Source organism: Catharus ustulatus, chromosome 3 (genome assembly GCF_009819885.2).
Source record: "Catharus ustulatus isolate bCatUst1 chromosome 3, bCatUst1.pri.v2, whole genome shotgun sequence".
NCBI lineage: Eukaryota > Metazoa > Chordata > Aves > Passeriformes > Turdidae > Catharus > Catharus ustulatus.
Genome location: NC_046223.1, coordinates 84,666,906 through 84,738,994, shown reverse-complemented (window position 1 = coordinate 84,738,994; position 72,089 = coordinate 84,666,906). Strand labels below are relative to the sequence as shown.

Sequence of the window (72,089 nt, the reverse complement as noted above, 5' to 3'; positions counted from 1 at the left end):
TGGAGTAGAGAATAGACTGAGATGCATAATTGTAGAAACTCTGATGTTCTGCAAAATATTCATGTCATATGAATTACACCTCCTATACAGCAATGCAACCCAGTTACTCAGCATATGGTAAGTCATTTAGGAAGCAAAAAATAACCAATAAATATAAAACAAACATGAAAATGCATTTGATAGTTCTGACATGTTTATCTAGAACAAAATCAACACTGTAGTCAATGCTGCATTGTTAAGAATGCCGAGTAACTTACAAACTCAAATGATTAGTCCATGATAACAAAAAATGCATTCCATAGAAGCTTCATTAGTACAAAATTTATATTGAAACACTGTTGAGTAGGAGTTTCAAAATTTTCACTGTTTAATGGGATCTTTTCTCCTTCTGATGATCTCATGCTTTACTAGGTTTTTTCTCTCTTCCACGCACTGCATCTTTTTAATTCCCATCTAATTTTGGTGTTCATGCCTCGACAGTGATCAGAGATACCTCAGCCTGACTGGCATTCTTTTGATGTACAGCATCAACCATACCCTTCAGCACAGGCAGTACTATTAACGTCTGACACTGGTTTTGGCCTCAAACTCACTGTCAGGACCTCTGGAATGAATTATGTAATAGTTTTAAGTCAGATAGTACCATGCCATTAACATCTGTGTGGCTATATCAGACTCACTTCATTTCATTGTATTACTTTGTATTGAGCCAAAGAAACTTTTGAGAAAAACCATTATTTCAGAGTAAATTTCAAAGACAATTATTCACAGATCCCCTTGAAAGCTTTATTTCAGTGCCTATGCTCAGTGCTGTGTTTTTTCTCCAGTTTTATCTTTCAGACACTGGTTCCTTGGAAGTTTTTCCCACTAAATTAGAGACCACAGTGATACCTACTTTTTTCTCCCAGCAAAGATTAACAGCAATCAAATTATGTCTCAAACACCCTATTCTTTTCCTCCTAAAATAACAAGGCATTTTGATCATGTCTGAGGTAATTTTGTGACTTTTTTGTGTATTTTAATGACTTGGTGTTTTTAAATGAGTCATTTACTGTTGACTAATTTGAGACTCCTCAGCACCACATGTAAAAATAAGATTGTGTCTGAGCGTCTACTCACTAACCACATGATTTTTATACATGAGAATTGAATAATTTGTTTTTGCAATGCCATCAAAGTTTTAAGTTTTCTGTCCTTAAAATCCTCTCATTTAAATCTCAGAGTTTCCCAAGATACATCAAGGTTCTGGGGCAAGAAAGACTTTTTCTTGATAGACGAGGATAATTTTAGGAACTATTTAAATGAAGTGGGCATACACACTGGACCTGATGGGACACACCACAAGTACTGGCCAATGTAATTGAAAAGACATTCAATTATCTTTGGAAAGTCATGGCAACTGGGGTAGATAACTGAGGGCTGTAAGAAAGTAAATTTCAGAGAAAATGGTTATCTCTTCAAACATCCAAAGCAGTCATAGAAAATGTCATTTTTTGCCTTTACGTGGTATTCTGCAACATATTTTCTCAGAAAAATGGAAAATCATTCCACAATAGCATTAGAAAGTATTTAATTTAAAGTAATCAGATCCTACTATCTTTAATATGTAGCAGCATTCACAAAAACACAGTTTAATATGCCATCTCTTCAAATAAACAGGAAAGTATTTTGCTTTATAGGGAAATCTTGAAATATGCATTCAAGATAGATGCTGTAGGTTTCCTGAATGGAAATAATTATTCTACTTTGCACTTATTGTCCCTGACCTACAAGCAACCAAACTTAGGAGAACAGCAAGGGGGCAGATGGCAAGCAAGTAATCTAGGGAACTGAAGCCCCCCCACATCAACTACTCATCAGTATGATGTGTCTACTCTCACCTTGTGGTAAAAGTGAGTTCACTGAGAGGTGATCTGTTTACCACATTCTTTGGAGGCTAAACCAGACAGAAGTGCATGGCAACATGGGCAATTAGGCTAAATTCAGGCCCTACCTTAGCCCACAGTAACTGGCTGATAAGTTCTTCTCTTCAATGTGTCTTCATGGTATTAATATGAGCCACATGTGGCTTTTTATCGGAAGACATGTAAGATAAAAACTAGGGCAAAACCAGATCTGATGTTACTGGCTGCTCTGCCAGTCTTCTGGCCAGCTAGTACAAACCATTGTGGTTTTACACCTGGGAATTCAGATTCCAATGAAAAAATCAAAATTAAGTGCAATGGTATCACATGTGAGAAAATTTTGCTTTGAGAAAAGTTTTCTGTGTCTGCCTAATGTGAGAACTAGACAGAGTTTTTTTAAGATGCTTTGTGGGTCCTTTTGGTGAATAAATGCAATAAATCAGGGACTCAGATGTCATGACTTCAGAGACACAGCAAGCACTTTTTTGGACAAAATGGGACTCAGGGACTTGATATTTTGTAGAGTGCTCACAGAATAGTATAGGCTATGAGGAATTGAATTTATTCAACCATGAATGCTTGACTCTTTCAGTTTAACATGGAGAAAAAATATTCTTTTCTATTCATTTAGATTATGTTGAATTTCCACACTATAGTAAATAATTCACTACTGCTCTAATAAGACAAATTTAACTTCTATTACCTTAAGTTTTAATTTATTTTTTGAAGCAATAACTCTGCTGAATAAGACAACTCTTATTTGTAATCGTTTTTCTAAGGCATCTTAAAAGTATTAGATTACATTTTTGTATGAAAGAGATGGTACTGAGGCATGGGATATGCCTGTATTGGTTAGTGGCTGGGCAAGCAGGAGTACCTGTAAACACTCAGGATCTAGGCTTTATAGAAATTATAGAGATCATCTGCTGAAACCACTTTCACCATCTGTACAGTAGATTTCCTTATATCACTCACTGACAGTTCATATTAACTGCTAATTCTAACATATTCTAGTCATCTCCTTTGCACACTTTTTCCTTATGCTAGCTCAGTCCTTGATCTTTGCTATTACCTTCTTCAAAACTCAGGCCATCTTCAATGGGCTCAGTACTTTCTAAACATCCACTGCGATTTTAACACATAAGTTTCCAAAATAATCCTTCAGTGTTAAGCTTGAAGGGTTCCTGACAGGTTTCTCTGGAAGACAGCCCTTGCATCACTTCTAGGTGTTACGGGATCTTAATTTTTGACAATCAAGATATTTCTTTTGGTGATAATTAAATTCCCTCCTTGCCACTGCAAACGGGCACAGGTTTTTCAAACTGGTTTTCATTCTCATACACTGGCGCACCACATGGCTACAGAACCTCCTCCCCAAGAATGAGGCTAAGTGCCAATGTCCTACCAAGTAATTATTGTAGTCAATAATCAGGTTTTCCTAGTATGTATGGAATACATACTAGGTAGGGTCAAAATGTCAGCAACATTGCCTATTTATGACTGTTACTCCAGTTTTGAAGGATTTAATATCAGCAATGTTAAGAACATTTCCTTGCTTCAAACAATAGTCTTGAGGTCCTTTAAAGTGCCATAATGTTGAATTTCAACTTTCCCAGGGCATAAGGCAATACACTGGACAACTAATGGGTTTTCTCCACTATACAGCACCAGAAATGTGCACTGCCATGGTGATCCCCCTTCGATTACTCTTGTAGTTTTCTCCCTGGGGACAAATCCTCTTGTGATGCACTCTAGGTATGGGATAACTGTTTATTCACAGCCTTACTTTTAAAAAGAAGTTTTGTTTTGTCTTGTCTTACCTCTGGGTATCTATTCCATGCACAATGTAAACAAGTGTTGCTGCAAGACTACCGCATGTAGGTCAGCCCTTCCAATGAGCCTGGAGTTACCTTGGCAGGCAACCAAGAGTAATGCTCTGCATAGCATAACCCACTGCCTCCACTGGCCTCTCCATGTGCTCACCCACAACTGGGATGGACTGCAGCAGTACTAGTAGGAACCACTATGTGGGCTGTGCTCTGGGTAGCTCAAATAACCACAGTGCTGATAATCGGACCATCAGCAGTTGCCAGGGCTATCCAGTGAATATTGAATGCATTCCTTACTGGCCCACACTGCACTGCCATATCTTGACTGCTATTTTACCTCTGCTTACTGGATTAACCCAACTTGTGCATGTCTCTTCATGCTGCTCACACATCCAGTAGAAACAGGGCGGACAAAGCCTTCTAACCCTTTTTTTATCTGTATCGTGTGTCTGGACATTTGCTAATTGCTAATTTCAACTCTCATACCTTGGATTCAATCACTCTTGGTGGTTGTTTCCTTTGTGCCATTAATCTATGAGTTAAGAAACCTTGGGAGGAGGTGTGGCTGCAGTGAGTTTACACAAGCACAGTTTGCTACTGAACTATGGTTCCTTTCTTAATTTTCTGCTGCTTTCACACCTAATCAATAAGGGAAGTGTGCAGTCAACTGTAACATCTGATTCTCAGGGAAATTACCTGATTTTTCACTATTACCTTTGTTTCAAACCTGTCAGGACAGAATAGGAGAAATGACTCTGCACAAAATTCATCATCTATTAAATTAGTTGTATTCTTACAGAGAGAACACCACTTTCTATCAGGCCATAGTCACTATTGTGCTATATACTATAAGTATTCCTTTAAAAATGCTGTTTGGGTACCAGAAGCAACAGTGACAGTATGGAGAACTGTGCAGGATACTGCATGGCTTCCTAGCTCAACAGTTCTCAGCAGTGCAGAGGAACACATGTTGTTCTCTGTTGCTGCCTTGGACTGCTTTCAATAACCAGGTTAGTTCATTTCAGATGAGCTAAAATTAAAAGCTCTAACAGGGATGTTTTGAGGTGGATCTTTTGGCACTCATGCTGGTATTTACAGCTCTGATAAAAATCAGTTACATATTTATTTCTAGTAATAAGATCTTAAAATGTACTTCATGTTTGTCAGGCTTAGATCCAATTTTTTTTCTTTTAAATATCTCCTGAGGCTCCATTCTGGGCAATCTGCCTACTAAAAACTTTCATTCACTTTGCTTTGCTGTGTAACCTTCAATCATATTTTCAGCTAAAAAAAGCCAGTTCTTTTTGTGGGAAAACATCCACCTGTATCACAATTTCAGCTCTTTCAATAACTCAGTATTGGGGACTAGACTGTCAGTACTGGTATGTTCTTTGGACAATTGTTTTGGAAAGACATCTGGAGATTTCTATTCAGCAGTACATCCTGAGAACTGGATGTCAGATCACAGTCACTTTTTTTCTGAAAGAGATAATATAAACAATCAGGGACTGACTAATATGCTGTAGTAAAACTGCTCAACACAACAAGCTGCATTGCAAATAGCATAAACTGTTGCTTGAATAATAGCAATTGCAAGTAAATCTAATCACTTTCATCACTTCAAAAAAGAGAGAGATTGAAGAAAGGGACTGAAATGGGCATGTCCTGGAGCATCACAGAGAAGACCACCCATATCCCCCACAAGAGAGGAGAACACCCTGTGGTTCCTTCTCTTATGTAGCATTCAGTCTCTTCTGGCAATTAACAAGCAAAAGACAGTAAGAAACAGCATCAAGTTGTGCCAGAGAAGGAATATATTGGAAATTAGGGAAAATGTCTTCCCCAAAGGGTGGTCAGGTATTGGAACAGACTGCTGGGGAAGTGGTTGAGTCACCATCCCTGGAGGTATTTGAAAGACACACAGATGTGGCACTTAGGGACATGACTTAGTGGTCGATTGGCAATACTGAGTTAGTGGTTGGATTCTGTGATCCTAAAGCTGTTTTCTAATCTAAACCATCTACAATTATATGTCTTTTTCCTTCATTGTCAGTTTTTTCCTTTAAATTTTACAGAAACAACATTTAAGTCCATTTTGAGTCTATTCTAAAACTTCAGTTCACTTCTCTTTTGCTGAAGATTAAAAGCAATTTTTAATTCCAGCAATGGAAACAATCCCTGATATTTCAAATCTTACCATTCTTCACTGTTTACATATTATGAAAACAAAAAAGGTTTTTATTTCTCTTAAGTGGAACATAGCCCAAAAATAGCTGAAGAATCATTCAGTTGTCTTAAATTATTATCTTCAGTTGACCAGACTTTAATTTTTTTATTAAATAGAAAATAAACCTTAATTTAAAACCTATCACACAAAAACTTGCAAAGAATATATTATCTTCTTGAAATATTAAAAATCAAACCACTGAATTCAACTCAAGGGGACTACTGACTCTTTTGAAGAAAGTAAATTGAGGAAAATAATCTCCCAGCAGAGCCAAAGAAAGAAAACAGTTTGACGAGATTATTTGGCTGTATTGGTAATTAAAAAGCTATCTATGTAACTTCAGCTTTGGCAGTATCCACAAGCAGGTATTTTTCTGAGACACTTTGCATCTCAGGTCTTATCTTCCTCCCTGGCAAAATCTGGCTAATCCCTATTTCCTATATGATTGGAAATAACAGGCTCTTCTTTCTCAACAATACCGATGGACAGTAATTACAACGTACATCCAAAGAGAGCTCAAGACAATTAATACCATCATGATGCAACACAAAGCTGACCTATCTGTATGGTACTAGAATCTGCTGTCATTTTAAATATTGGTCCGACTGACTGTTATGGCATGATACTTTCCTACTTCTTGTCTGGCTTCACAAATAAATCAAATTGATTTTGTTCCTATGTAATTTTTTTACCAAATGCCTGCATTTTTTCTAAATTCTTCCCAAACTGTAAATATATTTGAAATAACTTTGTGACAAGGTGATAATCAGGAGCCACTATGATGCTTTTGATCCAGTCTGTCCAGGGCTGCTAAAAAAAAAAGGTCAGAAAAATCTGAATCTGATCTCTCTCCTAATTCTGGCAGCAAAAGTTTTAACAAGCTTCCTTGTCAGCAGATCATTAATTTGTTATATAGCTGTGGTTTGTGCACACTCACGGCTCATCTAACACAGGAGAATCTCCTACTGAAATGAGCAGATGAGAGCTCTGATTCACTGGAGTCTTCCACCAAAGCTAAGTGTGAGACAAATATCAAATGCTGCATGTTCTTAACATCAGAGTTGTTTTCTCATTATTATCAGCAGAAACAGTGAGAACATTCAAGACATAAAATAATCTGTTTCCAGGGTTAGGAGATGATTTTGAGAATAATTGGCCTTGAATGTTTTGATCATGCTGCTAAGAGAAGAGGTGAGCCAGTCTGAGACACTCCTTTCATCCCACGGCCTCAGGTTACTTTCTCTGTAGCAGAGTGCATCAAAAGGAATGTGTATTTGAGCTGCACTGCTTCAGTGGAACATCCCGCTTTCACTGGGATTAAAGAAGTACTCTGGATTCTTTATTGCAGTATTCAAGTAGGGGCCTCCAACAGAAAAGGGAGAAATCAGGTAAGGGGTGAAAAACAAGATTGATGAGAACTTTTTCAGACTTCAATTGCATAAAATGCCATTGCTTTGGGGGGCAGTTATGACATACTTAAGTCCTTGTGTAACATCACCTTCACTTCCCTTGCAGCATTACTGATTGCCCACTTAGTTGTTCTTTTTGCATGCTTATAGAGTTTTTAAAAATAATTTTGTTTCCTGATCTGGTTTAATTTTGTACTCTTCTAAGGTTGTTATATGTTACTTCTATTCTAACCCCTCCCATTCACTTACCAATTTCACTAATATTTTATTTACTTCCGTCTTAAGGCCATTAGTAAAGGTTTAATTAATAGGTCAGAAGTGTAATCTTAATGATACATTGTTTGGATGCATTGATAATTCAGAGGGTGGAGTATTAATGATTAAGTATTTAAATAAATTTAGAACGCTACTTCTTCTAGTTATGAGGGGACACTTTGTTCTAGTACAAATATATTTTTATATATGCAATAGTAAGAGTAACTCAATTTACATAGTTATAATAGTATCTTCCACATGAGACACTGAGATGAATGCCAGCTACTATCATCATCATTTTTCATAGATAAGGAAGAAGAAAAAAAATACACTCTAAGCCTTAGCTGTATGTTGGTAAGACAGTGGAAGACTTGTAAAGAAAACACAGGCCTTTTCCTTATTAGATTTTTGTCAGCTCAGTTTTTACAAAATTGCTGAAATGGGATTCTGGGAAAAGAATTGGCTGGCAAGTAAGAGGTGGCATAGAAACAGGGTCATAATTACACCTGAGAGGCAGGGCAAATGTTACTATATGTTAGATTTATTCTCTGAGAGACCCTGTCTAAGCTTCTTAGACCTTGACTGTGCCTTCTTGGACGTAGTTATCCTCAAACACATTCCATCTCTCTAATTCTCCTCTTTTTTTCCCAGTAGATGATTTCTGGAAAACTAACCCTTCTGTTGTTGTTGTTGGTTTTTTAAAACCTTTTTTTTCCTGTTACTAAATATCACAGGTACACTGGCTAATAGAAGCTGCCATATAAAACCAGTTTGATAAGAAATGGCTTCTTGGTTAAATATTTAGAAGTCACTTCATGTCCTTCTGGTTAAGAGTATAATTTAAGTTACGCAAATCTAGATATTAACATCACTTTTTCAGGACCAAATTCACAATTATATGCAGTATCTTTTCTTGCTTTCACTGTTTGTGGTAAAGGAGTTTGTGGTTTTAACAGTTTTAACAGTTGCAATGGTATCAGCAGTTAATAGTCTGTGGAACACCATGGCCAACACTTTATAGCTCTCCCAGCCTCCTAAAGACCCCACATGGTCACGTGGATTTACAACTTAACAGAAACAAACCCGTATCCTATTTTCTCTGCAAGATCCTACAACCTGGCAATAAACAATGTGGTTTGCTATTAATCTGTTATTTTTTTTTAGACAGTGAAACAAGAAGTGTCTGATACCACACCTGTATGTCCCATTACAGCTATAATGGTGATTGCTGCCCAGGTGTCTATTACACCTCTTTGGAAATATACATGTTAAAATGACTGATACACATTATTGCATTATAGCCACCTCCTCTCTGAAATACTCTAATAATGCAGTGAACAATGGTGATATGTTGTAACAATGTTAAGCCTTGATCTAGTATTGCACACAAATGCATCTTTCACCCATGCACATCCTTACATTCACTACTTTGAGCTGCCCAAGTAAAACTATTTTTACTTGGTTCTTTTTGATAGTCTAAATATTTTCTCCAAAATCTAACAATAGCCAGGTCTCGAGTGAGGAATTTATGAGGAAAGATGTCAAGAATAGATGTGGAACAAACTCAGGTCTCAGATTTCTTAAGCTGGGTGGCATTCACCAATTATATCCCTCTGCCCACACCCCTTGTTTTCATTAAAAAGTAAAAGTCACTCAGGGATTTCTCACTCTTTAGGGAGTGGCGAAAATAGATTCAAGGTTCTCTGGCCATGCTTAAGAAGTCACATAGGAGCCACATGCAGTCTAAGAGCTGTGTAGAGGAACTCTGCACAAACTAGCATATGCTGCTTTCCAGGCAGGTGTCAGAGGACTGTTCCAGTACAATTATGTCTTTCCTGAACTGGACTTCTTTTATGTCCAACTGGACCAGAATGTAGGCAGGAAAGATTATAACTGACTAATTGGCCTAAAACAGGCCACTTTTGCCAAAGCTTTAATCAGAAGGAGCAGTCAGCATTATTTACAGCTGTACAGATTGAACCTCAGATTTAAAATTTTAAAATTTCACTAAGGAATTGGATAGCACCCAGTGTAACAAGTTTGATAGGTTGTATTGCAGTTAATATGTATCATCTGACATTTTTAGAAATATTCAAGAATGCACTAACATAAAGTGTGCTGCAGTAAACATGGGAACTGTACCATGCTTAGCTTCTATAAAATGGACACTCGAAATTTCTGACAGATACACACACATACATACACACATACATATATATATACACACATATATATAAGTTTGTGTGTGTGTTTTCTTCTGTTCTTTTTACATGGACATTCAACAGAACCTGTGGATCCAGCACGACACAAAGCTGTGAACCTGCACAAGCAACATTTTATGATTTCTCAACTCTGTTCTTTTCTAGTTATTTCCAGCCCACATAAATCTGTAACTCAGTTTGGTCATAAATGAAATAAGCTGCTGAACAGCACCAGCTGGATCTGATGAAATCAGTGTGTACAGCTGGGTATTATCCTCCTACTGGAGGTACCACAACTCTCATATCATCACGGATTTCCTGTGTGGCCTCACACATGCATTATACTGACCAGATAACAGGACAAAACACACAAGAACTCCAGCTGAAAAGTCATCCATGGCAGATTACTAATTACCTAGTAGGCAGATGAGCAATCATCTTGTTTGTTGTACTCAGTGTCAACCTGGTTTACAGAATCCCCTGAGTGAAGTCCTGAGGGCAAAGGAGTCCAGGACAGTTGGACATTCTTCAAGGAGGAACTCTTACAGGCGTAGGAGCAGGCCATTCCCATGTGCCAAAAGGTGAGCCAGCAGGGAAACCTGGCCTGGCAGAACAGAGAGCTTTGGCTGGAACTCAGGGTTAAAAAGAGAGTGAATCACCTTTGAAAGAAGGAGCAGGCACCTTGGAAAGACTACAGGGATGTCACAGGTTATACAGGGGGAAAATTAGAAAGCCAAAGCCCAATTAGAACTTAATCTGGCTACTGACATAAAAGTCAATAAAAATGTTTCTATAAATATACCATCAAAAGGTGGGCTAAGCAGAATCTCACAGAAGGGATAAAGTTGGAAGGAACCACAGTGGATCATCTGGTCCAGCCTCTCTGCTCAAGAAGGGTCATCCTTGAGCACTCTGCACAGGATTGCATCCAGATGGGTCCTGAATATCTCCAGTGAAGGAGATTCCACAACCTCTCTGGGCAATGTGTTCCAGTGGTGGTCACCTACACAGTGAAGAAGTTCTTCCTCATGTTTTCCATCTTCTACTGGATGCAGAGGGAACATAGGGATAAGGAAAAGCCTAAGGTACTAAATTACGTACTCCTTTGTCTCACTCTGCAATAGTAAAACCAGTTGTTCTCTTGGTACCCAGCCCCCTGAGCTGGAACACAGGGACCAGGAGCAGAACAAAGCCCCCATAATCCAATGGGAAACAGCAATCTGCTACATCAGACACATACAAGTCTATAGGGCCAGATGGAATCCACACAAGGATACTGAGGGAGCTGGCAGAGGGGCTCACCAAGCCACTTGCAATAATTTCAATTATTTATCATCCATGTACTACAGGTGTTCTGGAGTTCCAGTGCAGTCTGGATCACTCTGTGGCAGATGCTAGGGCTGTATTTCCACTCCCAGGACAGTCAATCCCAGGTGTACTGGATGCCCCCTGAGAAGTATCCTGCACTCTGCTGCTGAAGGATTGAAAAAAACACATTAGCAATGTCCATTGTGATATGTTTGTTGGCTGCCTTTGACTCCAGTCTGTGTTGAAGTTCCAGCATGTCCAGTACAGCAGCACTGAGTGGTGGCATGACTTCATTCAGGCCATGATAGTCTATTGTTTGTCTCCTTTCTCCGTTAGACTTTCACACTGTCTATATGGGACTATTAAAGGGTGAGTCCTGCTGATCACTCCTTGGCTCTCCAGTTGATGAATCAGCTCATGGATGGGAATCAGAGAATCTTGGCTGGTACAATAATGCTGCCCATACACTGCAGTGGTAGGAATCAGCAGCTGCTGCTCTTCAGCCTCCAGCAATGCCACAACAGAAGGGTCCTCTGAGAGACCCAGCAAAGTAGACAGTTGCTTAGTTTCCTCCTACTCCAAGGCAGCTATACTGAAAGCCCACCACACTCTTGTAGGTCTTTGAAATACCCTCTCCTGAGATGTCTGCATGGCAGATGCATGAGACCTCTGGGCCTGTCACAGAGGGAGGTTTTTGCCACTCATTCTCAGATTTTATTCAATCTTCAACACAGACAGATCCTGTGATCTCTCATTACTCCAGAAATATAGGTGGATTCTGACTCTTTTTAATTTGATGGTATTTGTGTACGCTATGCCCTGGTATTTACTAGAGCCTTACAGTCCTGTGGATCTGATGTACCAGGTCATTGGGATCCACATAGTCCAGCAAATGAGGCTGTCCCCTTCTCTCACCTGTTTGTAGGCAGGGCTCCTCTAGTACTGGTCGTAGACTTCCCCATTGATTTGTAAAATCAGAATTAATTCCCATAGGATCAGAAGAAAGACCAACCCTTCCATTCTTACTGGGGAACTATCCATTGAAGACTGGAGTAGCAATTTGCCTGGAAGAAACCCCATTTGTGATTGCTTTTCTTTGCAACCCACGTACCCATGCCTCTAGAGTCAATGTAGATTTTCCATCCCATTTCCTCATGTCTTCTTTGTGGTCCCGGAGGTAAAACTACAGGGTATCTTGTGGTGTACACCCTCTGTATCCTCCCTCTTGAGCAAAAGAACACTCATTGCTAATAGCTGAGTAACTGGTCTGTACAGGTGAGGAGCAGGACCTATCCTCTTTTTGTTGATGGAACCCGGGGAACAGCTTTTCCCACTTTCGGACAGGTTTTCTACAGCCAAGATACAAGTTCATAGGGAGGAAGAGACACTTCCTTCATATTGCTGGAGTTGGTGAGCCACTTAATCCATCAGTGGTGCTTCTTTGTCTTTCCAGATAATTACTACCAATGAGGTGGTACACAGATTGTGCATTCTCTACAAATTTCTGCTGCATGGGTCATGTACATTAGATTTCATCTTGATGTGTGGGTGACTGCGTATGCTTTGAATCGGAATAAATCATCTCTAGCATGGCTAAATCCTGAAGGTACTGGATGCTTGTCTTTATGATGGTCCACTTGTCTTTCTAGAAAGGATTCCTCCACCACAGGCTGAGGACTTGTGTTTCCCTTTCCATTTGCCTTATCAATACTCCCTTTACCTAGAAAGTGATCCCAGCTGCTTGGCTTCCTTACCCTCTAATTCCAGGCTACTAGATCCATTATTGCAGCACTGGAGCAGCTGAGTGACAATGTGCTCATCTGGATGATGGCTAAAATCTTTACACACATCCTGCAGATCCGCATGGATAGGGATCAAGGGGTTACCTCTTGTTCCACTCTTCCTCCTGTTCTTTTGGTAACCCTCCTTTGTCCTTTACTAAGTGACGTGTCATGTCCATCTCCTCTACAGGAGCAGCTGACACCAGCGTGGGTTGGTTCTCAAGTTCAGCTACAGTGCCTGTCAAGGGAGTTGGATTAGCTGTCCTCAGGGATGGGATAACTACAGTGCCTCTTGTTCTGTTCTCTGATCCAGAGACTTCTTCTCCCCTGCAGAGTACTGAACAGCGATGAACAGCTCTTGGTAGGTAAAAAAGTTATCATTATTAATAGTTTCCAATAGATGGCTCCCAAAGTACAGTGGTGGTAGTGACGCTGAGTACAAACACTAGATTTGTAGATTCACTAGATTCACAACCAGCAATTCCATCATACCATAAGCCAGAGTTACAAAGTACAGCAGTGTCATAACTTTAGCCCAATTCCCATGGGTGAATACCTGCAAGTAAGGTATGACATCGCACTACTAAAAGAACAAGCACACTAACTTTGAGATCAAATAAATAGACATTGTGACCAGTGACTATTAAACTAATATAAAAAATGCTTATAAAAAAATTGTTCTAACACATCCTAGTCAGATTTGTCATTATCTCAAGACATCATTTCCCATGTTGAGAGCCAAAAAGAACTATTAAAGACTGTTATGGTTTAGCTACAGCATCTCTCACCACTCTCCACCCCACCACTGGTGGTATGAGGAGGAGAATAACGGAAAAAAAAGGTAAAACCCATGGGTTGAGATATGTTCAGTTTAATAATTTAAGTAAAATAAAATAAAAATGACAATATAATTGTAATGCAAAAAGGGAGACAAAAATAAACCAGAGAGAAATAAAATCTAAGAGCACAAAGTGATGCACAATGCAACTGCTCACCACCTGCTGACTGATGCCTGTCCCATCCCTCAGCAGAGATCAAGCCCTTCCAGCCAACTCCTCCCAGTTTATATACAGGGCATGATGCTCTCAGATATGGGATATCCCTATGGCCAGTTCAGCTTGGCTGTCCTGCTCATGCTCTCTCATAGCTTTTTGTGCCACTCCTCACTGGCAGAGTATGAGAAACTGAAAAGTCCTTTACTTACAGTAAGCACTACTGAGCAACGAACAAAATATCAATGTGCTATCAACATAATTCTCCTACTAAATACAAAACATAGCACTTCATCAGCTACAAGGAAAAGAATCAACTCTCTCCCAGCCAAAAAGAGACAATATGGCACTTTGTGACATGACTGAGTATTGCACCTGCTTTTCTCTGTCTCAGTCTCCTCCATGCAGACCCCTCCTCTAATTCCTTTTTCTCCATTGGTCCCAGTTTTTATAAACTTACATCCACATCTGGTGTGGCTGGCACCGTTACCCAAATGATCTCATACTCCTGTGGTGGTGGTATTCTTGATGTGGTTATGTAGGTGCTGCTTGTGGTGTATGATCCTACATACAGGAAAGATGATATTTTCAAAATATTCCACTTCAAATACCTGTGAAGGTTGGCTGTCCCTGACACAGCTCCTCAATAACATCATGGGAGTTCCAGCCAACTTTCACAGTTTGATCTGTAGCTGTCATCAGCCGCTTACAATGTTATGCTCAGCAATTTCTCATTACATTTTCTATATTTCCACCTCCCCTCAGACAGCCTAACCTCCACCCAGGCCCTAGTGAAGAGCCTGATCATTTGCCTGTAGCCTTAATACCATCTTTGTGTCAAGTTATCGGCAAAAATTTAAAATCACCAATATAATACGTACATCACTGTTACAGCCAATCCCTGAGGTATCCTTCCTGACATGAACAGCTTGAACACTTCTTATTGACACTTCCTTTTTGAGTTCTGTTGATTAGCCAGTTTCTACATCAGTATTTTCTGTGAAAACCTGCATTTTATGGACGTCCAGCAGAAACTGGAATCAGACAACACAAAGAAGCCCAAAAGAGCAATGGTTCTCATTATTTTATTAACTGAATATAACCATCAACATAGGAAAAAAGTTTACTTTCCAAGTCCAGTCATAAAAGCATGCATCCATTCTGTAAATGAAGAAATACCATGGGATAAGATCCACTGATAGACAAAATAAAAAAAAAATAATTACACATAAATCTAAAAGTAGTCAGTAGTGCCAAATAGGTAGCATGTAATGGAAACACAACATGTAGGAGGACTGGGAATACTAGACATCTGGTGATTATTTTTGCTGTTCAAAATCTTAGTAGTTGTTACTGCTTTCAGAGTAACTTCTCAGTCATTGAGGTGACTCTGCCATCTAGAACAAACATTCTAGATTCTAGAACATTTGCTTCTTCTCATGGACATCCACAGGTTGTAGGAATGCATCAGGAGTCAGGAACAGTCCAGATACTCTCAGTAAATGGTGTCCATTAAATACTCAGCAAAATTTTCTCCAAATGCAGCTTCCATCAAATCAGCTACACTGAATGTCTGTCAACAGTTGCAACCAAAGACCTACCATTCTTCTTTTAGATAAGCCCTTCATAGGCTTCAGACATTACACCTCAAGTACCAAATTGAGAGGATGGGCTAGTGGCTGCCAAATTTTCAAGAGGAGGAAGGCCTCTCCTATATCTATCACAGAAAACATCATAGTGTGGTATAAAGATTTTACCAACATTTGAAAAATCCTTTGTGACTCACCTGTACATTTGCTACACTTAGATTTACAATTTCATTATCCAAACTGATACAAACTCCTACCATATGATGAAGTACTTAAAACAGTCAAACAAGATTCCCCTGATAGTGACTCATAACAAAAGACTGACCTCTCTCTCCTTGCGGTTGTCATCCAGTCTAGCACTTGTTTTTGCAATTCACTTCTGTCATTCAGAGTGCAATTACTTTTAGGTGGAACTTCAGTTCGCATACTGCTTAAATTCCCTGTGTATCTATGACTTTATATTAAATAAAATGGGAAGCATAAACATTTATAAGCAAATGGTTCTACCAACCATTCAAAACCATGCATATTTTATGTTTTATTGAAAAATACTAAATGGATGATCCTTTATTTCTTTTCTATGAATATTACAGCCTTTCTTTCTCTGACTATTTTTCTCTTGTTTGTTTGGGTTTTTTCCCCCCAAGATCTATCCCATCTTCTTTTTCCTATTTATTTTGGTTTTACCAGGAATCTATATAGTACGGAGATTTCTTGTCACAGCTACAGAAATTAAATGACAGTTCCTTATGGCATTATTCATTTACTAGAACAATGCAATTTTCTTCTCCTTTAACACTCATCAAAACTCCTGCTAATAAAATAATCTACCTCTGTGTCCCTCAAGTGAAGACAGATGCAAAGCTGATTCATGCAACTTGCGCCGTTTATTTCCACTATATTTGGATTTTGGTGGAATGCATGACCACCAAAACAACAAACCCACCAAAAATGCATATATGCAAGGAGGAGAAAGGCAATTTTGACAAATATCACCTCACTTAACCTTAGCTGAGAATTAGAATTGCTCTTTATTTAGTAGAGAAACACAGGGACTTCCATGAGATCATCCCTTAAAGGATGATCTAAAAAAGGTGTTTGGACTAAATTTCTTTGTTGAAATCTTTTTTTGAGTGTAGACTGAGCCTGTATCACTAGATTAGATGAGATACTTAAAATGTAGGTGAATAAAGAAGAATGAGATAAATGTCAATAAAATACTAGTTTAGGTATCTTATTAGACATCATATGTGATGTCTGTGGCAAGTGAATGATTAGCAACTTATCAAATTAACAAGGCATAAATACATCCGTTTTTTTATAAAGTGCTATCAATCTTGAAAATATAATATAAAAAGCCTAATATTAAATACATTATAAGCACCAGAAGGACCATACAGCTGCAAAGAATACAAATTATTGTGTACAAGCAGAACGCAAGCCGAGAGGCCGAACTGCTCTGCTTAGTGCGCTTGCATTACTGTAATCCAAGAACGGGACAGCTCAGAGAAGGAGCTGCTTTGAGCAGCCTTAGGTACACCGCAGATCTAGGAACGGCTTATGAAGGATCCCTCAGAGGAAAAAACGTAGAGAGAGAAGTCATCTTAAGAAGCTGGTCAGGACACACAGCCCGGTTATCCCATTACAGCTAAGCGACGCTTCAAACTATAACACGCCAAACGAGGAAAGCATTTTCAGATGCACGATTTCAGTAAGCGGGCCCCACCGCCGCTCTCCCCGAACCAGGCGCGGGCCGCGGGCTCCGCAGCGCGCCTGCGCACCGCCCGTCCGCCCGGGCCCCGCAGGGCGCTGGGACCCGCACGGCGCAGCCTCCGGCCAATGGGCGGGCGTGTTTCCCTGGCGCGGCCAATCAGCGCTCGCTTCCTCCCGCCGTCCGGCCAATGGGGAGGGCGCTCTCGGGCCGTCTGTCACATTCAAACTGGGAGCGGCGCTCGCTCGGAGCCGCGTTCCGGCCCCGCAGCGGTCTCGGTGAGTGCGGCCGGGCTGGGCCGGGAAACACAGCGAGGGCGCAGGGGCCGGGTCGGGGAGCAGCGGAGTGAGGGAAGGTGGATGAGGGGACCAGCGGGGGTGCTGGTGCTGGTCTGCGATGAGCCCGCGGAGGTGCTGGGCCGGGCCCCTCGGCAGCCCCGGGGCTGCGGCTTCGCTGGGCTTCCGGCCCCGAGGGCGAGGAAACCTGGTCGTGTATTCTCGCCTCACGGTCTTTGTTTATGCCACATTGCCTCGCCTACCCCGCTGCTGTTCAGCCTCTTGTTTAGCCCTATCTTGCATCTTGGAGTCTTATCCTTTCTTTCTGTTACGTTAGAATTTAATATTTTTCTATTTAGTTTCTTTGCTAGTATTGCTAATTGTTTTAAACTGGCGGCGCTTTTTCTTGGTGTTGGGAGTTTTTGTTTTCCTTTTAAAAGAATTCTAACTTAGGACTTATAAAAACAGATAAAAAGATTGTGCACTTTTATGGATTGTATTTTTTAAAACCTGGGTAGATGCTTCAGAAACAAGTGCCCTTTTACCTTTCCTCCATAGAGAACATAAACAGAACGAGTAGTGCAATACAGCAAATACAGTATTTCAAGACTGGATGCTGTTACTACTTTTTATTATCAATGAGCATTTTTGAGTGTGCTGCATGTGAAATCTTACCACCAACCTGTACTGCCACTTTATCCATTTACTGCTGTCCAGTCTCTGTCCTTTGGCTCCTTGTGTAGTGGTTCTGTATGAGGGATTGAAGTTACTTTTAGTTCTTCCTGATCTTTGCATTGCATGTTCGTTCTCCCTGAGTTCCTGTCTCTAACCTTCTCCTGTGGCGTTTCTGGATCTCAGATATGCTGCAGTGTACCTGTTGCAGTTACAACCTCAGTTCCTATTCAGTGCCACATGCTAGCAGCATGTGGCTGGCTTAGGTCTTCACTGTTGTCAGATTTTAAATACACACATGTATATATACACACCAGGGAAATTGATGGCAAATGATTTCTTTAAGAATAATTACACAGCAGATTAAGGAAAATGTGAAACTCTGAATACTTGCTTATGGTTGAACATTGGCATGAGTAGAAAGATTGCTAGTAAATCATGACACTATGTAGGTGAATTTTATTTCTTTGCTAGTGTTGCTAATTTTTTAAAATTGTTGGTGTTTTTTCTTAGTGTTGGGAGCTTTTGTGTGCACTTTTTAGTCTCTGAACATCACAGCAAGCTGACACATTCAAAAATGAGAACAATGAGCTTGTCTTTAAGCGTTTTTTGTTCTGTTTTTATTACTAACTAGGAATAGTTTTATTGATTTGGATGAAAACTGTCTTTCTGGTCTATGAAGATTAGGCTAGTTTACAGGGTAGGCTTTCAATGTTTAACCCATCAATTTTTGATACACAGGAACTTCTTCAGGATGGAGAACTTAATTTCTTGCCTTTGGGTTCTTGGGATCATCTGAAGTAGTCTGGCCCTCGTCCATCTTACCCTTTTGACAAGGCATATCCATTCTTCAGGAGAGTTTTTCTCCATAACACATTGACTCTTGAACAGTTAAGCAGCACACCAGAAATGTAAGTTTGATGTGTATTGTTGTGACTTACAATCAAATTTATACAGAAAATTATTTTTCTTTTTGTCTACTGCATTTGGGAAGCTATCAGCGCAGGAAGAATAATGAACCTTTGACATTGGTAAGGAAAATATAAAGACTACATTTAAGAGATCCAAAACCCACCTGGGAATTGTTAGCAGTTTCAGTTGTGGTATTTCTTAACATGAGATGAATTTCTTTTGGTGTTTTGGTGCTTCAGGTTCTGGAGAAGCTGACTTCATCCATACTTTGAGTTGAAAACTAGATCTCTATGGATATTCTCACCCACAAAGAGGTCATTTGGAGTATCTGATTTCCTGTAACCGCTTCTACAGTACTTTTAAAAGGCAAAACTGCAATGTGTCCTAAAATTTTCCTTATGAAGTAAATAAGTATCATTTGTAGAATGGCACATGAACAGTATCTGCTCTAGTAACCTCCTATGTCATTTTTAGTCCCCAAAAGATGGGACAGTTTACACTCTCAGAACAGCCTAAATTGGCTCAGAGGGAGGAATAGATGTTAATTCAAGTTCCAAACAAGCATTAAAATTAAAATTTATTCAGTGTGCATTTTTGAATAGATATAGTGGGGGGGGGGAATTCCTTTATTTGTCTCTTATTCAGTGAAACAAAAATAGTATTTAATATACTGCTGATTTAGCATACAGTCTTTAGCTTTCATAGGATTTTGGCCTTTTTTCATTATAGGTCTTGCTTGAAGCTATTTGAGAGCCTCTCAAGACCCTTAAGGTGCTAAGGCCTCTTCATAGTGGTAATGGAGATGGTAATGCCTTTGCTGAACTAAGTCTTGGAATTCACACAGCAAAACTGTGTTTTGAACCTACAAACAACATTTCTATATAGACAAGTGCAGGCTTGGTATTCTTGGTGGGCCATATCTAGTTCAGGATGAACATGAAGTATGCCTGCTTCTGCCTTATCATGCTTACAAGAGCTTGCATATAATCTTTCTAATTGATGGTCTTTGCTTGGGGAAAGGTGGGAGCCTGGTGCTTTTAAAGACATGTCAGCTTCTGGTGAGTAATGCTCTAAAAATTTATCTGAGAGGCTTCCTGAGAATAGTGACTAGTATATTTTTTGGATAGTGGGGCTAAACATAGATGAACTTCATTCCATTCAATTCCTTCTCTAGCAATAATTTACCTAGAAGTAGATCTAAGGTTTCTAACCCTCTAGCAACTTTTTGTTGATTTGTTGTATGCAAGTACAAGAGGAACAAAGACCAACTGTAAAACTAAACTTGGTCTTTCCTTGAACCTATTTAATCTCTCCAAAGTGCGTTACTTTGCCTGTTTCTGGGCCCAGCTTCGCAGTAATGAAGATGTTACGTCCCCTGAATATACACTAAATTCACCACAGCTTTTACTGAAGTTCTCAGGTTCATTAGATGCGTGCAACACTGATGTTTATTGTAGGCAGAAAAGGAAGAAATAATTAGGTTCGTTTTTAGTTTATTTTAGCAGTCTTGTTCTGCTCAGATTGCTAGATTCTTCTCTAAGCTATATATATGTGTTAACTCAGATGATGATAAACTGTAAGAATGTTGAGGATTTGGCATAAGTTTCTCATAAGAAGTCTTTAGAATCTCTAAACCTCCTTTCAGAAATTTAAAAATAGGTGTCACTGGCCTTTTTCCTTTGAACAGAGGAGAATGAGAATTCTTTTCTGCTCAGCCTACTGTGAGCACTAATTGCTGTAACCTGTGGCAAGGAGCTTGGATTAACACTGTGTGCTAAACTAAAGCCAGCCTAATTATGAGTACAGAATGTGGTTTAATGCAATAGACTGGAAGCTGCTTCAGGCACCCAATCCTACTAAACTTTTTATTCAAATGCTGAATATACCTTATTGGAAAGGGCTACTGTGAAGTATGGATTAGCATTTGGGTGGATCAGTAAAGTACCAATTCTTTTTATTTGTCCAAATTGTCTTCTGCAAAGAAGTTTACTTGTATAACTACATTGACAAAGGCTTAATAGAATATTTGTTACACAATGTGGTTGAGTCTCAAGCCCCAAATTATACATGAGAGGTTTTTCAATGGGGATTCCGAAGTGAGCTACAACAGGGTTCTTCAGTAACTTCATTGTTTTTTAACCTTGTGCCCACAGATGGAGGAGACAGACCTAAGTGAAAGAGCATTGCCGCAGCTTACATCAATCATGAATAGAGTTAGAAACTTGAAAAACAAATACAAAAATGAAGAGAATATCACAGATGAATTTCACTATACCAAAATTTCAGCTGATACAACAGGTATTTGGTTTTTTCTGCTGTCACTTATGCAAAAGATCTTAACCTAGACTGAGTGAAAGAACCGTTGACTGAAAGGATTTCACGTTCAGTGTTTCTTCAATATTAACGACCACAGAGTTAATTTCATCTCTCCTTATTTCTTAGCTCTGTTGCTTTAATCTTGTTTAAAAATTTGTCAGTAAAAGTCTTGCACAAAAACTTATAAAGTGTTTCCTTCTGGACATGTTTGCTACTGTTTTTAACAATCTCTTTTGTTTTTCTGTTAGATAACTCTGGAACTGTCAATCAAATAATGATGACAAAAAATAATCCAGAAGATTGGCTATGTTTTTTACTTAAACTAGAGAAAAAGGGTGTTCCTCAGATGGATGTTAGCCTGCTCAATAGACTCATTGGTCGTTACAGTCAAGCAGTGACGGCATTACCTGCAGAAAAGTATAGTCAAGATGAGAGCTATGCTCGCATCCTTGTGAGATTTGCTGAGTTGAAAGCGTAAGTATACATTTTCGGTATGAGAACTCATCATTGTGTTTCTGAATTAAGAGAAGAATACCTTGTTTCATTAATGTTTTCAGCAACAAATTATCATTTTGAGTGAATGTTTTCATTCTGGTTCCATGAAGGTAGGTAGCTTTGGTTAGTCAGCTGATCTGTGGTCTCCACAGTACTTGCATTTTTTGTATACGCTAATAAACACAATTGCTTTGTGCTATTTGATTTACATGTTAACATTTTTCCTTGGTTCTCTATATAAGATAAAAGGGGGAATAACAAGATTTCTTCTTGTGCTTTATTTTAGTATGCGTTCCTTCTTACTGGAAAAGATCATCCCAGTTTGATTAATTTAGCTGTCTTAGGATAGGAAGAATGTCTCAGAAGATCATTCTCTAGTTCCACACTTTGAAAATTAGTTTTGGTCGTTTATTGCTTTATTCAGTCCAAATTTGAGCAGTGTGGTTGTTCAGATGTGTTGAAACATCTGACAGGGATGTTGAAACATTTGGGACAGGGTTATCATTAGATTTTTTTTCATAAGGGGTTCTTTTGTCACTTGAAATATTACAGCATATATTTTCATTAAGAGCTGTATTTAAACAGTGCAGCAATCTAACAATTAGAGCTGAACAGGTTATCTTCCGGTGAACATAGCTAACTTTCTTCTTGTATGGTCTTCCCGTATTTGATGTTGTGGCATATAGTTTCATCTTGCAGTATGATAAATGTCTACTTCTCTGCACTGCCATTTGCATGATCTTGCTGCATCATTGTTACTAAAAGCATAGTGTGGAAGTAATCTGTTGAATCTCCTGTTGAGAAACAGGAGTGTGAATAATGACCTTGTGAATCTTTAGTATCTTGAAGAGGGAAGGTGTTTTTGTGTAAGTGGAATAAGGAATCTCTTCCAGAAAGGTTTAAAGATACATTGCAAGATTGCATTCTTATTCAAAAATTAATTGCTTTTCTTCAAAGCAAAAACTCTAATACAGGCTTCTGGATCCTAGTTTGTGGAAATTCTTTTCCAGCATAGTGATCAAGTCACATCTGTTATCTCATTATAGGAGAGTTTAAATTCAGAAAAATTATTTCCTACCTCCCTAATCACTTGGACCTGTTTTCACTTGATCTTTAGAATGTGGTTCAAAGGTGGATACTTTTAAGACGTGTGCAAGGGCTATGTTTGTATTCCATGATGTATTGCAGAAAGCAAAACCCAATGTTGCTGTCAGCAAAACCAAAATAGCTTGTTAATATGTTACTAGTACGAGCAGTTCTAGTTGTGGTGTCTCACTGAAATGTTTTCAGTCATTTCACTGCTACAGCCTCTAGGGACCTTCCTGGGAAAATAAGTCTGTCTTGTTTCACTATTAAGATGCACTCTACAGTTGTATTAAAATAACTTCTGCTTTAGTATCCAGCACTATAGAATCTACCTATCTGATCTACCTGGGTAGCTCAGATCTGTTCTTTTTGTTTTCTGCTGCAAAGTTTTTAATTTGCAAATATCATCAGTCATATGTTTCCTGACATGCCTAATAAAAGTTTCTTTTAAAAAGAGGAACAATCCACTACAAACCCCTGTTAAAAAATGTACCCACCAAAATTTGATATAGCATCAATCCCACTGGAATGACATTATAAGCATCTCCCTAATGATGATTCCTCATTTGGAAATTGCTTTCAGATACTAGCTTGTTCTTAATCATTTTTATAAACTAATACTTCCTTGTCCAGAGCAGCATATAATATCAATTATTAATGTGAAACTACATTTATAAACTACATTTAGTAACTACATTTATGAACTACATCTATACTCTTACCAATGAAATTGCTTTTGGCTGGTTGGACCTAAAAATGAACGATGTTGATTGTCTGTCTGTAATTTTTGGAGATTGTGAAAGTAATCGGTGGCTACTTATTTGAATCTTTTTTTTTTGTCATACTGCTCGTAGCTTATTCTCATTGCTCACTTTTTGTTTGACATTTCCCTGGTGTTCTACACTTACCTCCTCTGTTCCTGGCTGTCAGTTTATCCAGTACTATATATTTTGTCTTTACTTGGTTTTAGCGTCTGTTAAAGAAAATCCTCTCATCTCATGACTTCATAGAGTGCTGCTTTCTTATTTTTTAGCTATTGCAAGTAAAGCCATACTGATATACTAAGTGAAGTGACACTTATAGGTACTTGATGATACTACCTTGGGTGGGAGAAGAAATGTGCTTTTCAATAGAGTTGTTTGCTGATCTCCCAAATGTTCCACTTTAACAAGGTGGAAAAGCAAATCAGCATCACAAGCTTCAGAAGCAGTGGCAATGGCTTGAGATTTTAGTGTCTACTGCCATCAACACTTCTGTTTTGATTGTAGAATTGTAAAATGTTAAGTGGCTGAATGGATTTTAAAGATCATCCCAACCCCTCTTGCTGTAGGCAGGGACACCTCTTGCTAGACCAGGTTGCTCAAGGCCTTTTTCCAGCCTGGCCTTGAATGCTTCCAGGGTTGGGGCATCCACAACCTCCCTGGGCAGTCTGTTCCAGTGTCTCACTACCCTCACAGTAAGGAATTTCTGCCTAACACCTAGCCTAAATTTCCTCTTTCATTTTGTACCCATTTTTCCTAGTTCTACTACTAGAGTTCTGGACAGTAAGTCCTTTTCTGGCTTCTCTGCAGGCCCCCTTCAGATACTGGAAGTTTGCTATGAGGCTCCTTGCAACCTTTTCTTCTCCAAGTGAGCAGCCACAACTTTCTCAGCCCATCCTCATAGAAGAGGTGCTCCAGCTGCCTGATCATCTTTGTGGCCCTTGTCTGGACTTGTGCCAGCAGGTCCCTGTCCTTTTTATGTTGGGGGCTGAATGCAGTGTCTCACTCAGGTGGGATCTCCCAAGAGCAGAGGGGCAGAATCACCTCTGACCTGCTTGCCATACTCCCTTTGTTGCAGCCCAGGATTCTCTTTGGCTTTCTGGGCTCCAAGCACACACAGCTGGCTCATGCTGACTATTTCATCAGCCATCATCCCCAAGTCTTTATTCCCGAGTCTGCTCTCAATCACATCTCTGCCCAACCTTTAGGTGAGAAACTGGATTATTTCATTCTTGGCACTGGAGCTTTTTTTCCTGGTATCTTCTTTAGCTGCAGTCTGTCTGTGCCATTACCTTTTGACCTATTATGATACCAAGGTTGTCTGAAGAACCCTTGAGTGTGCTCTAAATAGTTGAAGACAGACAATCCTTCTATGATTATCTGTGTTGTACATTGGCAATACCAGGCCTGCTCTCATGGAATGCCTCTGGCTGTAGTACGGTGCCACCAAGCGTGTGGCAATTGGTGCCTACTGCTTGTGTTTGGTCTTGTTCTTTGTATCACTATCCAAGCTGTTGCTGCTTTCTACAGGTACTTAAATTTTAAGAAACTCTTTGAAAGTGAATGTGATAAATTACAGCTTAATTGCTCTGGCTCACACTTTGCCTGCAGATGGATTAATCTGTGCCTGTCCTATTGCTTTGGATGATCAGAGCTGAGTTCAGTAAACCTACATGACTCTGGTAACATGCCTAAACTATGAGAAACTTCTTTTGTTCAGAATTCCACAGAATTCCACTGAAAATGTTTTCATGTTGTATTTTTCTGTACTTTTATTTTGAACCATGGTCCTAAGTCTTTTGCTCTTCCCGCCTCTAAGTGGTACTTTTGTGTACCTGTTGAACCAGTGGGGAACTTGGGAAAGAATTCCTTTATCTCTTGATTATGGGTGTTGCTGGTAAAAGTGTTAAACTCCCTTTTTTAATGTCAGTTGAAATGTAACATTAATATATTTCATAATGATGTAGATTTAGGCCTTTTGTATTTTGATTGGTATTTGCATAGGCTGTAGTTGCTCTTGAATATTTAAATGTGTGTAAGCATTAACCTGCTCAACAATCTATGGCTGAATGTAACACTAGGATTAAAATTTGCTAAAAGTAAACGAACTAAAAAGTGTGAAAGAACTTAAGGATTGAGTCCTTTTGAGTTTTGTCCAAGTTCAGCTTAATACCTTTCAATTACTAGAATTTAAAATTTGCTTATTTGTAGTTCACTGATTATTTGAAGAAAGAGGAGAATCTTTGCCTATAGGTGTGTTGCTTCTTCAAAGTTACTTAAAGGTTTCATCCAGCACATGGAACTTCATCCTTCTCAGGCTCTTGTATAACCATGAATGTGCTGTCTTTTCAGTCTTCAAGATCCAGAGGAGGCACGGGATCAATTTCATCTGGCCAGACTGAACTGCAAGAAATTTGCTTTTGTGCATGTGGCTTTTGCACAGTTTGAGCTATCACAAGGTGTGTAAAATAAACTTGTTTGGTGTTGCTGTGTGTATTGTTCTCAGTTTTGTTTAAACTTCTGCTCCCTTACATAATTTGTAAGGAAACTGATAGGTATTGAATCAGAAAAAAGTCTGGATTTTTTAAATTGAAACTTACTGAGAACATGTGTTCACTTTTAAAATTAAAATATGCACTCAGTTAGTTGGGGTTTTTTCTCTTTTAGAAATAGCTTTCAAACCAGGTGAAAAATGTTTCTAAATTTTCTAGTTTAGATCTTGTAGTGAGAGGCTTTTCCTTCAGTGAAAAATAAGGCTCAAACATCTGCCTTACTTGTGGAAGAAATTCTGTCTTCTACCAAACAGCATCTCTAGTTTGTTTATTTAACCAAAATACACTGTCCATGTGCAATTTGGTTGCCCTGGTACTTGCTAGCAAGGCTGTGTTGGCTGCCCACAGGCTTGTATTTTTGGATGTCTCTTGTTTCCATGGGTGATTTGAACAGTGACCTATGTCACCCTGTTTATTTCTTCCTTTGATAGTCTGCTCTGTACAGAAAGACAAGCACATTCCATGGAAGCTGTTCTCTTATTTGAATGGAAAAGTCTTGGTGGATATATTTTTTTTTTTGTGATTTGTTTTCCTTCATGGTTTTTTTTCAGTATCCTGCAAGTTGTTTTATGCTGCCCAGTATGAGAAATTCTCCCCAAACTTAGCTACACTACATAAATTAATCTATTCTACACTTAGATTGTGAATGCATTTTATTAGTTATTACTCTTTCTTCTCTTTATTTTCTACTGATAGTGGTTTTGTCTATGAATTTTTGCTCCAGTACTGCTTTTTAACTGTGTTTTAGGATATAGTTTAGATGCTCAAAGTGAGGCCCATGAGGCAGAGCCATTTTGTTAAAATCAATAAGTACATACTCATTTGTTATCTCAGATTTTCCGGTTTTTAGCTGTTAAGTTGGTTGGCATTGGAGCAGGAAAGGCTGTGAACCAACTCCCCTCCCCCCAGAAGTACATGTTATGTTTTATGAATGACTCCTGTACAGGATGGGGAAAAGAAGACAAAAATCTGCAAGTTTGTGTCTTGAAATTACATAGTTTGTGTTATGCATAAGTCAGTTGTCTGACCAGACTTGTTCTAATATAAACTTCTGGTATTGCACTTCTAAACAGTAGTAAAAAGAAGCTAATATTTTATTTAGTGAGCACTGGACGTTTATTTGAACAGATAATTAAACACTAATACTGCAATACAAAGGTATTGTTAAATAAGTGTAATAAAACCTATTGTGTAATTTAATAATGTGTAGAAATGTTGCTACAGGTTACCAGTGACTAAATTAATCCTGTAGTTATGGGATGTGTTCATGCAATAGTTTGATTACTTGCTGTCAAAGTTAGATAATCTAAAATGAAGTCCTAATCCCAAAGGAAATAAGCCAGTTGTGACTGGCTTTGTTTTATCTGCAGTGTGGTCTCTGATTTGTATCTGTTCCCCTTGGGCTGATCTAGGTGTATTTATATACATATTCTAGTGTGTTTGTATACATATTCATTGGTAATATGTATGAAGCTACAGTGTCCCTGCTGGATGCTTCAAAGAGGATTATTGGAACATGCGAGTTGTAAATTGTTACTTAAGAGTGTTGTTGCTTTTTTCACTGTGTCCACTTAGGCCAGAGGGAAAGGAGGAGGGTAGTGCTTTGTTGCTTATTCAACCCAGTGATTTCAGCAGTGTTTGGCACAACTGTCAGTATTTTCTTTTGCATTAAGAGGAAAATCTTAATTGCATGTTCTCTTCCTTAGCTCACAGTTTTGCTCAAGATAAAAGCTCAAGTTGAAATTGTGAAATTAGACTTGGCAAATTGATGTTTCCCTAATTGAATATTAGTGACCTGGAAATGGAGTGACACAATAAAGGTGCCATTCTGTTTTTGTGGCTTTTTTTTTACTTAAATACTGACTACAATTTCATTTAAATAGCTCAGATGAGGAGCTGTTTTGTCTTTACTTGGGTGGTGTGCTTGAAGATGATTTGCTGTGAATTGGTCAGAATTCATGACCATAGATAAAACTCTCGACTATTTCAAGTCTTATGCCAAGGTGCTTAATTCAGGCTTTTGGTATGTGATAAAGTGAACTGATTAAAACTCAAACACTCCTGGCTTTATTTTCTGCCTTGGATCCTCATCTCTTAGGGGGTATGAAGCAGTTAATTTTTCACATACATGTTTTGGTGTCGAGTTCTATCTTACTCAATGAGGCACATAATGCTAGGAGGAATTACTTTCGAGTAGCAGGTCTTGTTGAAGCAATGTGTGGTTACTAAATATAGCCAAAGGTAGAATCACAAAATGCTGGTTAAGGATTCTTGGAGCCTATCCACTTTCCTAATGATCTAGGAGAAAAAACAATATTTGACTATGTGGTTAAAAACCAAATTCTCACAAATCAGCACAAAATTGATTTAAATGAAGTTATAGTTCGTCTAATTTTGGTGCTTCCTTGCTTCAGTGTTTGACATCATCCATTTAATATTCTCAAAGTAGGTTACTTAGAGCATGAGTTCCTGCATTGCACTTCCACCAGGCTGGGCTACAGGCAACAGTGATATCTTACTTCATTTAGAAGTGGAATTTTGAGTGTGGGGGACATAGTGCCCTTAAATATAATATTATATATTATCAGAAATACCTAGGTATATGTATATGTGGCATGAATGTAAGAATAAAGTGGCTTATGTTTTGCTGCTTTGGAATGGAGGAAGAAGGGCATTTGGGGTTCCAGGGGCATTGACAACTGTAGCAAAACATGGCATCATTTTGCCCAGATGTTCTTTAAACCAAGTAAGGTATTGTGGTTACAGTAGGCTTTTTCCCTTATTTGACTTTTTGTAATAGATGTCTGTGTATGTCTTTACATATGTAAATTGACTGCTTATATAGGTTTTGTTTTGTTAACACACTCCATTTCCCACTCCAGCTCTCTTAAAAGTTCTATTTATGGCATTGAGTAATGTCTAAAACCGTAATGAAAAAATATCCTTGCTTTTGTGTCTTTTGTTTACTGTAATGCTGTCCAGAGTAGTGATGATGTTTTATTTAACAACAGCTGGTTTTAAATTTGATTTCTATTAAGTGTTTTAAAGATGTTTTATAATACATGCATAATGAAATTTTTTAGGCCAGCTCTAAATGGAAGTCCATAGAGGTCATATTTCCTTGCTGATACTACAGATAAAAATGGATTTTAGAATGAATAGAATTTTCTTACAGTTCCTATAACACTAAAAATATACTGAGAATGCATATTTTGTGACTTGGTATTCAATTTAATGTGAAAAGTTGACTTGTGTGATTTGCTTGTAACTATTTCCAGGCAGTTTACTTAAAACAGCAATGTAAGGGGAGGTGAATGATGAACAGTGGCTTCATAGAACTATGTAAAGTGAATACAAGACAATATGAATGTATCCATCTCATAAAAAAAAAACTTGGCCCCAGTGTAATTGCTTTTTTACTTCTGTGATTTCTAACTCTGCTCTTCTTGCCACTTAGAAAATGAGAAGAAGTGTAAGCAGATCCTTCAGAAAGCTGTGGAGTGCTCTGCTGTTCCCATGGAATTGTTAGAAACAGCTTTGCAAAACTTACATTTGAAAAAAAAGCAGTTACTTTCAGATGAGGAGAAGGAGAACTTTGCAGGTAATTGCACTTTCTTAAAATTCTGTTTATTTATGCATGTTGTGATTCTAAATTGGAAAGAAATCACTAGTGTTTGTCCCTTCTAGATACAAACTCAATCTCTATTGTTAAGAAACAGGTATATTTGTCTATATTATGAATCTTATTCCTTCATTGCTTGTCTTCATCTTCAGTGCAGCGATTGTAGTTTGCAGGAGCCATGGGATGGTAGATTCTGTAATTCTACAGAGGGTGTTCCTCTGTCATCTACCATTTGCAGTTTGTAGTACAGGCTTGCACTTCTAAGTGTGAAGTAAGAGCTACTCTTGGTAAAGAATTAGGACTGAAATATACAGACTAAACTATACATATATATATTGCTTGGAGTTGTATCTTGTGACAGACTGGGGAAGGTTTGACAGTCATTTCTGTGAAGTCAAATCTAGGAAAAATAATCCATTTCAACTTTATTTTGGACAAAACACCTGTGTTTCAATACAAAACTGAAGTGCTTGGCTGTATCATAAATCCCAAGTGATCCTTATTGCTGGATCTATAACTTCAAAAAAGGTATGGTTATTTTCTTGAGGTTTTCAAGAGATAAACTTGTTTGGAGTGGAATTGAGCAAAAAATATTGTTTGAATTCAGCACTGAAGTATGTGTAGCTAACTCTTTCAAGAGTGATGTCTAGCACTTCCATGTTTTTGCATAGAGTAAGGACAGAATTAACATAAAATAGGTCTGATTTAATTTCCTTAGGGATATATCTTCAGGAGTGGTGTTTGAGATTTGCCTGACACCTATTGAGTCAACCTTTGACTGAAACACTAGCGGAGGTGACCCTTTTAATAGTATTCACTATGGCATTCATTTTTAATAAACTCTATTTTTGGTCTTATTCTGTTAATCATTAATTGACTATAGACATCATAAGTGTCGCTGCTGATGTACTATGCCACAACAGAATATACTGAATACCAATATCCTTTGTGGACTGTACAATTTCTCGCTGACATTATTGACTTGCTGCTGCAGAGCTAAGGGAATATCTGTGAGAATGCATGGCAAAACCCTGCCTACCAGTTAGGAAGCAGTGAACTTTGGGGCAAGAGTAGGCTCATTTATTTTTTCATGTATATGAGTTGGTAATTGGATATTTGAAAAATACTAACTATTAATTTAGTTATTTAAAGATCAAAGTTTAAAAGTAACACCAAACTTGAAATATCTCAAACTCTGGGATATACATGCTGTGAATCACTGAATTTGGCTTTAAGTGAATTTGTATGGTCCTCTGTAGCAACAGAGGCTATTTTAGTGTATTGGCTTTTAGGTCTTTTCTGTTTTGTGTTACCATTTGAAGAGCTGTTTTTGAAAGTTTTTTATTTGAAAACATGAATGCTGTATTTGTAAACACATTTGTTCACAGCTTCAAAAGATTGTACAGAATGCTTTTGACAGTTATATGCAGTTAGTGTTGTGATGCAAGTAATCAACCATGCATCAAGTCTAGAAACCTTTGATTTAATTACTTGTTCTCTTTCATTCATGCATAGCTATCTAAAGTGTTTGACATACTAGGTGCAAACATGTTTATTTGGGAAATGGTAGTTTAGTATTTAAGGCATGTAGGTTGCAGAACCATTTTAGAATCGTTTTGGGTGGAAGACAGCCTAAGGTTATGGGGTCCAGCTGTGGTCAGGTGTATCATGAGAAGCAGATAGGCTGTCTTAGTCTGTGAAGGAATTAAAGTATTGTAGGTCACCAGCTAGATGTGAAAGTCCAGTGGCCAGCTTGGTTGTAATAACAACAACAGACTTTGGGAAAAAAGAGTGTGGGATGCATTTGTGAGATGATGATGGTCCTGGGTTGGTAATAAAACTACCCTGTACATTGAGGCATTAGTTTTATTTAAATTAATAGTTTTTTCTATTGGCATAACTAGTTTCTAAAACATTGAGTACTAGAAACAGCCAATACTGCACTGTTTGTCTACCACAAGTCTGAATTGTGGCTGAAAGAAGAGAGGTATGGGAGAATTCACATGAAAAGTAAAATCCATTTTAATGAACTGATACAAATTTAAAATGTTAAGAGCTGTATTTAAAAAAATCCTTAAACTGTGATTTCTTGGAAGGCTATGGGTAGCTGTGCATCTTGTTGGTCAAAGAATTCCCTACATTGGTAGACCACAAGGCCTATGTGATGTAGATGATCATATTATATATCTTAGTTGAAATCTTGAAATGGCTTGGGTTGGAAGGGACATTGAAGATCTAGTTCCAACCCCCTGCTATGGGGCAAGAACACCTTCCACTAGATCAAGTTGCTTAAAGCCCAATTCAACCTGGCTTTGAACATCTCCTGTTGCCTTTGGTTTTTTGTTTTTTTTAAATATGTTCTTTAGTGTCTGTCTTTTTTTTTTTAAAAAAAGAAAATCTTGTAGCACTGAAGAGATCTTAATCAAAATAACCAGATATTAATTTAAATTTTTAAAAAAGGATTTGACAGGAAAATAACTGAATTCAAGAGATTATTATCTGAAGGTGCTTAAAATAGTTTGTACTCCACGTTGTTCCCTAAATGAAGAATTGTGTTGTAACACAAATGTGTGTTCATTTAGGTGTTGATACATTTTCATAACTATATTCTGAGTTATTGTGGTTTCTTTGTCTCTGAGAAATGACCTTCCCTTCACCTGTAGGGAAAAATAATGTAGAAGACAGTGTTGTTCTGAACTGTTTTTGTGGGTTTGAGGTTCTAGGATGACTTTTCAAATAACTTGATTTCTGGTTGTGTTTACCATAAAGTATATCTGAAATACACACTTTCACAAATACACTTTATTAAGTGTATTTCATTTTAAGATTAATGTACAACTTCATAAAACTTCTGCTAAATCTTCAATAATCAAGCAAGATTATTCTCTTCTGGATTAGGATACAGGGCTGCTGAGTGGGCTGTTTGCTATTGTCCGCCTTGATACTCCCTGATTGCACACAGTTTATATGACAGCTCTCAAATTTGCTACCAGTGAAATCAACTGGTTTAATTTAACCCAATTATCTGCTTAGAATTACTTAGTTGAATTTATCTGATATGATCTGATTGATTCTAACTGTTTTCTGTACAGTATCAAGTACACAGGAGTCTGGACTTCAGAATATAGGTGAAAATCACAGGAGCTTAAAAAAGAATGATTCCAGTGAAAATTCTTCTACTATTATCAGATCTTTATTTAGGTAATGTCTTAATTTCTTATTTAATGTCTTATAACATTTCAACCAAAATCAAATACATATGCTATAGTGTTGTGTGGGGTTTTTTGTCAATTTTTTGGTTTGAGTTTGTTCTTTCTTTTAGGGAAGAGAAGTCACAGGACCTGGGTGCCCAAGTTAATTACCACAATACGTTGAGACCACTAAACAAATCTAACCAGGTAAAACACGTAACATTTTCTTTAGAATCTTAAACTCTTTATTCTGCTTTACATACCTGATAACTTTGAATTTGCTATAAGATTTGCCCGTTTGGGAGGATTCCTGTTGCCCTGGTATCTGATGATGATGATGACGACGACGACGACATGGAGGATTCAGATGTCCCAGTCACAACCAGTGTTACAAAGAGGTATGGGTATTGGGTTTACCTGCAGCACAATTTCCCTTTTCAATGGTACTTTTATTGGATAGTGGAAATGGCATGTTAATGTGAAATTTGATCTGAGGGATAGAGACAAATAGTCATTATAGCTGGAACAGGTACTGCAGTAACCTACCTCTGATCTTACTATACAGATTCTTTTATGAAAGGAAGCATATAAAGATGAAGAGAAAGCATGTTCTGGCTAATCAGTAAGATCAAAACAAAAGGGAATTAGAGTGGAAATAAGTTTAGTTCAAAATATCTTTGTTTATATAATCTAGTTTTTTAAAAAGAGATAAAGCAGTCTTGAAACTTTCAAAATATTTTTGAATCCTCATTTTGTAGGACTTCTTCGTATTGTTTTTCCACTCTCTGAGTGGACCTACTTTGCTCTATATTTGAAGCTTGTAGCTAAAAGTCTTCTACTTTAAGTAGTGTGCGACTACTACAAAAGTAGTCACAACTACTTTTTTCATCTCATTTACAAAAAAGGCCATTGCACAGTGTTGGCATGTGATGTAATTAAGAGTGTTACTTCAACAGGCAGATGTCCAGCTCCAAACAAACAGCCTTTGTTGCACCTTTTCCACCATCCGAACCCAAACCTTGTGGGCGTGATTCGTACAATCTGGGAGATTTGCAGGTAACTGTAATGTTTTTTAAATACATAAAAGGAACTCTAGCTATCCTATGGCATTATTTCTTTCTTGAATTGAAAAAGGTGTTATTATCTATCTTAATGTAGGATTTCCCTTTAAGTAATCATTTGTGGATAGAAACATTCATTGTGTCCTTTAACTTGAAAATTGTTATGCATAATAGGGCATTAAAAAAGAGCTTTCTCTGAACAGTACCATCTGATGGGGGCAATGGGAGTGGTGTTAGGAATATGATTTATGAAGAGGGGATAAACAGATTTCAACTTGACTACAGGACCTCTTTCAGCTGTAGTCATGAATTTTACCATGGGAAGTACCCTATTTAAGTCCATTCAACTAAGTGAAAGTGCTCTATGAAGCCATAAACTATGGATTTTGATAGAGATTTATTTTCGTGAAAAACCAAATGTCTTGCATTACTATGTCTTACATTTTCATGTCCTGTGTCTCCATCCCCTAAAAGAAAATTCCAGAATAGGAGGCATTTAGGCCTTTTTTTATAGAAACTGGATTGTAGAAGTTCAGTGTTGATGTATTTAAAAATAACCTCAGTAATACTTGTCCGTGTAACATGCATGGTTCCCTGAAACATGTTTGCTTTGCAGTGCAACTGTCATTTAATTACCTTAAGGAAATGTGTTTTGTATACTAGTCTTGAGTTTTCCTTTGAAACTTTAAGATACTTTTTATGTTCTTTAGTCCTTACAAGGAAAGACAGCTTTACAGTTGCAGATGTTGGATGAGGGCAGCTCAGAAACGGCTACCAATTCCACTGTAACTCTCAAAACCAAAGTGGACGCAAGTCTTGTGACAAAAAGAAAAGGTAACTATTAATGTCATATTTGAGTAGTTTGGAGTAGAATAAGCATTGAAAATGTGCTGTTCTGTATTTTTTTCAAAATGCATTACTAAATAAAATGTTTTTGAAAAAGTGGGAATTACTGCATTAACAACATACTTTTGGAGAATGATTCTTAAAGTTCTTTTAAAAATAGCCAGTTTTGGTGTATTTCAGGAATAAATACTTGACTAGATATTGGGTTATTAATACGTGGATTTTGACTGTTGTGTGAAGTCGGCTAGAAATAGGGATGGCCTGATATTACATTACGTTTGTCTTTCTGGAAAATGTTGTAACCAACTTGGACTTATAGCAAGGATTTCAGAGCTAGCAAAATTTAGAGGGGTGCTACTAATTATTTATCAGCTTCATGGAATGTGGAATATATGTAGTAACCTCCTATGGTTACTTACTACTTCAGTGTTTCATCTCTGGAAAGAAACCAAGCAGAGCTGGTTCCTTAAGTGATTTTCTCATCCTGCTGAAAAAGTAGGTGAAAATGTCTAATATTGCAAGAGTTGGATTTAGGATTGTATAAGTACATATGTGTTGTAGGAAAGAAATATTTCACTTGGAACATGGTGCTTTTTCAACTTCAGTGTCCCCTCAGCCCCCCAGTGAAATTTTACCACTGACTTGCACTGGGAACAGTTTATTTTTTCTGGTCATACTTTCCCTGTTTGTGCTTCATTCACATTTCCAGGTGAGATGCTGGTAGTTCAGTCCTTCAGCAGCTGGATTGCACTAAGCTGCTCAGTATGGGATGCTGCTTTCTAGTAATTTGAGAAGAAAAGTTTGCAAGCTTGTGAATGAACACTCTTAAACTGTGCTTTTAGCAGCTTGCACTGCCACATCACACCATTTTTCTCTCGTATTACCTGTGCAAAAGGAACCAGAAGACAGAGTGCCAAGTCCCTTCAGGCCTCTGGCTTCAGTCATTACACTGGATTATAGGTTACCTGTTGTCATAGACAAGAGACTTCTAATTTGGAGTTATGGTAACAAGCTTATCTTCAGTGCTTTATAAACCTACTCAATATCATTGGATGTTGTAGTATAATTTATGAATGTACTCTTTATGGGTTTTGTGTGTTGGTGAAGGAAACAGTTACATCTCTGTTACTGTTAGAGTATTATCCTAAGATTTTGAACAAAGTTGCTATTTTACTACACTGAATTAAACATGGAGCCTAAGGACTTCATTAATGTCTTTTAAAGCCAAGTTCCAGTAAATCTGTTTGTTTAGTCTGATCTAGAAAATGAGGTAAAATTATTCTAGGAACTTTTCAAGTGTTGAATATTGAATAATTTTTTAATCCATGGTGTTTCCCCACCCCACCCCCCCTTCCCCCGCCCCCAGAAAATCAAGTTCTGGAGCTGAATATACCAGAGCCCAGGAGTCTGGAAAGTCAACAGCAACACTCTAGTTTTGGTGAAAGCTATCGAAAGCAGTTGGAGCAGATTAAACTCAACTGTATTAATGCCAGGAATAAAAAAACAACTCAAGAAGTGTCACAGAAAAGCTGCTATGGAGAGGTAAAATAACAAAAGTGTGTACTACATGTGTGCTAGCAGCAGCCTTATGTTGAAGAAATTATTTCTGTTCTTAATTGCAGCTCCTTGTGTGATAAAACATCTTGCTTTGCCCTTAGGGAAAACAAAGGAACCTTGACCAGTCTGATCATCCCCTTTCAAGACAATTATCCCCACTAGATCCCGTTTCTAAGATAAGTGGCCCATCACACATTTATGGAACACCAAGCACCGCATCTAATGACTATATGGCCTGGTAAGCCTACTAAAAGATGGTAGTTGATCTTTGTAAAAATCTGCTTAAGCCTTTCCAGGGTTTCTCAGTTTTTCTGTTTACACAGCAAACATTCCAAATGCTTCTGTCAAGTGCCTGACTTTGAGATTCGGATTGCTTTTAGGGACCTTTGCCTTTTTGGGCAGCTTTTCAGCTTTTTGAATATTTGCTATCAACTCAATAAGCCCTTAGTAGAGCATTTACCTTTTTTCACTGATCCCTGCTACATGACCCTTTCTTTTGGATAACTTTTATGTGGTTGACATACTTTTTAGATTGGTAACTATATATCAGTTTATTTCCTATGATGCAAGTGTCTGAGGTTTTTTAAAAGCACCTCAAGAAATCCAGAGGCTTGCAGAATTAAGCACTTATGTTAGGAAATTATGGTATTTGTTTATCCATGTTACCTTAAATTAAGCATAAACCCCTATGCCTGTGTTGGCAAATCTTTCTAATTATGTGATTACTTATTGTTTTCATAAGTCTCTAGGATGAATCATGTAGGTCGAGGTTGTATGCTGAGTAAGCTCCGTTCCTGTTGGTAGGACCTCTGTCTCTGCAGCTGTAGAATTCAGAATAAATGTAGGGCAAGAACCACATAATTTCACAAAGGAACTTGGTAATAGTCCTTGATTAAATTCTCTTTACTTAGTTTGTATGTACATACATGGTAAATATGCAGAATTGCAGAGGGTTTCTGTATTCAAAGAAAACCATGCTTTGTCCTTTTTTTTTTTTTTTCTTCTGTGATTTTACTCTACCAAATAAATCCTAGTTTTATACATTCTTTTCCAGTTCTGATCTTAGCATTAGTTTCTGTAAAATACTAAGGATATTTAGTAGTGGGTAGTGGGGAAAAATAAAGTGTATTCAAAAGTATAACTAAATAGATGGTAGACACATCAGGAAAACAAATTAAAAAATCCATAGGATTTTTTGCAGTCTTTAGTTTTCTTAAATCCATGATCTTTCTGCTCATACAGAGTGTAGCTAAAACTCTCAAGGCAAGAGTGAGAATTTTTGAAGTTGTCTGTCTCAATATGCTTGCTCTAAAAAAACAGGTAATCTAAAGTTTTGAATAAATAATAAGCTGGAGAAGAGTAACTGGCTCACATTCTCTTATAGTCAGCTCTTCTAGCTTTATAGTTCTTTCACTTTTCAGTTTCTGGGAAGTGCCAGCTATTACCTCAAGATAGTGAATCGGTGTTTTTAAAGGTATTTGCTAAGTATGTTATAGTTTCAGTGTATTTCTAAAAGGACTTCTAAATGAAGAAGTTGAAGTGGTCTTAATGATAATTATTGAATGAAGTGGAGGCTTGGGCTCTTGCTAGTCAATAGGATTTAACTTTCAAGAAACACTGAAGATTTCAACTTTGTTGTTAAAATTATCTTAAGAAAATACAACTAATGCAGATATTGTTCATGTTTTTTCTTAGTTTCAGCACACCTGTCGTAAAGGACAAGTTTCTACCAGGATGTCAAATTTCTGCTCCCTACAGTCAGTTCCCTTATTTGCCACATACTCCAGCAACTCCATTTCAAAATCAAGTTGGCTTGCAGGTAATAATTTTCTGTCACTTTTGCAGTACATATTTTATTTGGGAACTACTTTAGGTAAATAAATGTGTGTATGGTTTTTAATCTGAAGTTACTGTTCATCTTCCTGGATGAGCAATGGAAAGTAGTCTATTATTCCTAAAATAACTTCATGTATATGTCTGAATTTAGATGACATAAGTCAGGTATTGAAAAATCAGTTCAATTTTGTCAAAATGCTGGAGCCTTAATGTCTGCAACCTAAGCCTTTTCAGATCCTACATAATGACAGAGGAAAAAACTAGAGCCTCTGTTTTTGTTCTGCAGTGCTTTTACTGTGGCACTACCCACTAGAGTACAGTACCAATAAAGAGAAGCAGTGTGTGTTGAAAACCATGAGTTTGAGGGAGGTAAAAGATAGCAGTTCTCCTCCATTTTTGTTAGATTTCACAGATTTTGGTACCTTTGTTGTGGCCTGACATAATGTAACAATGGGTTACCTTAGATGTGTTGCACATTCAGGTGTAAACCCTTCCCCATTGTAGATAAAACTGGGGGATAGGTTTAAACTTCCTACCAGAGATAAGTATTAATAAATCAAACTTGATGCTTTTCTATGGCTTGGTGTAGCAGATACAAGCAATGCTGTTTCAACTTCACACTACTGCAGTCTTCTAGCTAGTAATTAGCTTCAAGTAAAGTGGTAAATTTTTTCAGTACAGCTCTTAAGTTTTATGCTAGGACTGAAAGTTTCTTGGATAATGTAGTTTCTGGTGTTATATGTAAAGAGGGAGGTGTCTCTAATGATCTGGGAAGTCTTATTAAAGAACTTAATTCCTTGTTTTCCAGTATGAAGAGCATTGGCACGTTTTACAATAGTTCAATGAAATCACGTGCCAAATGTTGATCAGTATATGGGGATTGAACTTTCATTTGAAGTTTCTTTACTGCTTCTAAACAACTTTATCTTCTTCAGAAAGAGCAAGACAACTTAAAACATTTTAACTTAATAAAAAGTAGAACTCTCTCAAGTTCTGTTGCATGTACTAATATTCATTTCTTAACCTTTTCTGTGTGTACACAGGTTCCAGCTTCTATACCCTCGCATGAATGCCTTGCCATCAATGGAAGAATTTATACAGTGTTAAAGCAAATAGGTAGTGGAGGCTCGAGTAAGGTAACGTGCTCCTTTAGCCTTTTAGGCAGTCACTCATTTATACAGTAATAGTTCTATTGTAAATACACATTGAAATCATCTAGTGATTACCTAGTGCTAACATGTACACAATGATTGGCCTGAGGGATCTAGAAATTTGCTGGTTTAGTGCTATGCTTAAACTCTTGAAGGTAATTTCTAGGGTAGATTAAACATTAAAATTCCTGGTAGAACCAACTCTTCTGTTATTGTGTACATCCTAATGTGACAGGCTGTTTAGAGCAGTGTTGGAAAATGGGTAACTTGTGAAGTTGATTGAGGGCCTGAAGGAGACAGGCCATCTCAACTACTTCTGTAATTTGTGTGAGAAGTAGAGTTGCAACTACGTCTGAAGTGCTGAATGAGCTGCTTTTTATGTGGAAGTGTGGGGTCATGGGAGCTTGGAAAACAATACTGGCAAAATCTCTTGGGTTTGTTATAGTTCTTTACTTTCTTAACAGTGTTAAGTAGTTTAGCTGGATGTTGTTCTGGGGACTATGTCAAAGGCCTTACAGAAGTCAGATAGCTGACATCTCTAGCTCTTCTCTTGTCCGCTGATGTAGTCCCTCACAGGAGGCCACTGGGTTGGTCACATGTGCATGTGGTGAAGCACGGCTGGCTCTCTTAAATTAGTTTCCAGTTCTCCATGTGTTTTAGCATAGCTTCTTGGAGGATGTGTCCTAAGGACAACTAATTTAATTAATTACTTAGAGGTCTTTCCCTTTGTGAATCCATGTTGACGGTGTCTGATTTTTAGTAGTGCATTTTATTAGTACCAGTAGGATATTCTCTGTAATTTCTCCAGCAACTGAGGTTAGGCTAACAACTTTGTAGTTTCCTGGGTTCTTCCCTCACATCCTTCTTGTCAATTAGCGAGCTTCCAGTCAGCAGGGAACTCCAGAAAGAAGAGGTCCCTGTGTTGCCAGTCCATGGCTGGAGAATGAGGTAGGATGGCAGGGACCTCTGTGTGTCGCTTTCTCAGTCTGCTTAAAACAAGGCCAAAATAGAGCATGTGTTTTGGGTTTAAATATTGGCAAGGATGGAGCTTTCACAGCCTATCTGGACAAGCAGTTTTCCTGTTGGACTATAGGACAGTGAAAAAAATCAAAATATCCAACTGTAATTTTCCTTGTTGTTACCTATGTCTGTTGCATCTCATACTTTGATGGTTCAAGAGAAGTCTGTCATACCTTCACTTTAAATAGCTGAAGACAGCAATAGGATTTCTTGCAGCTTTCTCATCTTGAGACTGAATGAGGCTTTGTGCTCTCAACCTCTTCTAATGTGCCGTGTGATCTAGCCTCTAAATGATTTTAGTGTGACAAAATCAATGTGTGAGGGCAGATCAAACCTGTATCTCTGGCAGTGTTATTTTGTAATTTTAGGAATGCTGCAGGCTCTTGATGTTCTACACCTGGTGAACTATAATATGGCACAAAGATACAACAGAAACAACCCTGTGTCAAAAGCTAACTGGTCTCTTGACTTTTTTTTTTGTCATGCTGACTTGTATGAATTTCTTCCTTTTGAAGAGGTAGATTTCTTTGGTATTCTGGCTGAATTGAGATAGATGACCACAGTAAATCAGAATTAGGGATGAATGAAGTTATTAATGCACTAATAATTATACTGTTTTGCAGGTGTTTCAAGTACTGAATGACAAGAAGCAGTTGTATGCTGTCAAATATGTGAATCTAGAGGAAGCTGATCAACAGACTGTTGAGAGCTATAAGAATGAAATTGCTCATTTGAGTAAACTGCAGCAACATAGTGATAAGATCATCCGCCTTTATGGCTAGTGAGTAAATACTAACTTTATTTAATCAGTATTTCTCTATAAAAAGATGTTTCCTTCACTTTTAACATACATGTTTTATTTTTAGTGAAATCACTGATCAACATATCTACATGGTAATGGAGTGTGGAAATATTGATCTCAATAGCTGGCTTAAAAAGAAAAAAAAGATGGATCCTTTGGAACGAAAGAGCTATTGGAAAAATATGCTGGAAGCTGTTCACACAATCCATGAATATGGTATTCTTAAATAATTCTGGGTATTTGTATAGGATAATATGGTTTAATTTTTGAGTTAGTATTGTTTTTAGTGTTGGTGTAATCTTCATGATCTTCAAAGATAAGTATTTACTGTATTTCCAAAAAAAGCAGTGAAGCAAAAAACAAGGTAAATTTTGATCCAGACACAGACTTGGCTAACTCAAGAAGGATCTCACAAATATCACTGTTTATGTAATGCTATGTTTTTTTTCAACAGCCAGAAAATATTTTCTGTTTTAGACTACATCAAATACTCCCAGTTCCACTTGCTCTCTGTTAGACTCAAATTTTAGCCTCTCATTTTTTCCAGAAGTAGCTTTGACATTAATAACATCTCTGCCATCTTGCATCTATGTTCTGTTTGTCTGTATAGCATAAATGAGAGGGCAGACTTGGATCTTTTCCTATATATAATGAAGACTAGTGCATATAGCAGAAAGCATCACCTCTTTTCAGGACCGGAGCATTCAATGATATAGCAAACAGCAAAACCTACTGAAATTCAGGGTACATACATACATACATGTGGTGTTTTGAAAAAGGACATTGAGTTCTGTAAAATATCAAGATAAATTGGTTGATTATGTATATAGGAACTAAAATTCATGTTAAATTGTGCAAGTAAAGATTGTCAGAAGTCAGTTGTGTATATTCCCCAGTGAGTGGTACCTTTAATCAGACTAAGCAATACAATTATTTTATTTTAACCACCTGCTTAGCTAATTAAAGAGAGAACTACAGGTGTAGACAGGCCACTGAATTGCTCCAGAGCAGCAATTCACTGTGGCCATGTGCACAGAGAGCTGGAGGGTCTGCCACAAACTGAGACAAACTGTGCAACTCAAATTGCTTGGAGCTGTTCTGTGGTAGCTAGAGATTTGAATAAGTAGAATTCTAACTGTCAACTCATGCAAGTCTTAACTGTTTAAGAAAAATTGGAAGCACTTTTATGAAATCTGCGGAGATTCAGATAAAGCTAATCTGCACCTTCTCTCTGTGCAAGGGTTATGGGAATTGAGTAATGTTAAACCTTATGGTAGTAATTTGGATTTACTTTAAACTCTTTCACAGGCATTATTCACAGTGATCTGAAACCAGCAAACTTCCTGATAGTTGATGGAATGTTAAAACTAATTGACTTTGGCATTGCAAACCAAATGCAGCCAGATGTGACAAGTATCATTAAAGATTCTCAGGTGAAATACTTTTGGAAAATTCATGTTCATTTTTCTGTAAAGTGCTATAGTACCTGCTGATAATGTTGATTGTAATAACCTCAATTACTATTGAAATTTTATGCTGAGTAGTTTTAGATGTATATATAAATAGTCATGTATATTGATTTTTACATGTTTCTAATGAAAGAAAAGTAATGGCCTTCAGCCTTAATAGCTTTCCAAACAAGATGAGATGCTTTTCAGTATTTTGGGGCAGAAGTCTAAACTTTTATTTAATGAATTAAATTTTATGCATGCCTTACTTACAAGAATATTTTTTCATTTTTATGGCTAGGCTGGCACAATGAACTATATGCCACCTGAAGCAATAGAAGATAGGTCTTCCTATGGAGAAAATGGCAAGCCTCATTCTAAGGTAGTATGATCTTTTTCCTTCTATTCCCTTCATGGTAAGAAGAAAGTAATTCAATCATGTATCTTCAGATTTGGTTTATTTGAAATCTTCCACTGAAACTTGAACATAAGAAAACTTACTGTGCCATGATGATGGTGTACAAAGTTGGAAGGTTAAGCCTAATCTCCCTAACTACCTAAAGGCATTTGGCAGATGGTGTTTAGAAAAATGTAAGCGTTCAATTAATTAAGCGTTCAATTAATGAGTAAAATTGAAAGTACAACAGAGGCACAGGCTTTGGCATTTTTAGGGCCACATGTATGAGTTCAGTGTATCCTATTTTTTCTATGCTACAGAGTATTGTATATTGTAGAAATTTTTATAACATCACCAGGGCAATGGAATGTGAATGATGAGGAAAGTACTGAAGGAAAGCTCTTTCACACTGGCAGTCAAACTTCAACTGAAGTTTGGTTTGGTGGAAAAGTATTTAAAATCCATATGTACATGAAGAGTAACTTCCTAACAGTTGAATGGAAGTATTATTATATAATAAGATACAATTTTGTCTTTCTAAATAGAGAATAAACTATTTTATAAGTGGTTTTCTTTTTAAGGATGATAATTTTTTACCTGATTTGGTACTTCTAAATTAAAACTGCATGCATAATGTAGGCTTCTTCAGTTAATCTAAGCAAAAATCTACCCACTGTGCTGGGAGTCAGGTTCTCTGTATGCATCTTCTTCCACCTCCCTCTACTTTCCCTCTTAAAGTGCTTCAGCTTCAACAAGAGAAGTGGAAAGTTGTCCTGAAAGGAATAGCCTGGGTGTCATGGATATCAATCCTTTACACCCAGGGGAATTGAATTGTGGTTTTCCACTTTAGAGACATAGCTGTGATCTCTCACAGTTTCCTGGATTTAAATAATTTAGTATGCTTTACTTGTATTTATTTTAAATCTGAAATTGGAATCCTGCAATTCAACTTGTTAAGGACTAATTTTTAAGTTAGTTATTAAAGTAAGTTGATTTTCAAAAACTGTTAATAAGAATAGTTTTCTTATGGAATATTAGTGAAGGAAGCCACATCACTGTCTTAGTAGGTAATGGCATGCTGCCTTGGTGATTTTATGTAACAGTTACAAAGATCTTAGACAATGAACAGTGTACAATGATATGATAAATTGACCGAAGGGCTGGTTTCTTAAGTAATCTTCAATTTTTTTTTAAATATTAGATAAGTCCCAAAAGCGATGTGTGGTCACTGGGCTGCATTTTGTACTGTATGACATATGGAAGGACTCCGTTTCAACATATAACCAATCACATCAATAAAATGCATGCTATTGTTGATCCAAATTATGAAATAGGGTTCCCAGATATTGCTGAGAAGGATCTTCAAGATGTGCTGAAGGTAACTGCTCCTTTTGATTTAAATAACGGTAATTTCTTTTATTTAAAACACATTTTCTAGAACTGAATGAGTTGTGCTTGAGAGACATTTTCTGCAAATAGATGCTCACTGTTACTTGCAGTAACAGGCCTTATTACAAAAGAATGAAGCTAGAGGTACTTCATGTAGCTTCTGTATTAGTCTCTTTTCAGCTCAATACTAGTTAAGTAAATACTGAATGTCATCTGACTTACGTCCTTTAGTTCAACATCCAAAGTAAATACTGTGAATTCCTAGGACAATTCATAATTTATAGGCAAAACATTCTTCCTCTTTTTTCATTTGCAGCGCTGTTTAATAAGAAATCCTAAAGAAAGAATTTCTGTTTCGGAGTTGCTGGTACATCCCTATGTTCAAATTCAAAGTCACTGTCAAACAGGTACATTTATTTTAAAATATGTTTTTTATTTAATAGTATTTGTAACTATGCTTTAAGAAACACTTTACTCTTAGATGTACTATGAGCTTGTTGGCATGACTCAGTTTTGTATGGTGCCTATGTCTGCTTCAGAAAAGACTTCAATATTTTGATTCTTAAACCTCTTACAAACTGTTCTAGCAATTTTTACACTGAATGTATACAGTTTCAGCATAACTATAAATTAACTGCAGGTGTCCCAAATGCAAAAGGAACAACAGAGGAAGTGAAACGTATTCTTGGCCAGCTTGTTGGCTTGAATTCTCCCAATTCTATTTCTAGAGCTGCGAGGGTAAGCAAACTTTCTTTTTTGTTTTGTCTAGTAGTATGTGCTCATGCAGACAAAGGTTAGAATAGTGAAAGCAGAAACAATGCATATATGAAGTCTTTAGCATAGCTGGAAAAACATTACATATCTTAGTACTTTTATTTGCAAGGGTGCAGAATCTCTTTAGAATCTTCTGAATTGGAAGTGTTGAAAATGATGCCAGTAATCTTTATTTTTAGTTTTTTCTTTCCTTTCCGTCTTCCAGTAGATCTGCTTTGCTTTTAAGTTTCCCCTATGTGGGGGGCTCTTCTAATTTAAGAATCCTCACAATGGCGCAATCATCTAAATTGATCTGTTAAATGTACACACTTTTGAACTGCAACTTTTCCTGCTTGCTGGAAGTTGCTGAACTGTTAATGCAATGCTGTGTCTAAGTTAGTTCCTTTGTGTTGAAGTATTGCAGCCTCTTTTTATCGCCTAAAAGAGAAGCTTGATAAGTCTTTAACACTGTTCTTTCTACCTGTGTCTCAGAAGCAATGGTGGTAAAGTATGCATAAGACCTTGAGAAGGCAAAGCTGCTTTCATGGGGAGGAAAGCAAATTCAGTGTATATTAAATCTAAAGGAGTTTATACTTACACTTCTAGTTGCACTTGATCTGTTTTAAATATGAGGGTGAACAAGTAGTTTTTCTTCTAACAAAACGACGATGTGGTTGTTTGTGGGTGTTTGAGTATCTCATATAAAGCTTGTGTGCCCTGAGTACACAAATAACTCTCTCCTTCCATGCTGGTGTTTCCATAGTGGAGACATTTAATGGAATAAACTTGATTTTAGATCTCTGCAGCTCATGTTCTCTCCTGACTTGTGAAGCTCTATAATTTTGCCCACACTGCTGAGTCGGCGTATGTATTTCCTTCTGGGCACTGCACTGCATTACAGCTGCTACAACCTAAGCCGACTTGAGTGTTTTTATTTTGGTTTGACAAGAGCAGTTTTGGTATGGAATATTTCAGTATCTGATTATTTAGTTCAGGTGATAATGTTTCTTATATAGTTTGAATCCATGTGCAGTACAACTGTGTTCACCTGAATACCCTATGTGTTTTACTTTCAGACTTTATATGAACAGTGCAACAGTGGCAAAGCTCTTGATGTATCAGCATTTGCAAAGCCAAAATGATGTACTACTGTTCAAGAGACAACAGATGTATGGTCTGTTCAAAAACTATTTTGTGCTGCTAGCTTTTAAAAGGACACTCAGCATAAAGTTTGCATTTTTGTATGTTTTTTGTTCTTCTGATAATACCTGCAGGTCATTAAAAAGAATTTAATTGAATGCTTTTCACTGTGGGCTCTTCCACTCCTTGCATGCTGCTTGGGTTAAGCAACAACAATGGCTACTTGGTGATTATGGTCTGTGTTACTTACAATGCACTACAGTGTCTGGAATACAAAAACTTGTATGAGAAGCTTTAAAGATGAGATCTTATGAGAAGCTAATATAAAAAAGTTCCCAAAAAATGGCAATTGATGTTTGTGAAAACATGAACTATCTTTTAAAAAACCTCCTAAGGCGTTAACAGAGTGTTATGCTGCTCTGTTCTTTGCTAACAAGTACCTAGTGTCCAGTTTTGGCCATAACCAAGGAAATGAACACTCTGTATAAACCACCAGTTAAAATATTGGTAGATGCATGTAAATGTCAGTTTTTGAGCTGTTCCTGTGGTTAAGTGTTATGATGGAATCATCAGTACTGTTCTGGACTTATATGAATAAAATGGCTCTTGTATTAAAACAGTATTGTAAATGTAGCCTGCTTTTCAAATTTCAGAATAGTAGAAAATCCTTCAGGATTTACAATGGTAATTAATAAATCACTAATTTGGATTTTAAAAAGCATTAATACTAAGAATTCTCTAAAATGCACTGAATGTTAAGAGAAGTAGATTTTACATGATTGTTACTGGATTGGTCAGGTTTTAACTGAATTACATTTCTGGCACAAGTGTATGTTCATGCCTGCCCTCCCTTGTTTTTGGGTTAGCTGTGATTCTCCACATTACACAGGGAGAGTGATCAGGAGTGGGGCCTATACCTGATAAGGAGAAGGGCTGAAGCAGGGGGCAGAGAATGTGTGCCTACCCCAGTCCTGGAGCACGCATAAGAACAGCACATCTCCTTCCTAAGAGCAGACCTGGAATGATAAACTTAAGGTGTTGATCTCATTGTGATTATATGAAACAGGGTGTGGAATATCGTCTGTCAGGATAGAGGTAGTTGTCCTGTATTTCTAGTGCAAAAGGTTTGTTCCCCATAATGGTCTTGTTCTTGCTTGTTTTTTTGAAGACTTACTGCTGCTGCTGCGGAAGTTCAGTGGTATTTCAGGCATAAGGAATACATATGCTAATTGTATCCACCTTTTGTTTACAGTTCATTATACAGATGTTAAAATTTTCAAAGTTGAAACCAATGAAGAAAAAAGTGTTCTGGACATTTCGTATTCTAAACAGTTGGAGAAACTGCTATGGTATGGGAACTGAAACACTTTGGCTTTCTTGGGGTGGGGGGGAAGAAGTATCAGTCTCTTCAGAAAAAAACCTGAGAAGGAAATTTTTACTCTGCAGAAGTGTTTTTTCATCAATTGAAAAGTTTCCCAAGTACTCATCTAGATTACAGATCTTGAAAGAAATTCTTCATAATTATTCTAATGTTACAATTGTTAACCCTTGCTGTTTTGCTTCTCTAGTTTATGTTGGATGTTGAGAAGCAGTGCTATGTTACTGCACAACAGTGCTACAATAGCTACAGCTATTTTTCTTTTGTAGTCTATGGTTTATCAAACCTTTCATTTATTCCATGACTGCTGGAGAACCCACAGGAAATATAACTGGCATGAGAGGGAGCTTATGAAAGAGCCCTGGGACTGATAAGAAGCAGTGGGTTGTCATCAGTCATCCCTTTAATTTTTTTTTTTCATTGCAGATAGGCAGTTGATTTATATTCCTTCCCCACCTCAATGACATGCTGCAGGATGCCTGTATACCTTGGCAACTGCCACTTACCACTTTTCAATCTATTCCAGATTTTTTTTCTGCCTTATAGACAACTATCTTCCCTTTCAGGTTCTCCTGGAGTCTTAAAAGCATAAGGGAATTACAGAAACATTGTGTGATTAGCTTTAAAGGACAAAAAATAACAATCTTAAATGTTGGGTAACAGTAACTGCTAGAAGCTTTTTCAAGGTTACAAAATGTCTATCCTGCATTACTATCACCCTCAAGCATTTCAGGACATTGTATTTAATGGAGAGAGATCTGTTGAAACAGTATATTTCTTTATAAGCTGTTACTGGATACATGTACTGTATAATACTCTTTCAGCGAGCAGTGAGCTACCAAGCTATGTGAAATGTACAAAGGTAAATGAGAACACTTCCGTAAGTTCCCTAATGTAATTCTTGTTGGAAAATGGGTTTGGGAACTTCCAACCTTTAAATCTAAAGCTGTGGTCCAAAAACTCTACTCAGCAGCTGACACTATCTGCAGAAGAGTAACTTCCCTTTTCACTTATTAATGGGTACAGCATGACTCAGTCTCCACCTCCTTCATGAGGGTAAAGGGAGGGGCAGGCACTGGTCTCTCCACTCTGGTGGTGGGAGCCGAGGGAATGTCAGGAAGCTGTGCTGGGGAGGTTTTGGTTGGATGTTAGGAGAAGGTTCTTCACCCAGAAGCTGTTTGAGCACTGGAACAGGCTCCCCAGGGAAGTGGTCACAGCACTAAGCCTGACAGATTTTAAATGTCTGGACAATATTCTCAGGCATGTGGTGTGACTCTTGGGGTGTTCTGTGTAGGGCCAGGAGTTGGACTTGATGATCCTTGTGGGTCGTTTCCACCTCAGGACATTTCTTTGATTCTGTGACTCGGCCTGTACTCTGCTCTGTAAGGTTAGTTGGAATTCAAACATTAAATAGAGTTTAAGTTTTGGAGACTGCTCATGAAGTCAATCTTGTTGTGGCAGAACCTAGAATTGAGTCCTTGACAAGTACAAGAACCTCTCCTCTAAGGACACTTGACCAAGGAACAAAAATCTGTTCATGAATCCATCACCATGATGCTGGAGGAGCCACACTTCTGTTTCTCGTTTAGTCTTGTGGAAGGCACTATTAAGCTGCTACTGTTGTAGCAGGAGGGAAATCGTAGAATCCCTAACAGCAGAGAGTGAAGGGCAGAGGGTGTGAGTTTGAAGTTGTCAAATTGTCATTATTTTGGTCCTTTCTGTGGATTTCTGTTCTTTAAGTACCTGATACTGGTCTCATGCTAAACAGTTTTAACTAATTCTGGGAGTGGTGATAAGTATCAAATTAAAAATTCAACAATTTACTTCAATTTGAGTTTCTAGCCTGGATGTGAAGTCTAGCTTGCTCCCTGAACTCCTCCTCAAAGATCTGTTACTCCTTGTTTCTCTCTTCCAGTCATTTATGCTGTTATTGCCTTGCTGTTCACACAAACACAGTTCTCAGCGGCAGGGATAAAACAAATGCCACATTTTATCATATTTCTCTCTTTAACACTTATTGGTAAGGCATGTTCTGTTTCAGCTAAGGATGAACTAATATGGGAGTATTCCCTTCCTGCTTGATGCATATATCTCCTCCCAACTTGGTTTTCTGTGCCCACCTGCCTGGAGCACAAGGCTTTTCAGTCTGTCAGGGAGCTGGTACAGTGTGCCCTTGTTTGCTTACTGCTTCACATAAAGTAATTAAGAGATAGATCTTGCAAGATAAAGACCATAAAGAATGGAACAGGCAATGCAGTGTGACTTACTTCTAAGATACAGAGGTGTACACCTGTATGGACACAGAAGTCTCTATACAGCCTGTCCATGCACTTTCATGGGAGTTGCTGAAATGAAACCCGAGATAAAAATCTGACTCCTCACCTCAATTCCTTCTCTTGGCAGGTAGAATATTCACAGGTAAACAATGATGCAATTTCAAGATTCTGGCTCTAATCAGATGAATTGCTAAAATCTAGGCAGATTTTGCAATGAAATATGACTAATTTGATGTGGAATAGTGGTACCACTGTTCTGAACCCTGGATAAACAAGGAATAGGTCAGTTTTAAACAGCATCTATCCATTGGTCCTAACCCTTATATGTTATAAGGGTCTCCGTGCCCACTTAATGTGTATGTTATGTGGCAAGTGCAGGCATACTTTGAATTCCTCTTTGTTACATGCTCTGTGTCTCTGGCTTTCCCCCTATTTTATGTCACTATTAAGTGTTTTTTTAATTGGCTTTTAAGTAACTTTATTTACAGAAATATGAATTGGATTTGCACTTGATTCCTTTGTAGTCTTGAATAGACTAAATCTTAGAGGTCCTAAATGATTATATCAGCCTTGCACTGCCAAGTCATGGATAAAATATTTGAGTCTTAGCTCTTTACATTCCTTGTCTTGTTTGCTTAGAGTTTGGCAGAAAGCTGTTCAGTGCCATGGATCTGTACAGTGCTGCTTGTGTTCTGTGACTCATTGGGGCATAAAGCTCTTCACTGCTACTGCAGAGTGGCATTGTACTTTGAAGTAGTGTGTTTGGATATTCATGTGATGAACACATAGCTCTGTGCAGCAGAAGCCTGTGAAGTCCCCTCCACAGTGGTGGGGAAATGCTGGGAACTGCAGCAGTTGCTGTGTGCTGGAGGGACTCTGAGCCATCCAGCAGGAAGCAGTCACCAACACTTCAGGAAGGTACGTCAGTAATGAGAAGTTCTGAGTCTTCAGCAGGTCTTGGGTACCTGAGTGAAAGGTGAGTGTCTGCTTAAATCTCTTTCAGTCTGATCTTTGGACTTGGCAGATATCCGGTACTGCCAAGACACATCCTAATTGCAATGATGGGTACTGAACAATGCAAATATGAACAAAGCATTGGTTTTAGGGACAACAGATGGAACTTCAAAGAAACCCTGGCTTTTGACTTGCTGTTTGCCATGGGTTAGAGAATGCTCCTGTTGCTGCTCTAGCTTCTCATCTGGGAAGAAAAGCCAAGTCGCATGCATCGATGTTCAGAGCTGAGAAATTTGGAAATTTTCATGTCAAACCATGCTCTGTAAGATTTTAGTCTAAGGAACTGCTTGAAATTGATGTGCCAGTGGCAGCTTTTTAGAGCAGTTGATAAAGCTCTCCAGACCCAGACAGCATTGACTGCTGAAGTCTAAAGGAGCTTATATGAACTGAGTGAGATGTTGTCCTGTGTCATTTTAAAATTAGCTTTAGGAACACAGGGAATGTGTAGTAAATATGATACTGGTCTTTTGTGCATGTTGAAGCTTGTAAATTAGACTACCAAATATGCCTTTATGGTAAATAAAGCCTATGTTGACAGAACACAAGTAATTCACATGGGGAAAAAGGTATTCTAACATACATACAACACAAGGGACTGTGGAGTGGTTTTTGGGGATGGTTCTTTTGCATTATACATAGCTCTCTGGAAGTGTCTGCCCAAACCCTGTACCAAAGTAACCAATTGGAATATTATTAGGAAGAGAGCTCAAGAATTGGTGTACTGCTATGTAAACATACTTGGTTTGAGTGCTGTCTGCAGTCCTTGAAAAGGTTTAATAAAGCTAGAGAATACAGAGAGAACCAATGCAGGTATCAAAGGAGATGGAAATGACTTCTGTACAAGACTAAAAGCTGTATGACTTCCTTAGGAAAATCTCACTCGGCTGAGCTGGATAGGAGGAATCAGCATTGCATAGGGCTAGGAGCTGATGAAATGATCAGTCAGACTGTTAGAAATGGAAGAAAGGACGATCCTAGGGTTTAGTATGCAACATCTAAGTACATCTGAATTATTGTGGAAGCTAAAGATACCAGTGTAAAGAGAAAGATTGGATATATTCAAGGAGGTCAGGATGATCCTTGGCACTGTAAGTAGTGAGATGTAATCTCTGGCTTGGGGATTCCCCCTATATATAGATCTCTGATCCCAAGTGCCTGGGATGTTTTGCCAGAAATGGAATCGCTTACCTTGCTGAAAGGGCTCATGCTGATGTTTAGCAGACCACACTACCTTGTGCTCTGACCCCTGTGACAATAGATTCCATACTTGGTTCAGTTTCTTTGGGTCCTAGATACCTGATTTCCATCTCCGTGCCTGTTGGTGTGGCACCTTTCGCAAGCATCATTGGAATATATTTGCTCCATCAGTTTTAGCAGGCATTGTTTTATTGATCATGTTTTAGCAGGCATTGTGTACCAGCAGTGACTTGGCCAGAGCTGTGCTGTCTTATCTCGCTTCCCACCTGCCTCCTGAGCCACTGCCTCAAGGAGTCAGGCAGGTTTTGTAGCTTTGCTGCAAATTCCCTGCTGAGATCATATGCTGTACCTCAGAAGGGCACCTGGAAGCTGGGATCATGGTGGGCTGTTGCCTGGGTGTCAGCTTTGGAGCAAGGCTACATGAAAGCATGTAGCAAAGGTAATCAACTCCAGCACTTTGTGGTAGAAGCAGAGGTTTCACTTTTAGGTTCTCTACATGCTGTGGCTTTCTTGACTCTGCTTGTAACCACATCCTGACCTAGTTGGCACTAGGTCCCACTTCACACACTGCCTGCTGATAACACCAGCAGCAATTCCTGCTGGCAGCTTAGGTCAGTGCAGGTCGTGATGTTTCAATAACTACTTTGGCACACTGGTGGGTTTTTGTACATGGGTGGGTCCTGCAAAACTTGTTCAGCTAGCCTTTCTTTTTCAGAGTTCCCTGTGTACTCAGTCTTCCCACAGCACCTTGCCTCACACTTTGCTACATGCATGTCCTTACACCCTTTTTCAAGGCAATAGCTGGAACCTTTCCAATGGTGGTTTCATGGGGAAATGCTAGTTCAAGGAGTTCAGAGTGTTCCTTTCAAATTCTTCTGGGTTTCACTTTAGACAGGGGCCTGGTATCATTTGGGTAGACTCCTGCTGTAATTTTGAACATAAGGCCTCCCTGTCCTGGAGTTTAGGTTCTTCCAGGATGTGGAAGAAGTGTTGAATAATAAGGAGCCCAGAGCATTTGCTGTTCACTTTGTGGTCTGTCACTATATTGGAGTATTAAGTCTTGTCCATTCAAACTCCGACCAAGGAGTTTTTGAGCTCAGGGAGATTCTGCTTCATGGAGGACGAGTGAAAACAAACTTTCCTACATATTGGACATCCTATTTTTGTTAATGTCTGAAAACCCATATATTTTCAGAAGGGATATGCAGAAAGGTTGTATAATGAGTCAGTGCATAAACATTGCTAATGCATGAGTTGTGCATCCAAAACTACATCCAAGCACATTTTCCATAAAAGCTTATTCATTGTGTCTGATTACAGTAACCAGGAGTCACTACAAGTGGAGGCTTACTCATTCTATTTACTGAAATGTTGTATCTTTCTCTCACTTTTGCAATTATGATAATAACTTGAAGTCTATACTGAGATATGGTATCACAGAGGTTAATTGATTTTTATCTTAAGCGTCTCTTAAAAAATCACAGCCTAATAATGAAGAATTTCCCTAAGCCAGGCCAAGCATAAAGGAAAGATCAAGATATGAATGCAGGACCAGATAAGGCATCCACTTTTATCTAAAGGAAAACGGTGCTGCAGTTCCTGGTGTGAATGGATCCAGTTAAAAAAAAACAACCAAACACACAACAAAGGAAAAAAGCTCAGCCAGAGGGTGGGAGGTGCTACATCCCTACTGTTCTGTTTGTGAGCTGTTATGAGCCTCTCTGGGATGGTGTCTGTTCTCCTGCTTTCTCCCAGACTTCCTTCTTCTTGGCTGAGTGAGTCAGACTTCTGTAGAGCATTTTGCTGACACATCTACTAAACTGTCCTTGCCCTTCTGCATCCTGGTTGGTCACATTCAGACAAGATGCATTGAAAATGAAAAAATTTCAGAAGTCTCACCAGGTGCCTTTTTAGAGGGAAATATTTATCTTTTCAGGGAATACTTTTCTAAATACAATCCCTAGGCAGCATTTTTTTTTCTTGGCTTAAGCAGTTATGTTTCATAACTAATAAAAAAATTACCAATGCAGAACTCTTCTCTTGCCCCCCCCCCCACTTTTTCACTTCCAACAGTTAGCTTACAGCACACAGCAAAAGGGTTTGGCTCTAGGTACTTAACCTCCTCTTTCTATGACTGAGGTTACTGTGACTTTTTTCCTTACCACCTAGACCTGAATGACTGATCTTGAATTGAGGATTATAAAGGTAGAGGTAATAATAAATTTTATTAGAATATTGATGGTGTCATTAATTATCTGTGATCCTTAAACTTTGAAGGGATTCTAAGAGCCTCTTTTCAGCCTATTGGAACTGCTCTTGCTTTGCACTGAGCAACTCAGATTTCTGATTTCTTTCTGACTAGGAGGATAACATCCCAAGTCCCATGATGAACATGAATATTAGTACTGTATGTTGTTATGTCTTAATGGTTCATTTTTGCCCTATTTCAACCAGTAAAAAGTTGTTCCAGAAGATGCATGGGAAGATATATGCAATATATCCTGACTGTCATGAGGAAAGGAACTATTTAGTAGTGTCTAATTTATCATCAATACCCAAGCTGCATTTTATGTCGATTTCTACATTATTGTTACATGTTTTTAAATCAAGACATACTTCTGAGATCAGGCTAGTTAGTCTTGCATGGATTAGCACAGTTATTGCCTTTTTACTAGTTTTGGTGATCTTCAGACATATTACATTCACTTCAAAATGAATCCTTTTGACATTACTGAAAAGCAGCTTGTTTGGGTTAGAATTAAGGTCCATGCTACCTCATCTTGTCTCGGCCAGTACTGGATGCTAAGGAAAGAGTGGCCTAGGGCAGGTGTGCAGTGATGTTTCTGAGATGGTGATCAGCACCTTCCCTTGGGTGCAAATACAGCTGCTCTTCCAGTTCCAGGGCAACAGACTTGTGCAACACCATGCTCAGTTTTAATGGCTGCCATGCCTTTGCTCCAAGGAGACATCATGGTCCTCACTGAAAACTGAGGCAGAGAACAGATTTCTTTTGGGGTTATATATAAATTTAGTTATGGGCATGATGTCCTCATTTTCCCTGTTTCTTTTTATGTAGGGGAGCATTGATTTTGTTTACCTTTTAAATTAAAAAAAAAAAATAAATTGAGAAACTCTAAAATTCCCCCTCCCCCTTTTTTGAAATAAAGTTCTGACATGTTTTATTTGGAATTCATGCTTTTTGAATTTTAAAGAAATCAAAAGCTGTATTCCTTGATCTGCATTTGTTTGTTGTGCCACTTTCACTCTGTGATCACTTCTTGTTTTTACAAGAGTGTCTTGCAATCCTTCTATCCCCTTTGCTTAACAAAATGAAACTGCCTGGCTTTTGGACTTGCAGATTTAGGAGCTATTTGGTAAGGAGAAATGTTTCTCTCTCTGAACTTTTTATTTTTAAGGTTGCCAGCCTCTCAAAGGGTGTGGCATATAGTGATATTAATCCCTATTTTAGCCTCTATGTCTTTGGAGAGCAGCTCTTTGCTGTAGGCAGAGCTGCTGCCCAGGGTGGCAGAGGTGGATGTCAGCTGCTGGCCAGAATGGTTAGAAAGGAATCAGAAGCCTGAGGATCTTGGTCTGAGGCAAGCCTACAAATGAGTCCTCTCTTCATGCTTCTGGTTTGGTGTGGCCATGGGCCTGCCCTGGGAAGTGCATTTCAGGTTGGGCCAGGACTGGTGCTTGGTGAGCACTAAGGGCTGGAAGAGATACCCTCTGCAAAAGGATATTCTGCTGCATCTTCTACACCCTGAACTCAACTATTTGCCTTGATCAAAACATCACCTTTTACTTGCTTAATGTTTCATTTCTGCAAGTAACTTAATGTTGTATTTCTGTTGCAAGTAATTGCTGCTTACTGATCGCCCTTGTATTAATGACTGTAAGCTGTTAATGTGAGCTGTGACTGTATCCAAACCAGGTGTGTACCAGTGGCAGCCAGAGTGCAGGTTTGCTTCCTTCAGCTTCCTTCCCAGTCTCACAGTCAAAACAAAGTGCCAGGAGTGGCCAGGGTTTCTCTTCATGCTCTCCTGGGGTTTGTTATCAGTGATGATGCTACAAAGCAATGTCATTGCCCAGTCAATGTCAAATTGATAGTGGCATTGGCATGAGAGCTGCTCTGGCAATGTCAGCAGTCCCTCCTATTCTCTGCATGGGTCTGTATTTTTGGCATAAAACTGGCAGGTGTTGACAGTGTCCTTAGTCCACCTTCAAGATAATATGAAATGTCTTTTAGTTTTCTTAGTTCTCTCTCTCCATAAAAAATAATTTTATTAGTCAGAGTCTAGGTGCCTTTAAACATGTTTCTACCTGTACTGACAGCTTCCTCATCTGTCACAGAAAGATTATGAACAATCTTTGTATTCATAGCTCTACCTTTTATTGGTAGGGTTTTGTGTTGTGTTACAGCTCTTGTAGTGGTTGGCTGAGCTGTACAATACTGACATGCCACTGGCTCTGCACTATAGTTTAACTCACTTCTGATGGATCCTCAGGAAAAAATTCCTGCACTCACGAAATATCTCCCAGGTGGGAATTTGATTTGTAGGTTACCTACATTGACATAAAGCACATAAAGCTTTTTGACTGTGTCCGAAACGCATGTTTCTTGAGGAAAGGGATGGCAAACGTTTTTTGTCCAGAGTTAAACACAATCTTCCTGTAGTGAGGCTAAAATTTGCTGTGACTGTGGGCTGTGATCAAACCTGCTGTTTTTGCTCAAACATGCTGCTTGCTGGGGTCTGTTTGTGCCTGGCCCACATGCTAGAAGCCCCATGTCCTGATGGTGTTTTAGGAGTGCATTGCCCATGCACTCCTTCAGTGACTCACAAGTATTGTAATCAGGTTCTTTAACTAATTCCTTTGAGAGTTAAATCTTTACCAGGTTTTTAACAGTGGCTTGGATACTTTTGCATAGGAATGCTCTAAAGCAGTTGATTCAGAGAACTAAATTAGATAAGCCATTTCTGAACTAAATTCACTGGTTTAAGATGTTTTGTATCCATTCCTGCTCTGCTGGACAGTTGCTTCTGTTTGACTCTGCTTGGCCAGGATTCCTCTATGCACCTAGGAATATTCTTTCTAATCAATATGATTTGAGGTAGCTTTAGTCTTGTATTGCCAATTCTTTCCACAGCTGCTCACAAGATTAAGTCATGCTTGACTAATCTGATGGTCTTCTATGGTGAAATGACTGGGATCTGGGAATGAGGGGTGAGCAAGAGATGATGTTTCCCTTGGCTTTAGCAAGACTTTTGGCACTGCCTCCCATAAAACTCTTGTAACCAAGGCAGAATATTAAGGATTGGGTGGAAGGTGGATGGGCAGCTAGAAGATGGGTGAAATGCTGGCTGGATGACCGGGATCAGAGGGCAGTGGTTAATGAGTTGCACTTTACAGACCCCTGCAGTTTTCTACTTGTTGTTTGGGTGTGTCCTATTCTACATCATCGATGGCCTGGAGGAGGCAATGCAATGCACCCTCATCAGATTTGCAGATGATTAATGCTTGAGGTCAGGGATGCTTTTCCCAGGGAGGCTGGAGGAATGGATAAACAGGAACCCCATAAAATTCAGCAGGAGCAAATGCTGAGTCCTGTTCTGGGCACCAGGACAGGTTGGGACTGCTGGGGAATAACTCTGTGGAAAAGGCCATCGTAGGTAGTGAGCTGGGCATGTGTGTGCCCTGGATCAGCACCTGCAGTGCTCTTCCAACAGAACCTCTGCCTGTGGAGTGTTTAGCTGAGGTAAATTAGCTAAACACTGCTGTTAAGATTTGCATCATTCCCCATGATTCAAGCTCTCTCTAGCAGTAGCATGATTTGCCCTGTGACTTCTGAGCAGTGAGCACAGTCATGCTCACTGTGTATTCTTAAAAGTTTGGGATATTTTGAAATTATGTGACCTGGGTGTCAGGATGTTTTTCATGACCTTTCCAACCTCTCAGGGTCTTCCCTGTCTTCTTTAAGTGCAGCTGTTAGAGCCTGTGATGCCCCTACATCTTTGTGACAAAGGACACAGCATATGGCAAGAACAATCATGAGGAGGAGGAAGCCATACATGGGTAGCTTGCCCCCAGTGGAGCAGCAGGTGGGAAATGGGGTATTTCACATCTGCTGGCACTGGGCAGTGGTTGGACGGCACATTGGTAGGGGCTGATGTCAGGCAATTGGGCATCTACTGGCCAATTTCCAGAGGAAGGCCAGCAATACTGCATCTGGTGAGGGGAATCAAGCTCAAGGACATTTGGTCTGTGGTTGGACCCAAAAACATCTGTTTTCTATTTACCCCTTGGAAATATCAAGAGGGTAGTGCTGTAACCAATTCCCTTTTTAATTTTTTTTTTTCAGAAATCAAATAATTTCTTGGAAAATAAATTTCTCTTAAGTGAGAAACAGTTGGTCTGGCAGTCTTAATGCTGAAGCACATTGATTCCTCTGGCACTGCAAAGAGCTCTTGTGGCAGGCAGGAGTTTTGCAGGCTGGCTTTGTGAGGCAGGGAGCAGTGTAACACATTTCTCAGTGTTCTGCATCCACTTGAGGGCACCACAGTATTGCCGGTGGCAGGGATTTTGTTAACTGCGTGGGGGACTGTACCCTGCTCTTTAAAAGAGTTTTTAGTTAGGAAAGGAAAAAAAAAGAAAACGGCAACAGCATAATTTATTTAAAACCACCACCACATTGTAAGAATGCATATTTCTGCTCTCTTTGATCTCCTCCTGGATTGTGGACACTTTGCCCCAGCACATGAGACCCTCTTGTGGTGCACACATTATTCCAGTCCTTTCCCTGCTGAGAAGGACATGTGCTTTGTGGGTGATCAGACTCAAATGGAGAAAAAAAACAATGAGTTATTCAGTTCTTAGCTCTGGTGAGATACCACCTTTTCTGGGAGAGCCAGAGCAGTGACAACTCATTTATTTGAGCAAGGGACTGTGAGCCAAAGGCAAATACTGTGCCCAGCATGGGGAGTGGGTTGGGTGTGCAGCCCTCTGCATCCTCCCTCCGGCAGGCAAAACCACTGCTACCTCTTTTTCCTCCCTTTTTACATTCTGTGTCTGCATCCCATGCTTTCTCTCCCTTTGGGCACAGCTTTACTCTCAGGCTCGGACCTCTCCACCCGCACCCCGCCTAATGCAGTCGTGTTTGTTACTGCCCTCTGCAACATCCCCTGCAAGCAGGGCACAGTCCAGGGTTGGCTGCAGCTGCATTCCCTCAGCCAAGTGAGTTCTAACAATGAGGTCCCCGTCGTGTGAGGAGGTCCCCCAGTATTGCAAGAGAAGCAGAGGCTGAACAAGCCCCAGAACAAAAACAGCCTCGGCTCACCCTGCATCCTCTCAGAGGTGTGGCCCCTTGGCTTGGTTGCTTGAAGGAGAGCAATGCTGGCAGTGGCTGAGGGATGGTTACTTGCTGGTTTTAGAGGGAGGTTTCTGAATTTTCACAGAATTATTAAAGTTGGAAAAAACCTTCAAGACCATTAAACCCAACTGATAACCCAAGCAATGTGAAGTTCACCACTAAGCCATGTCCCTAAATGCCACCTCTGCAGGCCTGTTGAACACTTCCAGGGATGGTGGTTCCACCACTTCCCTAGGCAGTTGATTCTAATGGCTGACCACCCTTTCAGTGAAGCAATATCCCCCTAATCCAGCTCCTCAGCACAACTTGAATGCATTTTCTTTCATCCTGTCACTTGTTACACAGGTCAAGTGACTGATCCCCACCTGGCTACAACCTCCTTTCAGGAACCTGTAGAGTTGTAGGCTGATAAAAGGTGTCCTTTGAGCCTCCCTGTCTCCAGGCTGAATGCCCCCAGCTCCCTCAGCTGCTCATTATAATAACTTGTGCTTCAGACCCTTCTTTCACCAGTTTGTTGCTGTTCTCTGAACATATGGAGCCCTGCCAGTCTCTTTCTTTTAGTGAGGGGCCCAGACCTGGACACAGCACTCAAGGTGTGGGATCTCCAGTGCTGAGTACAGGGAGACAATCACTGCCCTGGTCCTGCTGACCACACTGTTGCTGACACAGGTCAGAATGCCTTTGGCCTTCTTGGCCACCTGGGCACACACTGGCTCATGTTCAGCTGCTGTCAACCAGCACCTCCAAGTCCTTTTCCTCTGGGCAGCTTTCCAGGCACTCTTCCCCAGCTTGTAGTGCTGCAGGGGGTTGTTGTCAGCCAAGTGCAGGACCTGGCACTTGGCCTTGCTGAATCTTACAATTGGCCTTGACCCATTGATTCGGCCTGTCCAGATCCCTCTGTAGAGCCCTTTTAGAGAGCTGACTGAGGATCTGACTAAACCAGATAGAACCAACGGGTGGTCTGTTCCTGCTAGGCCAATTGTTAACAGGTCAGAAGTCCTTCAAAGCACTGTGAAGAACTGCCTGGTGAAACCTCCTGAGGGGTACTTTGACTTTAAGCTTATTACCTCAGAGGAATAAAAAGGAGGAGGTGTGTGCTGCTCTGGCAAGTGTTGCAGGTCTTGGAGTTGTGCCCCAAAAGTGTTTCTGTTTGTATTTCAGAGGCTGGGCCACTGCAGGCTTGTCATCACACGAATGGGCTCACAAATGCATAAAGCTTCAGTAGATCTGTCCCACAAAGCAAGAATAATAATAGATTTAATTTGGGGCTCAGACCAGGACTCCAAAGGGCCCTGGCAGGGTGCCAGGCAAATAAAGAGGAAAAACGGGGTTTGAGTCTCAAATCTACCAGCAGGTTGTGTGAAAAACTGTGTGTCTTCTCTAAGCTTCAGCTTCCGTAGCTGCACACTGCACTTCATAATGTTCACATTCAATGGCCTAAAATGTAGGGGTGACATTGCTGTCTAGATTTGTTACTTATGGCCTCGATTGAGAACCTTATCTTTCTGAGTGATTCATCTCTTTCAGAACTCCTCTGCAACAGATGAAATTTCACCCGATAAAAAGACTTTGGGCAGGCTAGTGTTGGTCTAAAGAGTGGGAAAAATGAATGCCTCTTGTCCCTGGGTCAGCTGCTTCCTTGCCAACTATTATCTCTCTTTTAGCTTTGTTGAATGAGGTTGGTGATCAGGCTGTGAGATTTGGGACCGCCAGTAATTCTGCTGAGCTTGCGCCAGCTGGGAGTGAGGTGCAGCCTGCACTCCCCACAGAGGCTGCAAATCAAACAACAGCTGGTTTTAATTAACTGTTTATTGATAGAAATAAATCCCTGGGTTTCCACAGTGAGAACCCAGACGTCTCCCTGTTGCAGAGCTGTTGCACTGAGTGCACTGTGTGAGGGTCTCCCACTGTCCCAGCCAGCCCATGTACTGGGACTGTCTCTTGCTTCTTGAATTGAAGTGTGGTCTGAAAGCCCAGGGATCAACACCACAAGTTATTTTATCCCTTTTCTCTGTCAGACCAGATAACCAACCAATTTTCTGGAAAGAAAACCAAACTATGTGCTGTGAACATTGACTCCAGCAATGTTTCCATCATTCTTTTTAAGCAATTTGGTGTAGGTGTCAGAAGAGAATGGTTCCTGTTCACTGCCATCTAAGAGATCACTGTTTAACAGGGCTCTGCACAGTTCAAAAGGGCAATGTGAATAAGGCTTGACTTTATACTTTTGTGGTGTATTTCTACTTTTTTGGTCCCTAGTGGTATTTGCCAGGACCAGAGAGTGCTAACATGTGGCTATCTCTCAGAAAAGCTCACATTTTAACCAGCCGAGAAAGACTGGAGACCTTACTTGACGATTTCCACAAGAACCTTTATTTCATACGAAGGGTGGTCAAGCAGGGATTCTCTCACTGAACAAAGGGCAGACAGCCATATTTACAGGTTCAGGGAGGATTCAAACTACAACCAATAAAAGTTTATACAAAGAACAGCATCCAATCTAAGTGAGAAGTTCTAAAGGTAAACTGACCAATTACACAAACCAATTTCTAACCAATTATCTTCCAAAGTGTTAGGAGAGTGACCAAATTCTTAAGGAATTTGGCTCAATCTTGGTATCTAGGATACTTTATCTATTATAGCAAATTCCAGGGGCCAGGGGAAGATGGCTTTGGAGGAATTGTATCATCCACATCTACTACCTTTGGAGGCCCTGGGCTCTTCTCCAGTTGTCTATGAACTCTACTCTCCCTTGGAGGTGCTGGGTACTTCAGTTCCATTCTCTTCCTCCCCAGTTATTCCATCCATGCCACGAGCAGTGTCTGCATGCAAATCCCTCTGGCTCCTGGTTTTATTTCATATAAATCCATTAGCTTGGCAGCTTCTAAAGGTACCTTTACACGCACCATGGCTCAACCTCAGCCAGCAGCCAAGCCCCACTCAGCCACTTGCTCACTCCCTCACCTGCAGGATAAGACAGAGAATTGGAAGGATAAAAGGTAGAAAACTCATGGGTTGACATAAAGACAGTTTGAAAGGGAATGTAAAGCAAAGCAAGGAATGAATTCCCTGTTTCCCAGGGAATGTTCAGCCATCCCCAGGAGCACAGGGCCCCACCACACTTGGTGTTGACTTGGGAAGACAAACACCATCACTGCAAATGTCCCCCCCTTCCTCCTTCCATCTTATATACTGAACATTAAGTCATATGGTCCTGAGTATCCCTTTGATCCATTGGGGCCACCTGTCCCAGCCCCTCCAAACCTGCCAGGCACCCCCAGTCTCCTCCCCAGCATGGCAGTACAAAAAGTAAAAAAGGCCTTGGCTCTGTGCAAGCCCTGCTCAGCAATGACAAAAACATCTCTACATTATCAACCCTGTGTTCAGCACAAATCCAAAACACAGCCCCTTACAAGCCACTTGGAGAAAGCTAACTCCACCCCAGCCAAAACCAGCAAAACACCTCATCTTCTCCAGTGTATGTTTTTTCATTCAGGTTCTTACTTTACCACAGGTGGTCTCCTTGGCCACTGTCTCTGCTGCAGTAAGATGCAGATTTCATCTCTGTGTCCACAGAGCGGTCATTGCAAACATGTTTTGTATTTCTAGTTCTGTCTTGTGGAGCAGCACTTCCCCAAATAACCATTTCACATGGAAATACTAATGATCCAAACCGCCTGGATTATCTATGTGCAGTGCAACACAGGGATAAAGATGCAAAGGACTCTTAATAAATTTAAGTGAGGTTTACCTTTTCTTTTTTCCCTGCCCTACATCTCCTGTGAAGATAAATGGGGAAATTAGTATTAAAGTTATGTAACGCTAGAGAGAAGTGCCTGCTTGTGTTTAAATACAGGTATGTGTAAATTTTTTTTTTTAAAAACAACTTTTATGTCTGCTAAGTGAATATGAAAGCACTGCTTTCACAGTGTAAAGGCAAAGCCAAAGCAGTCCAACTTGAGACTCAGTGTTGAATAATACTGCACTGTGGTTTTACAGGGTAAACATGGTCATGTTAGACCAGAGATTAACGTTTTCCATTAATTTTACTTGTTCCATAAATGAGACAGGACTGTGTTATATTTTGCTTTTAAAGCAGCATATTAACATGCACATGCTGCTGCCAGATCCCCATTAAAGGTTAACTGCAGTCAGCTGTCATACTGGTGGCTTATCAGTTGTTTTCTCTATGTGAGGTCAAGCTGAATATAATTCTCTGTCCTTGGATTTTGCAATTACATCTGGGTAGTTTGAGATGGCCAGGTTGAAAATAAAATATATACTCATGGAGATGAGTGTCAGATCGAAAGTCACTGAGTTCTTGCAGAGAATTACCAGATGTGAGGTCATCATCCTGTTTGTAGCTAATCTAGCTGTGCATTTAGGGACTCAAAAGTGTATCTGGATTTGGCCAACAATGGAGTGAGAAAAGAGAACAGGAAATAGGGAACTGGAAATAGGGTGGCAGAGCAAAGCTTCCCTCTACAAACAGGGAAGTATTTTCCTATCAGTGCTGCTCTTGTTACGTGTACTATCATAAATAGCACCTGCTAGGTGATACACGTACATGAGGGCATATCCCAGCAACCTTAGAAATTATGATAGTTGTTTGTCAGGGTTAATCTGCCTTCCTTCTTTACTTTCACATTTAGAAATATTCTGGGCTTTGAGAGCAATAAGCAATGATGCACCTGTAATTTGCTGGAGCTTGTTCATTTCTTGTGTTAATTAGTTTTGTGATGAATCCAAAGAAGATCAAGGTCCAGTTGTTTTACCTGCTCAAACATCCACTGACAAACAAGCAGACAGAGGGCAGGAAAGAAACGGTTAGAAGAAAACATTTGTTTGAAAAGTAAATTAATGCCCATTTTGATGTATCTTCATATGTCGTTGTTTCTTCTAGCAGTTTTGAATCATAGTATCAGCTAGTGCAGCTAAGGCACCTCCAAACCCAACCCTTCTGTTGTTTCTCGTGGACATCAGTGATAGCAAAGAAATTATTTCTGTGTTAGAAAAGAAAAAGGGGGAAAAGTCTTACCACCTTCCTCTATTTTCTCTTCTTTGAGATTAACACTTCCAAAATAAGCTCTTGGCTCAGGCAGTGAAGTGCTAATTTCTTAATAAAAAATAACAGTGAAAACAAATAACCAGTAATAGTATTTTTTCCAATAATTTTATCTGCTTGACAGTTTTCTTCCTTAATTGTTCACTTCTTCTAAATGCCTCCATCTGTTGAGATTTAATATGTAATAGAATGCACCAAGACCTCACACTTAACCTCACACTTATCAAAATGTTAATTTTTCAGAAGGTTTGTATTCCAAAGACCTCTTCCTCTCCTGCTATGATTATATAATGGGATTTCCTGTCATCTACTGAATTTTTTTCTGTTTTCTTGCTGCCTGAAATGACATTTTGGGTCAAGATATGTGTTTTCTGAGGCTGTATTAACAATCTGCTAATCCTCTGGGCACACTGAAACACAAACTCAAACAGAAGGTGAGAAGGCCAGCTAATAAAACAACTCAGCTTGCTTTTTTTTTTCAAACCATATTGCTTGCTGTGGACACATGAATTGGGGCTGGGGTTTGTTCTTCCAAAAAGAAATCTTTTTATCTGTTCTGCATGCCGTTTTTAAATATATTCTAAGTTTTTCAAGTGATGACTTGTTTTGACATTACACATAAAGCCAGAATTACTTTCCCCCCTATTTATTTTGACTTCATTTTTGCCCCAGGATTTTGAGATTTAAAGGTGACACTCCTAGTCACAATAAAACAAACATCTCATGTGGATAGTTACTCAAGAGAAAACGTGTGTGAAATTAAAATTTTCACAGCTTTGTTTTCTACTGAGTGTTCCATTCCTACATTTGTTCTGAAAAACAAATCTATTCTTTGTGACAGTTTATAGTTTATCAGTAAAGTGATGTTAGCATGACAGCAGAGCAAAGGTGAGTGCTGCCCTTTCCAAACTCTGCTTGCAGAAGTGTGGGGACTGGGCAGGAGCACAGAGCTCTGAAGGAGTGACCTCCTACCAGGATGGGACCTGTTGGGCAGCTTAGTACAGCTTGTCCCAAAAGTCACTTCAAGCACTGAGCTGGTTGCTGGGTTGAGGTACCCTCCGAAGCACTGTCACCTCCACATGTGTGATTGCTGCCAACTCCAGTCTCAAATGAGATCAATAATGAGCTGTGTCATTTGTTCACACTTAATGAAATCATATAACACATGATGGGCAGGCTACTTGGTGTGGGTTCAGAGTGGGACCTCTAACATGAAGCATTTATGGGATTTATTTATGGGATTTGGGCATTTCCCAGATCAGTTCTACTTCCTCCTGAGCTGAGAACTTGGTAAATCCTGGCCCACTATGGGAATAGCTGTAAAAAGAGCAAGGAGAAATCCTTCTGCCCTGTCCAAAAGAGAATTTAATGTCCACAACAGATGGCATTAGGTACTGAAGGAAATTTTAGGGTCTTTCCTGCTTGGCCTAATGAACCAAAAGCATATGAGGCAGGAGGAGGGAGGACAAAGTGCAGAGGTTTGGGCCAGAATGACCTGCACTGTTGGATCTGAGCTGTAAAGGCAAACAGGTCCTGGAGGTATAAATGCTTCAGTCCATCTGAGTTTGGATGTGACCTCCCCCAAGATTATCATAGAGCTCTCACCATCCTGTCAAAGGAACTGGGGAGGGTGAAAGGACTGTTGAACACTAACACCACAGACACATGCTTCTCTTAGTCTTTTGTTTTGTTTAATGTGTTTATGCAAGCCTTACAGTTAAACTGATCTGATTCCTGGTTTTCAAACCTTGCCTTTTGAACACAATTTCAGTGCACAATGACAGGACTCTAAGGTGTCTGTTCCCTTCAAGCTGGGAGATTTAGGTATCAGACACACTCCCAAGGACAAAACTCCTCCTACATATGTTTTCTCGGGTAGCTAAGGGAGAAAAAGGTATGTCTCAGCTTCAAAGGCTGGTTTGAGAGGTGACAATGGATGCATCTCTGAAATAAAATTACCTTCCAGTAGCCACTGGAAGCTAGGAGCAGTCACTGGCATGTAGCATGATAAAATCATGCTGGAACTGTGTGGTTCCCATAGGAGAATGTTACACACTTGATTTCTTGTCCAGTTTTATAATGTGTTTGAAATCAGTACATTGCATACATTTCAGTTTCCATTGCTCTAATGATCTGATGATTTCCTGAAACACTTTTATGGAGTTTCCACTAACCTTAAAATAATAGTGTTTTTTTAAAAAGTGGTTAACTGCAGACTTTTATGAGACAAATGGAGCCAGACTTCTCTTTCAAAAATATGATTTTTGCAAATGTGCATGGTTCTAAAAATCTCAGAGCTGTTTTTCAGAGTGACAGAAATAACATAAATGCCAGAGTAAGCAGCAGTTGATTTGCAACACTGAAGTTTCAGTACTAAGTCATTTACTGTACACAGAACAGGTCCAGAAGAAGGTCTGAGTGTCTCTCAAACTACCACTGAACAGCATGGAAGTGCTGTGTCTTGTGGCCACCTTTTACTCAGCAACTCACATCTTCATACAGCTATTTGCATTTATCCTCTCATAATCTGTTCTTATTAAATGTGCTCAGATTGACCTTTCTCCCCTTTCCCTCCCTTCTATTTTTAACCTTTACTATTTAACATTTTCAGGTATCAGAATCTTCTACTCTCTCAGCATCCTAGTTCTTTCTACAGAGACACTCTCACTATCCCTCTGTGGGTTTGAGCATTTGAAATCCATTTCCTTAACCTCAATTTCACAGGTCTGTTTATTCAAAACCATACATGCTCTCTGGCAAGGTTTTCAGTCTTTCTTCTTCAACCCTTCTGGACTCCATGGTTCTCAGAAAGCTGACTCTTTCCCCAAAGCATCTTCACAGCTGAGCCTATTTTTTTCTATCTCTAACATGGAGATAGAAAAAAAAAAATTACAATTTACAGTAGAACTCAATATCTTTTCTTTCTCCCCAGTTTTGTCAGACCAACCTATTTCTAAAGAAATAATTACCTAAAGGTAGGCAGACTCGTGCCCTTATTGGCCTTCAGTGCTGCCAGGCAGGTAAAGATTTAACAGATTGAGTTCCCATTGTATGTAGTACCAGAGAATTACTTCTGTTTTTAAGTACAGTAATTTCACGACTATAAGGCGCACCCTTTTGACTACAATTTTCTCTCGAACCCACAAGTGCGCCTTATAGTCCTGTGCGCCTTATATTATCTACAAAGTTGCGAAATTTGCCAAACCAGAAGTGTGAGCTGTGAGCCGTGGGGGGAGCCGGCAGTGCCACGGCAGCCGGCTGGGGGCGGGCCCAGGGCCTGCGGCACCGCCCCTGTTGGGTGGAGGCGGGCCTGGGGGCCCATGGCTGCCGGGTTGAGGCAGGGCCTCGGTCAGCAACCGCGCGGTGGGAGCTGAGGGCGGAGCCTCGCTGCAAAAAAAGAGTGCGCCCTATAGTCAGGTGCGCCTTATCTGATCTACAAAGTTGCGAATTTTGCCGACTCCCAGGGGGTGCGCCTTATAGTCCGGTGTGCCTTATGGTCGTGAAATTACTGTACTCTGAACTCTTAGAAAATCCAGATTTTGAGATAGACCTGCTTTCTTCTTTTCCCCCAGTCTGAATAGAGACATACTTAAATCAAGAATTATTAGTAGAGAAGTTATGCTATGGCAAACAGTGAGGGAAGTTTGAGCATGTTAATTTTGTCACAGGAAAATTCAATACTTTAGTCCTATGTTCCTCGCAGAAGATATCTTCTAATCTTTTTGTCCCCCATAAATTTCAAAATAAAATGAAAGAGTTTGGGATTCAGTTTCTTGGGCCTTGCTAATCTGATCATAAATGAAATGTATAAAGGCAAGTCTGAAGATATACACCACATATCTGGTCTGCCATCTAATACCAATCTGTGGTATTTATAGAGTGCTAATCAGTAGATTAGGAATTTATCTTTGATGATATAAGACAGACTAAACTTTAATATGATAGTGGGCTCCATACTACATAAAAAAGTTTATCATCTAAACCACTCTTTACATCAGGGGTGGGGGCTGAAGGAGGAGTTGCTTTTCACTGCCACTCTGGAGATGGAATTGCTAGCCAGGGACATGTTCTAAGTGTGCTTTGCAGCATTTTTCACTTGCTGAGCAATAATAAGCAGTACATCTATCTGTATTTAAAACGACAAATGCTGCCTGTCCCAGCGCTGGTGGGGTGCCTGTACAAACACCATCTCCTCTGTGGGGGAGCTGGAGAAAAATGGCACGAACTTGTACAAGGGCACTTCTGGTTTATTTTAGAATCTCTACATCCTATCCCCCTTATAAAAAATTGCCAATTTACCCTTGTACAAATTTTAGTATGAAGAAAGCAAACAATTGGCGTTGGGCAGCTTAAAAGCTATTCATGTCTCCAGGTTCGTGTCCATTTCCAAACACTACTTAAACCAGTCCCAGAAGTAGCACATCTGCTATGGTGTGCAGAGTGGTGAAAAAGGCTCTGACCCCATGTCACTGTGAGGCAGGCTGGAGCTGCTAAAAAATCGTGGAAAGATTTTACTTATCCAGCTGGGTTTGTTTTCGCTTGTTTGTTCATTGTTTTGTTTGTTTGTTTATTCGCTTTCTTAAACAACATGAAGAGCCCTTTTGGGTTTATTTATGCATATGCATGCAAATAAACCTATTGCTTCTTTAGATTTATAACAAACTGCAGAGTTAAGAAATATGTTCCTGTGTCATCCTGTCTTCTGCCTGAGGAGCACTGCTGAGCTGTTGTTTACTTTCTGTGCTAATATTTTAGTCTCATATTTGGCTATAGCTCCAGATGGCACATGTTTGCATTCACATTTGCAACAGCTGAGATATAGGCAGGCAGCATAATATCTTTAACAAAATGTCCTTGGTTTAAAATGAAGATAAACACTACCCCTACTTCAGCTAGTGAGCAGCACCTGTCAAAAAGTCACTTTAAATGCTACTCCAAGGTTTCTTGATACAAAGAACAGGAGGACATGAGTTAAATATGATGCCTTGGATAGATTTTTAGGGAGAGTGTTTCTCAGAACTCCCATTTTGCATCAAGATTTGGGGCAGAAGTTCAGAGACACTTGCCTTCTACCTAACTTAGTCACCAGAGGCAAATTTAAAACAGGCATAGTTTCAGTGATAGACAATATTTCAGGGCAGGGCAGCTGTCTGTCTATTAACTTGCTATGTTATTAAAATGCCATCATCAAAAAGACATTGATTTTATCAGACATAACCAACCAAAGGATTTAAAGCACATTCTTTAAAAATCACTTGAGCTTCAAGGTAGGCTAAACTTGTTTAAATTACCTGGATTCATGATCCATGTAGACTTGCTTCAGATGTAAGGGTCAAATCCTACTTTGCCATGTCATTCTCATAAGCTAAAGACACTGTTTCAGAACTTGTTTAAAAGCTTAGCAGGTTTGTAAGGGTCAGTCCAGCTTGGTATTTGGCAGTATCTGCCTAGCCAAAGCTGGCAGTCTGAATGCCAGCCTCAGACTTGGCCAGACTCTTCAATGCCAGACTCTTGGTGTACCTAGCTGAGAAATGAATGCCTTTATTGCTCAAGAAAGATAGAGCAAACGGAACCCTTCTAGAAAGATAATGGTTTTATTACTGTTTCCTTTTCTTGAGGCTGTTAGAGAGGTCAGCTGTCCTCAAAAGTGCCAGCGATGTGGAATTCACCCAACTTCTCCCAGAAAACACGTTGTGAAAAATCTTCTAGAGATTCCTTTTCTGTTTGCTAGTGAGACCACAGAGATAAGAGGTCACTGAATCAAGGAATATGTGCATATATCAACCTGGTGTGACACCAAAAAAATCTGTTGTCATTTTCCTAGGAAGGCATTTCCTTCTTCTAGACCATATGAAATAATAGCATAAGATTATTCTTCTCCAGAAATGTATATGCCTCCAATCTCAGCTTTTAGGAAAGTAGGAGAGCTCACATCAGTGCTTGGTAATAACATAGTTACTATATTCATGGTGTACATATGTTTAGTCCAACATATATGTGATTGTGTATATGGACTCTACTATAAGGACAGTATCAGATTTTTTGCCCCATAGTTAAATCATTATAGTCTTTTAAACAACTCACAGCATTAAGAGAACTATTCTGAAGATCAGTGCCTTAAAAATTGTAGAATATCGATGTCTGCTGATGGTACAACATTATTTGGAAGAAGACAGGACTGCCAGAAGAATTGTAGAAAGGTTTTATGAAAATCATCAACTATTAAATTGATTAAGTATATGTGTATATGCATATATAGCAAAACATGCCCATAAAGCATCCCTGATTCTATTCCTGATGAAGAGCCTCTGAACTGATGACCATCATTCAGGAATAAAATCTGAGGGCTGTGACTGTTTCATGGCAACAACAGCTTGTTCAGTTCAGAAGTGACTTCTGAGAAAGGCAAAACAGAGGACTTCATCCTGTCTCTGCATAAATCCATGCTGTCCTAAGTCCTGGATACTGTGTCATATCCTGATACTTCTTGCACCTCCTCCTAAAGAATATCTTAGAAAAGCTGTAGGGCTAGGAAAGATTAAAATAAGGGTAACAAGATGATGAAAGGCCTTGTGTCACTCTAAAGAAAGAAGCTATATCTCTTTAGTTTGGACAAGGGGTGACCATGGGAGTCTTACTTAGATTTATAAAGCAGGCCAAGCAATAGACAGGATGGAAAGGAATTGATTGATTGATTGATTGATTCCCTTTTTTACTCCACAGTAAAGGAGCAAGAAAGCACCAGATTCCATAAATGTAATGTTTGATCAAGTTTTATCTCACTTACAGCCATCCACAGAGAGTTCATTGACATAGGCTGACGTGGATGCTCTTGTGGCTTTAGGAGCAGACTGCATAAGAGTATAGGTTAGAAATTAATTGAAAGCAATTAAATGCATAAAATCATTCTGGTTCAGGATTTCTCTTATGCACAAATTATTGAAGGCAAGAAAAACAGTCATGAGAAGAATGGCATGTATCATACACTCTTCCTGAAAGATTCATGTTTAGCTACTGCCAAGGTAAGGATAAGATTCCCATGTAAGCTCCTCTATTATCTGACAAAGTCTCTTCAGACTTCCAAGTATTCCATTAGGTGATTTAATGCTATGGACTATGAGCCAAAAATAGTACATGCCTTATATGTTTGGACCCAATAAACTGGAGATATTTATTATTTTAATTCCTAGCAATGGTGTGAATATAAAAGAGCTGTCTGCAGGAATCTTAGAGTCATAGAACGGCTTGGCTTGGAGGGGACCTTAAAGACATCTAGCTCCAACCCCTTTGCCGTGTGCAGGGGAC

The 72,089-nt window shown here is 39.1% G+C and overlaps 1 protein-coding gene across 1 annotated transcript; it reads left to right on the top strand.

Moving 5' to 3' along the window:
- The first annotated feature begins 17,422 nt into the window (after window positions 1-17,422).
- TTK (TTK protein kinase) lies at window positions 17,423-47,062 on the top strand. The gene is made up of 23 exons (XM_033055500.1): window positions 17,423-17,484; window positions 18,895-19,064; window positions 21,219-21,363; window positions 21,630-21,855; window positions 26,076-26,182; window positions 29,733-29,876; window positions 32,990-33,098; window positions 33,220-33,295; window positions 33,377-33,486; window positions 34,045-34,144; window positions 34,860-34,983; window positions 36,362-36,537; window positions 36,654-36,790; window positions 38,248-38,371; window positions 39,432-39,524; window positions 41,183-41,340; window positions 41,426-41,577; window positions 42,670-42,794; window positions 43,111-43,191; window positions 44,408-44,584; window positions 44,912-45,002; window positions 45,236-45,333; window positions 46,425-47,062. Exons 3-23 carry the CDS (start codon window positions 21,219-21,221, stop codon window positions 46,488-46,490), a joined length of 2,619 nt encoding a protein of 872 aa, XP_032911391.1. The 5' UTR covers window positions 17,423-17,484; window positions 18,895-19,064; the 3' UTR covers window positions 46,491-47,062.
- Window positions 47,063-72,089: the final 25,027 nt, after the last annotated feature.

Excerpts from the sequence above, each read along its gene's own strand:
- TTK (XM_033055500.1), top strand. The coding sequence starts at position 21,219 with ATGGAGGAGACAGACCTAAGTGAAAGAGCATTGCCGCAGCTTACATCA. Across the intron at positions 21,856-26,075 it reads AGATTTGCTGAGTTGAAAGC|TCTTCAAGATCCAGAGGAGG; the intron begins GTAAGTATACAT and ends CTGTCTTTTCAG. Across the intron at positions 44,585-44,911 it reads ATCTTCAAGATGTGCTGAAG|CGCTGTTTAATAAGAAATCC; the intron begins GTAACTGCTCCT and ends TTTCATTTGCAG.